Source organism: Cnephaeus nilssonii (genome assembly GCF_951640355.1).
Source record: "Cnephaeus nilssonii genome assembly, chromosome: 21".
Lineage (NCBI taxonomy): Eukaryota > Metazoa > Chordata > Mammalia > Chiroptera > Vespertilionidae > Cnephaeus > Cnephaeus nilssonii.
Window position 1 is genome coordinate 44,738,937 of NC_137092.1, and position 72,089 is coordinate 44,811,025.

Genomic DNA, 72,089 nt, shown 5'->3' on the forward strand with positions numbered 1-72,089 from the left:
ACTGTGCCTTTAAAAAGCCGGTATGACACCCCTGTTAAAATGAAAAGTTTCATTGCTCAAAACAACAGACCAGGGGAATGGCAGAGTGTCTCTAGAACTCCTGGAATACGTTTTAGAACCCGAACATCTCTACTGAATTTTGAAATACTGAGAATTTGTATCCAAAGCGCTGTGAAAGGTAGGATAGACTGTCAAGTGGTAATAATGTTGAAAGTGCTGGTATATTTGTAAAAAAGGTTGTTTTACCAAATTAGAATTCACAATGAAAAAGCTTGAGGCACTGGAAGAGAGAGACTCCAACTCGGGAAATTCACAATGATAACCTAGGTTAATATCTAAGAAAGTGCTTCAAACACTAGGAATACGTGAATAAAGGGCCTTAATATCTGTAACACATTGTTTCCTGACAAGGAAATCGTGTTCAAAGAACATAGAACCGAGTTGGATACTGGTTACATTTATTATTCCGGGACAATGAGTTGGCGATTTTGAAAGAAGCCTGGTTAGGCCATTAAACCGGATGTGATGACGTCACCAAGGGGGAGGGGCCACGTGGGCAGGCTTAATTGATCCCAGGTGATAAAGATTTGGCCAGGGGACCAGCTGGGAGTGATGACGTCATCGAGATTAGTTCTGGTATTAGGGTTAGAGAATTGGGGCTCTGTTCATGGTTAGGGTTAGGATAAGGTTTTGGGCTAGGTGGGGTTCAGGCTCAGGTGTGGGCTAGGTTTAGGGTTTGGGTTAGAGGGTTAGGGACAGGCTTAGGGTCACAGTGTAGTAATGTTGGCTATTCACAATGAATGAGCTTCAATCACTGGACAATTTGGTGTGTAGCACTCAGAACTTACGACTCCAGACTAGGGAAATATTTAGAAATGTGCTTCACACAATAGGAATACATATTCCAATAGACTGAATATCTGAACAGCACAATTTTGTCACTGGGAAATCTTGTTCAAACAGCGGAGAAGCAAGTGTGACACTGTTTACATTTATTGTTCCCGTCAAAAGGAGTTCGAGTTTTCGGGAAAAGGTTTTGGTGAAACACTGAAAAACTCATTTTCCTAGAGCTATCGATCAGTATGAAAGTATTGAGAACACTATGAAATAAAAATGTTAGTTAGGCTAGGGTTCCAAATAATGTTTTACTGTGCCTTTAAAAAGCCGGTATGACACCCGTGTTAAAATGAAAAGTTTCATTGCTCAAAACAACAGACCAGGGGAATGGCAGAGTGTCTCTAGAACTCCTGGAATACGTTTTAGAACCCGAACATCTCTACTGAATTTTGAAATACTGAGAATTTGTATCCAAAGCGCTGTGAAAGGTAGGATAGACTGCCAAGTGGTAATAATGTTGAAAGTGCTGGTATATTTGTAAAAAACGTTGTTTTACCCAATTAGAATTCACAATGAAAAAGCTTGAGGCACTGGAAGAGAGAGACTCCAACATGGGAAATTCACAATGATAACCTAGGTTAATATCTAAGAAAGTGCTTCAAACACTAGGAATACGTGAATAAAGGGCCTTAATATCTGTAACACATTGTTTCCTGACAAGGAAATCGTGTTCAAAGAACATAGAACCGAGTTGGATACTGGTTACATTTATTATTCCGGGACAATGAGTTGGCGATTTTGAAAGAAGCCTGGTTAGGCCATTAAACCGGATGTGATGACGTCACCAAGGGGGAGGGGCCACGTGGGCAGGCTTAATTGATCCCAGGTGATAATGACTTGGCCAGGGGACCAGCTGGGAGTGATGACGTCATCGAGATTAGTTCTGGTATTAGGGTTAGAGAATTGGGGCTCTGTTCATGGTTAGGGTTAGGATAAGGTTTTGGGCTAGGTGGGGTTCAGGCTCAGGTGTGGGCTAGGTTTAGGGTTTGGGTTAGAGGGTTAGGGACAGGCTGACTGTCACAGTGTAGTAATGTTGGCTATTCACAATGAATGAGCTTCAATCACTGGACAATTTGGTGTGTAGCACTCAGAACTTACGACTCCAGACTAGGGATATATTTAGAAATGTGCTTCACACAATAGGAATACATATTCCAATAGACTGAATATCTGAACAGCACAATTTTGTCACTGGGAAATCTTGTTCAAACAGCGGAGAAGCGAGTGTGACACTGTTTACATTTATTTTTCCCGTCAAAAGGAGTTGGAGTTTTCGGGAAAAGGTTTTGCTGAAACACTGAAAAACTTTTTCCTAGAGCTATCGATCAGTATGAAAGTATTGAGAACACTTTGAAATAAAAATGTTAGTTAGGCAAGGGTTCCAAGTAATGTTTTACTTTGCCTTTAAAAAGCCGGTATGACACCCGTGTTAAAATGAAAAGTCTCATTGCTCAAAACAACAGACCAGGGGAATGGCAGAGTGTCTCTAGAACTCCTGGAATACGTTTCAGAACCCGTACATCTCTACTGAATTTTGAAATACTGAGAATTTGTATCCAAAGCGCTGTGAAAGGTAGGATAGACTGCCAAGTGGTAATAATGTTGAAAGTGCTGGTATATTTGTAAAAAACGTTGTTTTACCCAATTAGAATTCACAATGAAAAAGCTTGAGGCACTGGAAGAGAGAGACTCCAACTCGGGAAATTCACAATGATAACCTAGGTTAATATCTAAGAAAGTGCTTCAAACACTAGGAATACGTGAATAAAGGGCCTTAATATCTGTAACACATTGTTTCCTGACAAGGAAATCGTGTTCAAAGAACATAGAACCGAGTTGGATACTGGTTACATTTATTATTCCGGGACAATGAGTTGGCGATTTTGAAAGAAGCCTGGTTAGGCCATTAAACGGGATGTGGTGACGTCACCAAGGGGGAGGGGCCACGTGGGCAGCTTTAATTGATCCCAGGTGATAATGATTTGGCCAGGGGACCAGCTGGGAGTGATGACGTCATCGAGATTAGTTCTGGTATTAGGGTTAGAGAATTGGGGCTCTGTTCATGGTTAGGGTTAGGATAAGGTTTTGGGCTAGGTGGGGTTCAGGCTCAGGTGTGGGCTAGGTTTAGGGTTTGGGTTAGAGGGTTAGGGACAGGTTTAGGGTCACAGTGTAGTAATGTTGGCTATTCACAATGAATGAGCTTCAATCACTGGACAATTTGGTGTGTAGCACTCAGAACGTACGACTCCAGACTAGGGAAATATTTAGAAATGTGCTTCACACAATAGGAATACATATTCCAATAGACTGAATATCTGAACAGCACAATTTTGTCACTGGGAAATCTTGTTCAAACAGCGGAGAAGCGAGTGTGACACTGTTTACATTTATTTTTCCCGTCAAAAGGAGTTGGAGTTTTCGGGAAAAGGTTTTGCTGAAACACTGAAAAACTTTTTCCTAGAGCTATCGATCAGTATGAAAGTATTGAGAACACTATGAAATAAAAATGTTAGTTAGGCTAGGGTTCCAAGTAATGTTTTACTTTGCCTTTAAAAAGCCGGTATGACACCCGTGTTCAAATGAAAAGTCTCATTGCTCAAAACAACAGACCAGGGGAATGGCAGAGTGTCTCTAGAACTCCTGGAATACGTTTCAGAACCCGTACATCTCTACTGAATTTTGAAATACTGAGAATTTGTATCCAAAGCGCTGTGAAAGGTAGGATAGACTGCCAAGTGGTAATAATGTTGAAAGTGCTGGTATATTTGTAAAAAACGTTGTTTTACCCAATTAGAATTCACAATGAAAAAGCTTGAGGCACTGGAAGAGAGAGACTCCAACTCGGGAAATTCACAATGATAACCTAGGTTAATATCTAAGAAAGTGCTTCAAACACTAGGAATACGTGAATAAAGGGCCTTAATATCTGTAACACATTGTTTCCTGACAAGGAAATCGTGTTCAAAGAACATAGAAGCGAGTTGGATACTGGTTACATTTATTATTCCGGGACAATGAGTTGGCGATTTTGAAAGAAGCCTGGTTAGGCCATTAAGGGGATGTGATGACGTCACCAAGGGGGAGGGGCCACGTGGGCAGGCTTAATTGATCCCAGGTGATAATGATTTGGCCAGGGGACCAGCTGGGAGTGATGACGTCATCGAGATTAGTTCTGGTATTAGAGTTAGAGAATTGGGGCTCTGTTCATGGTTAGGGTTAGGATAAGGTTTTGGGCTAGGTGGGGTTCAGGCTCAGGTGTGGGCTAGGTTTAGGGTTTGGGTTAGAGGGTTAGGGACAGGCTTAGGGTCACAGTGTAGTAATGTTGGCTATTCACAATGAATGAGCTTCAATCACTGGACAATTTGGTGTGTAGCACTCAGAACTTACGACTCCAGACTAGGGATATATTTAGAAATGTGCTTCACACAATAGGAATACATATTCCAATAGACTGAATATCTGAACAGCACAATTTTGTCACTGGGAAATCTTGTTCAAACAGCGGAGAAGCGAGTGTGACACTGTTTACATTTATTTTTCCCGTCAAAAGGAGTTGGAGTTTTCGGGAAAAGGTTTTGCTGAAACACTGAAAAACTTTTTCCTAGAGCTATCGATCAGTATGAAAGTATTGAGAACACTATGAAATAAAAATGTTAGTTAGGCTAGGGTTCCAAGTAATGTTTTACTTTGCCTTTAAAAAGCCGGTATGACACCCGTGTTCAAATGAAAAGTCTCATTGCTCAAAACAACAGACCAGGGGAATGGCAGAGTGTCTCTAGAACTCCTGGAATACGTTTCAGAACCCGTACATCTCTACTGAATTTTGAAATACTGAGAATTTGTATCCAAAGCGCTGTGAAAGGTAGGATAGACTGCCAAGTGGTAATAATGTTGAAAGTGCTGGTATATTTGTAAAAAACGTTGTTTTACCCAATTAGAATTCACAATGAAAAAGCTTGAGGCACTGGAAGAGAGAGACTCCAACTCGGGAAATTTACAATGAAACCTAGGTTAATATCTAAGAAAGTGCTTCAAACACTAGGAATACGTGAATAAAGGGCCTTAATATCTGTAACATATTGTTTCCTGACAAGGAAATCGTGTTCAAAGAACATAGAAGCGAGTTGGATACTGGTTACATTTATTATTCCGGGACAATGAGTTGGCGATTTTGAAAGAAGCCTGGTTAGGCCATTAAACAGGATGTAATGACGTCGACAAGGGGGAGGGGCCACGTGGGCAGGCTTAATTGATCCCAGGTGATAATGATTTGGCCAGGGGACCAGCTGGGAGTGATGACGTCATCGAGATTAGTTCTGGTATTAGGGTTAGAGAATTGGGGATCTGTTCATGGTTAGGGTTAGGATAAGGTTTTGGGCTAGGTAGGGTTCAGGCTCAGGTGTGGGCTAGGTTTAGGGTTTGGGTTAGAAGGTTAGGGACAGGCTTAGGGTCAGAGTGTAGTAATGTTGGCTATTCACAATGAATGAGCTTCAATCACTGGACAATTTGGTGTGTAGCACTCAGAACTTACGACTCCAGACTAGGGAAATATTTAGAAATGTGCTTCACACAATAGGAATACATATTCCAATAGACTGAATATCTGAACAGCACAATTTTGTCACTGGGAAATCTTGTTCAAACAGCGGAGAAGCAAGTGTGACACTGTTTACATTTATTTTTCCCGTCAAAAGGAGTTCGAGTTTTCGGGAAAAGGTTTTGGTGAAACACTGAAAAACTCATTTTCCTAGAGCTATCGATCAGTATGAAAGTATTGAGAACACTATGAAATAAAAATGTTAGTTAGGCTAGGGTTCCAAATAATGTTTTACTGTGCCTTTAAAAAGCCGGTATGACACCCGTGTTAAAATGAAAAGTTTCATTGCTCAAAACAACAGACCAGGGGAATGGCAGAGTGTCTCTAGAACTCCTGGAATACGTTTTAGAACCCGAACATCTCTACTGAATTTTGAAATACTGAGAATTTGTATCCAAAGCGCTGTGAAAGGTAGGATAGACTGTCAAGTGGTAATAATGTTGAAAGTGCTGGTATATTTGTAAAAAAGGTTGTTTTACCAAATTAGAATTCACAATGAAAAAGCTTGAGGCACTGGAAGAGAGAGACTCCAACTCGGGAAATTCACAATGATAACCTAGGTTAATATCTAAGAAAGTGCTTCAAACACTAGGAATACGTGAATAAAGGGCCTTAATATCTGTAACACATTGTTTCCTGACAAGGAAATCGTGTTCAAAGAACATAGAACCGAGTTGGATACTGGTTACATTTATTATTCCGGGACAATGAGTTGGCGATTTTGAAAGAAGCCTGGTTAGGCCATTAAACCGGATGTGATGACGTCACCAAGGGGGAGGGGCCACGTGGGCAGGCTTAATTGATCCCAGGTGATAATGATTTGGCCAGGGGACCAGCTGGGAGTGATGACGTCATCGAGATTAGTTCTGGTATTAGGGTTAGAGAATTGGGGCTCTGTTCATGGTTAGGGTTAGGATAAGGTTTTGGGCTAGGTGGGGTTCAGGCTCAGGTGTGGGCTAGGTTTAGGGTTTGGGTTAGAGGGTTAGGGACAGGCTGACTGTCACAGTGTAGTAATGTTGGCTATTCACAATGAATGAGCTTCAATCACTGGACAATTTGGTGTGTAGCACTCAGAACTTACGACTCCAGACTAGGGATATATTTAGAAATGTGCTTCACACAATAGGAATACATATTCCAATAGACTGAATATCTGAACAGCACAATTTTGTCACTGGGAAATATTGTTCAAACAGCGGAGAAGCAAGTGTGACACTGTTTACATTTATTTTTCCCGTCAAAAGGAGTTCGAGTTTTCGGGAAAAGGTTTTGGTGAAACACTGAAAAACTCATTTTCCTAGAGCTATCGATCAGTATGAAAGTATTGAGAACACTATGAAATAAAAATGTTAGTTAGGCTAGGGTTCCAAGTAATGTTTTACTGTGCCTTTAAAAAGCCGGTATGACACCCCTGTTAAAATGAAAAGTTTCATTGCTCAAAACAACAGACCAGGGGAATGGCAGAGTGTCTCTAGAACTCCTGGAATACGTTTTAGAACCCGAACATCTCTACTGAATTTTGAAATACTGAGAATTTGTATCCAAAGCGCTGTGAAAGGTAGGATAGACTGTCAAGTGGTAATAATGTTGAAAGTGCTGGTATATTTGTAAAAAAGGTTGTTTTACCAAATTAGAATTCACAATGAAAAAGCTTGAGGCACTGGAAGAGAGAGACTCCAACTCGGGAAATTCACAATGATAACCTAGGTTAATATCTAAGAAAGTGCTTCAAACACTAGGAATACGTGAATAAAGGGCCTTAATATCTGTAACACATTGTTTCCTGACAAGGAAATCGTGTTCAAAGAACATAGAAGCGAGTTGGATACTGGTTACATTTATTATTCCGGGACAATGAGTTGGCGATTTTGAAAGAAGCCTGGTTAGGCCATTAAACCGGATGTGATGACGTCACCAAGGGGGAGGGGCCACGTGGGCAGGCTTAATTGATCCCAGGTGATAATGATTTGGCCAGGGGACCAGCTGGGAGTGATGACGTCATCGAGATTAGTTCTGGTATTAGGGTTAGAGAATTGGGGCTCTGTTCATGGTTAGGGTTAGGATAAGGTTTTGGGCTAGGTGGGGTTCAGGCTCAGGTGTGGGCTAGGTTTAGGGTTTGGGTTAGAGGGTTAGGGACAGGCTTAGGGTCACAGTGTAGTAATGTTGGCTATTCACAATGAATGAGCTTCAATCACTGGACAATTTGGTGTGTAGCACTCAGAACTTACGACTCCAGACTAGGGATATATTTAGAAATGTGCTTCACACAATAGGAATACATATTCCAATAGACTGAATATCTGAACAGCACAATTTTGTCACTGGGAAATCTTGTTCAAACAGCGGAGAAGCGAGTGTGACACTGTTTACATTTATTTTTCCCGTCAAAAGGAGTTGGAGTTTTCGGGAAAAGGTTTTGCTGAAACACTGAAAAACTTTTTCCTAGAGCTATCGATCAGTATGAAAGTATTGAGAACACTATGAAATAAAAATGTTAGTTAGGCTAGGGTTCCAAGTAATGTTTTACTTTGCCTTTAAAAAGCCGGTATGACACCCGTGTTCAAATGAAAAGTCTCATTGCTCAAAACAACAGACCAGTGTAATGGCAGAGTGTCTCTAGAACTCCTGGAATACGTTTCAGAACCCGTACATCTCTACTGAATTTTGAAATACTGAGAATTTGTATCCAAAGCGCTGTGAAAGGTAGGATAGACTGCCAAGTGGTAATAATGTTGAAAGTGCTGGTATATTTGTAAAAAACGTTGTTTTACCCAATTAGAATTCACAATGAAAAAGCTTGAGGCACTGGAAGAGAGAGACTCCAACATGGGAAATTCACAATGATAACCTAGGTTAATATCTAAGAAAGTGCTTCAAACACTAGGAATACGTGAATAAAGGGCCTTAATATCTGTAACACATTGTTTCCTGACAAGGAAATCGTGTTCAAAGAACATAGAACCGAGTTGGATACTGGTTACATTTATTATTCCGGGACAATGAGTTGGCGATTTTGAAAGAAGCCTGGTTAGGCCATTAAACCGGATGTGATGACGTCACCAAGGGGGAGGGGCCACGTGGGCAGGCTTAATTGATCCCAGGTGATAATGACTTGGCCAGGGGACCAGCTGGGAGTGATGACGTCATCGAGATTAGTTCTGGTATTAGGGTTAGAGAATTGGGGCTCTGTTCATGGTTAGGGTTAGGATAAGGTTTTGGGCTAGGTGGGGTTCAGGCTCAGGTGTGGGCTAGGTTTAGGGTTTGGGTTAGAGGGTTAGGGACAGGCTTAGGGTCACAGTGTAGTAATGTTGGCTATTCACAATGAATGAGCTTCAATCACTGGACAATTTGGTGTGTAGCACTCAGAACTTACGACTCCAGACTAGGGATATATTTAGAAATGTGCTTCACACAATAGGAATACATATTCCAATAGACTGAATATCTGAACAGCACAATTTTGTCACTGGGAAATCTTGTTCAAACAGCGGAGAAGCGAGTGTGACACTGTTTACATTTATTTTTCCCGTCAAAAGGAGTTGGAGTTTTCGGGAAAAGGTTTTGCTGAAACACTGAAAAACTTTTTCCTAGAGCTATCGATCAGTATGAAAGTATTGAGAACACTTTGAAATAAAAATGTTAGTTAGGCAAGGGTTCCAACTAATGTTTTACTTTGCCTTTAAAAAGCCGGTATGACACCCGTGTTAAAATGAAAAGTCTCATTGCTCAAAACAACAGACCAGGGGAATGGCAGAGTGTCTCTAGAACTCCTGGAATACGTTTCAGAACCCGTACATCTCTACTGAATTTTGAAATACTGAGAATTTGTATCCAAAGCGCTGTGAAAGGTAGGATAGACTGCCAAGTGGTAATAATGTTGAAAGTGCTGGTATATTTGTAAAAAACGTTGTTTTACCCAATTAGAATTCACAATGAAAAAGCTTGAGGCACTGGAAGAGAGAGACTCCAACTCGGGAAATTCACAATGATAACCTAGGTTAATATCTAAGAAAGTGCTTCAAACACTAGGAATACGTGAATAAAGGGCCTTAATATCTGTAACACATTGTTTCCTGACAAGGAAATCGTGTTCAAAGAACATAGAACCGAGTTGGATACTGGTTACATTTATTATTCCGGGACAATGAGTTGGCGATTTTGAAAGAAGCCTGGTTAGGCCATTAAACGGGATGTGGTGACGTCACCAAGGGGGAGGGGCCACGTGGGCAGCCTTAATTGATCCCAGGTGATAATGATTTGGCCAGGGGACCAGCTGGGAGTGATGACGTCATCGAGATTAGTTCTGGTATTAGGGTTAGAGAATTGGGGCTCTGTTCATGGTTAGGGTTAGGATAAGGTTTTGGGCTAGGTGGGGTTCAGGCTCAGGTGTGGGCTAGGTTTAGGGTTTGGGTTAGAGGGTTAGGGACAGGTTTAGGGTCACAGTGTAGTAATGTTGGCTATTCACAATGAATGAGCTTCAATCACTGGACAATTTGGTGTGTAGCACTCAGAACTTACGACTCCAGACTAGGGAAATATTTAGAAATGTGCTTCACACAATAGGAATACATATTCCAATAGACTGAATATCTGAACAGCACAATTTTGTCACTGGGAAATCTTGTTCAAACAGCGGAGAAGCGAGTGTGACACTGTTTACATTTATTTTTCCCGTCAAAAGGAGTTGGAGTTTTCGGGAAAAGGTTTTGCTGAAACACTGAAAAACTTTTTCCTAGAGCTATCGATCAGTATGAAAGTATTGAGAACACTATGAAATAAAAATGTTAGTTAGGCTAGGGTTCCAAGTAATGTTTTACTTTGCCTTTAAAAAGCCGGTATGACACCCGTGTTCAAATGAAAAGTCTCATTGCTCAAAACAACAGACCAGGGGAATGGCAGAGTGTCTCTAGAACTCCTGGAATACGTTTCAGAACCCGTACATCTCTACTGAATTTTGAAATACTGAGAATTTGTATCCAAAGCGCTGTGAAAGGTAGGATAGACTGCCAAGTGGTAATAATGTTGAAAGTGCTGGTATATTTGTAAAAAACGTTGTTTTACCCAATTAGAATTCACAATGAAAAAGCTTGAGGCACTGGAAGAGAGAGACTCCAACTCGGGAAATTCACAATGATAACCTAGGTTAATATCTAAGAAAGTGCTTCAAACACTAGGAATACGTGAATAAAGGGCCTTAATATCTGTAACACATTGTTTCCTGACAAGGAAATCGTGTTCAAAGAACATAGAACCGAGTTGGATACTGGTTACATTTATTATTCCGGGACAATGAGTTGGCGATTTTGAAAGAAGCCTGGTTAGGCCATTAAACCGGATGTGATGACGTCACCAAGGGGGAGGGGCCACGTGGGCAGGCTTAATTGATCCCAGGTGATAATGATTTGGCCAGGGGACCAGCTGGGAGTGATGATGTCATCGAGGTTAGTTCTGGTATTAGGGTTAGAGAATTGGGGCTCTGTTCATGGTTAGGGTTAGGATAAGGTTTTGGGCTAGGTGGGGTTCAGGCTCAGGTGTGGGCTAGGTTTAGGGTTTGGGTTAGAGGGTTAGGGACAGGCTTAGGGTCACAGTGTAGTAATGTTGGCTATTCACAATGAATGAGCTTCAATCACTGGACAATTTGGTGTGTAGCACTCAGAACTTACGACTCCAGACTAGGGAAATATTTAGAAATGTGCTTCACACAATAGGAATACATATTCCAATAGACTGAATATCTGAACAGCACAATTTTGTCACTGGGAAATCTTGTTCAAACAGCGGAGAAGCGAGTGTGACACTGTTTACATTTATTTTTCCCGTCAAAAGGAGTTGGAGTTTTCGGGAAAAGGTTTTGGTGAAACACTGAAAAACTTTTTCCTAGAGCTATCGATCAGTATGAAAGTATTGAGAACACTATGAAATAAAAATGTTAGTTAGGCTAGGGTTCCAAGTAATGTTTTACTGTGCCTTTAAAAAGCCGGTATGACACCCGTGTTAAAACGAAAAGTCTCACTGGTCAAAACAACAGACCAGGGGAATGACAGAGTGTCTCTAGAACTCCTGGAATACGTTTTAGAACCCGAACATCTCTACTGAATTTTGAAATACTGAGAGTTTGTATCCAAAGCGCTGTGAAAGGTAGGATAGACTGCCAAGTGGTAATAATGTTGAAAGTGCTCATATATTTGTAAAAAAGGTTGTTTTACCAAATTAGAATTCACAATGAAAAAGCTTGAGGCACTGGAAGAGAGAGACTCCAACTCGGGAAATTTACAATGAAACCTAGGTTAATATCTAAGAAAGTGCTTCAAACACTAGGAATACGTGAATAAAGGGCCTTAATATCTGTAACATATTGTTTCCTGACAAGGAAATCGTGTTCAAAGAACATAGAAGCGAGTTGAATACTGGGTACATTTATTATTCCGGGACAATGAGTTGGCGATTTTGAAAGAAGCCTGGTTAGGCCATTAAACAGGATGTAATGACGTCGACAAGGGGGAGGGGCCACGTGGGCAGGCTTAATTGATCCCAGGTGATAATGATTTGGCCAGGGGACCAGCTGGGAGTGATGATGTCATCGACATTAGTTCTGGTATTAGGGTTAGAGAATTGGGGCTCTGTTCATGGTTAGGGTTAGGATAAGGTTTTGGGCTAGGTAGGGTTCAGGCTCAGGTGTGGGCTAGGTTTAGGGTTTGGGTTAGAGGGTTAGGGACAGGCTTAGGGTCAGAGTGTAGTAATGTTGGCTATTCACAATGAATGAGCCTCAATCACTGGACAATTTGGTGTGTAGCACTCAGAACTTACGACTCCAGACTAGGGAAATATTTAGAAATGTGCTTAACACAATAGGAATACATATTCCAATAGACTGAATATCTGAACAGCACAATTTTGTCACTGGGAAATCTTGTTCAAACAGCGGAGAAGCAAGTGTGACACTGTTTACATTTATTTTTCCCGTCAAAAGGAGTTCGAGTTTTCGGGAAAAGGTTTTGGTGAAACACTGAAAAACTCATTTTCCTAGAGCTATCGATCAGTATGAAAGTATTGAGAACACTATGAAATAAAAATGTTAGTTAGGCTAGGGTTCCAAGTAATGTTTTACTTTGCCTTTAAAAAGCCGGTATGACACCCGTGTTCAAATGAAAAGTCTCATTGCTCAAAACAACAGACCAGGGGAATGGCAGAGTGTCTCTAGAACTCCTGGAATACGTTTTAGAACCCGTACATCTCTACTGAATTTTGAAATACTGAGAATTTGTATCCAAAGCGCTGTGAAAGGTAGGATAGACTGTCAAGTGGTAATAATGTTGAAAGTGCTGGTATATTTGTAAAAAAGGTGGTTTTACCAAATTAGAATTCACAATGAAAAAGCTTGAGGCACTGGAAGAGAGAGACTCCAACTCGGGAAATTCACAATGATAACCTAGGTTAATATCTAAGAAAGTGCTTCAAACACTAGGAATACGTGAATAAAGGGCCTTAATATCTGTAACACATTGTTTCCTGACAAGGAAATCATGTTCAAAGAACATAGAAGCAAGTTGGATACTGGTTACATTTATTATTCCGGGACAATGAGTTGGCGATTTTGAAAGAAGCCTGGTTAGGCCATTAAACCGGATGTGATGACGTCACCAAGGGGGAGGGGCCACGTGGCCAGGCTTAATTGATCCCAGGTGATAATGATTTGGCCAGGGGACCAGCTGGGAGTGATGACGTCATCGAGATTAGTTCTGGTATTAGGGTTAGAGAATTGGGGCTCTGTTCATGGTTAGGGTTAGGATAAGGTTTTGGGCTAGGTGGGGTTCAGGCTCAGGTGTGGGCTAGGTTTAGGGTTTGGGTTAGAGGGTTAGGGACAGGCTGACGGTCACAGTGTAGTAATGTTGGCTATTCACAATGAATGAGCTTCAATCACTGGACAATTTGGTGTGTAGCACTCAGAACTTACGACTCCAGACTAGGGATATATTTAGAAATGTGCTTCACACAATAGGAATACATATTCCAATAGACTGAATATCTGAACAGCACAATTTTGTCACTGGGAAATCTTGTTCAAACAGCGGAGAAGCAAGTGTGACACTGTTTACATTTATTTTTCCCGTCAAAAGGAGTTCGAGTTTTCGGGAAAAGGTTTTGGTGAAACACTGAAAAACTCATTTTGCTAGAGCTATCAATCAGTATGAAAGTATTGAGAACACTATGAAATAAAAATGTTAGTTAGGCTAGGGTTCCAAGTAATGTTTTACTGTGCCTTTAAAAAGCCGGTATGACACCCCTGTTAAAATGAAAAGTTTCATTGCTCAAAACAACAGACCAGGGGAATGGCAGAGTGTCTCTAGAACTCCTGGAATACGTTTTAGAACCCGAACATCTCTACTGAATTTTGAAATACTGAGAATTTGTATCCAAAGCGCTGTGAAAGGTAGGATAGACTGTCAAGTGGTAATAATGTTGAAAGTGCTGGTATATTTGTAAAAAAGGTTGTTTTACCAAATTAGAATTCACAATGAAAAAGCTTGAGGCACTGGAAGAGAGAGACTCCAACTCGGGAAATTCACAATGATAACCTAGGTTAATATCTAAGAAAGTGCTTCAAACACTAGGAATACGTGAATAAAGGGCCTTAATATCTGTAACACATTGTTTCCTGACAAGGAAATCGTGTTCAAAGAACATAGAACCGAGTTGGATACTGGTTACATTTATTATTCCGGGACAATGAGTTGGCGATTTTGAAAGAAGCCTGGTTAGGCCATTAAACCGGATGTGATGACGTCACCAAGGGGGAGGGGCCACGTGGGCAGGCTTAATTGATCCCAGGTGATAAAGATTTGGCCAGGGGACCAGCTGGGAGTGATGACGTCATCGAGATTAGTTCTGGTATTAGGGTTAGAGAATTGGGGCTCTGTTCATGGTTAGGGTTAGGATAAGGTTTTGGGCTAGGTGGGGTTCAGGCTCAGGTGTGGGCTAGGTTTAGGGTTTGGGTTAGAGGGTTAGGGACAGGCTTAGGGTCACAGTGTAGTAATGTTGGCTATTCACAATGAATGAGCTTCAATCACTGGACAATTTGGTGTGTAGCACTCAGAACTTACGACTCCAGACTAGGGAAATATTTAGAAATGTGCTTCACACAATAGGAATACATATTCCAATAGACTGAATATCTGAACAGCACAATTTTGTCACTGGGAAATCTTGTTCAAACAGCGGAGAAGCAAGTGTGACACTGTTTACATTTATTGTTCCCGTCAAAAGGAGTTCGAGTTTTCGGGAAAAGGTTTTGGTGAAACACTGAAAAACTCATTTTCCTAGAGCTATCGATCAGTATGAAAGTATTGAGAACACTATGAAATAAAAATGTTAGTTAGGCTAGGGTTCCAAATAATGTTTTACTGTGCCTTTAAAAAGCCGGTATGACACCCGTGTTAAAATGAAAAGTTTCATTGCTCAAAACAACAGACCAGGGGAATGGCAGAGTGTCTCTAGAACTCCTGGAATACGTTTTAGAACCCGAACATCTCTACTGAATTTTGAAATACTGAGAATTTGTATCCAAAGCGCTGTGAAAGGTAGGATAGACTGCCAAGTGGTAATAATGTTGAAAGTGCTGGTATATTTGTAAAAAACGTTGTTTTACCCAATTAGAATTCACAATGAAAAAGCTTGAGGCACTGGAAGAGAGAGACTCCAACATGGGAAATTCACAATGATAACCTAGGTTAATATCTAAGAAAGTGCTTCAAACACTAGGAATACGTGAATAAAGGGCCTTAATATCTGTAACACATTGTTTCCTGACAAGGAAATCGTGTTCAAAGAACATAGAACCGAGTTGGATACTGGTTACATTTATTATTCCGGGACAATGAGTTGGCGATTTTGAAAGAAGCCTGGTTAGGCCATTAAACCGGATGTGATGACGTCACCAAGGGGGAGGGGCCACGTGGGCAGGCTTAATTGATCCCAGGTGATAATGACTTGGCCAGGGGACCAGCTGGGAGTGATGACGTCATCGAGATTAGTTCTGGTATTAGGGTTAGAGAATTGGGGCTCTGTTCATGGTTAGGGTTAGGATAAGGTTTTGGGCTAGGTGGGGTTCAGGCTCAGGTGTGGGCTAGGTTTAGGGTTTGGGTTAGAGGGTTAGGGACAGGCTGACTGTCACAGTGTAGTAATGTTGGCTATTCACAATGAATGAGCTTCAATCACTGGACAATTTGGTGTGTAGCACTCAGAACTTACGACTCCAGACTAGGGATATATTTAGAAATGTGCTTCACACAATAGGAATACATATTCCAATAGACTGAATATCTGAACAGCACAATTTTGTCACTGGGAAATCTTGTTCAAACAGCGGAGAAGCGAGTGTGACACTGTTTACATTTATTTTTCCCGTCAAAAGGAGTTGGAGTTTTCGGGAAAAGGTTTTGCTGAAACACTGAAAAACTTTTTCCTAGAGCTATCGATCAGTATGAAAGTATTGAGAACACTTTGAAATAAAAATGTTAGTTAGGCAAGGGTTCCAAGTAATGTTTTACTTTGCCTTTAAAAAGCCGGTATGACACCCGTGTTAAAATGAAAAGTCTCATTGCTCAAAACAACAGACCAGGGGAATGGCAGAGTGTCTCTAGAACTCCTGGAATACGTTTCAGAACCCGTACATCTCTACTGAATTTTGAAATACTGAGAATTTGTATCCAAAGCGCTGTGAAAGGTAGGATAGACTGCCAAGTGGTAATAATGTTGAAAGTGCTGGTATATTTGTAAAAAACGTTGTTTTACCCAATTAGAATTCACAATGAAAAAGCTTGAGGCACTGGAAGAGAGAGACTCCAACTCGGGAAATTCACAATGATAACCTAGGTTAATATCTAAGAAAGTGCTTCAAACACTAGGAATACGTGAATAAAGGGCCTTAATATCTGTAACACATTGTTTCCTGACAAGGAAATCGTGTTCAAAGAACATAGAACCGAGTTGGATACTGGTTACATTTATTATTCCGGGACAATGAGTTGGCGATTTTGAAAGAAGCCTGGTTAGGCCATTAAACGGGATGTGGTGACGTCACCAAGGGGGAGGGGCCACGTGGGCAGCTTTAATTGATCCCAGGTGATAATGATTTGGCCAGGGGACCAGCTGGGAGTGATGACGTCATCGAGATTAGTTCTGGTATTAGGGTTAGAGAATTGGGGCTCTGTTCATGGTTAGGGTTAGGATAAGGTTTTGGGCTAGGTGGGGTTCAGGCTCAGGTGTGGGCTAGGTTTAGGGTTTGGGTTAGAGGGTTAGGGACAGGTTTAGGGTCACAGTGTAGTAATGTTGGCTATTCACAATGAATGAGCTTCAATCACTGGACAATTTGGTGTGTAGCACTCAGAACGTACGACTCCAGACTAGGGAAATATTTAGAAATGTGCTTCACACAATAGGAATACATATTCCAATAGACTGAATATCTGAACAGCACAATTTTGTCACTGGGAAATCTTGTTCAAACAGCGGAGAAGCGAGTGTGACACTGTTTACATTTATTTTTCCCGTCAAAAGGAGTTGGAGTTTTCGGGAAAAGGTTTTGCTGAAACACTGAAAAACTTTTTCCTAGAGCTATCGATCAGTATGAAAGTATTGAGAACACTATGAAATAAAAATGTTAGTTAGGCTAGGGTTCCAAGTAATGTTTTACTTTGCCTTTAAAAAGCCGGTATGACACCCGTGTTCAAATGAAAAGTCTCATTGCTCAAAACAACAGACCAGGGGAATGGCAGAGTGTCTCTAGAACTCCTGGAATACGTTTCAGAACCCGTACATCTCTACTGAATTTTGAAATACTGAGAATTTGTATCCAAAGCGCTGTGAAAGGTAGGATAGACTGCCAAGTGGTAATAATGTTGAAAGTGCTGGTATATTTGTAAAAAACGTTGTTTTACCCAATTAGAATTCACAATGAAAAAGCTTGAGGCACTGGAAGAGAGAGACTCCAACTCGGGAAATTCACAATGATAACCTAGGTTAATATCTAAGAAAGTGCTTCAAACACTAGGAATACGTGAATAAAGGGCCTTAATATCTGTAACACATTGTTTCCTGACAAGGAAATCGTGTTCAAAGAACATAGAAGCGAGTTGGATACTGGTTACATTTATTATTCCGGGACAATGAGTTGGCGATTTTGAAAGAAGCCTGGTTAGGCCATTAAGGGGATGTGATGACGTCACCAAGGGGGAGGGGCCACGTGGGCAGGCTTAATTGATCCCAGGTGATAATGATTTGGCCAGGGGACCAGCTGGGAGTGATGACGTCATCGAGATTAGTTCTGGTATTAGAGTTAGAGAATTGGGGCTCTGTTCATGGTTAGGGTTAGGATAAGGTTTTGGGCTAGGTGGGGTTCAGGCTCAGGTGTGGGCTAGGTTTAGGGTTTGGGTTAGAGGGTTAGGGACAGGCTTAGGGTCACAGTGTAGTAATGTTGGCTATTCACAATGAATGAGCTTCAATCACTGGACAATTTGGTGTGTAGCACTCAGAACTTACGACTCCAGACTAGGGATATATTTAGAAATGTGCTTCACACAATAGGAATACATATTCCAATAGACTGAATATCTGAACAGCACAATTTTGTCACTGGGAAATCTTGTTCAAACAGCGGAGAAGCGAGTGTGACACTGTTTACATTTATTTTTCCCGTCAAAAGGAGTTGGAGTTTTCGGGAAAAGGTTTTGCTGAAACACTGAAAAACTTTTTCCTAGAGCTATCGATCAGTATGAAAGTATTGAGAACACTATGAAATAAAAATGTTAGTTAGGCTAGGGTTCCAAGTAATGTTTTACTTTGCCTTTAAAAAGCCGGTATGACACCCGTGTTCAAATGAAAAGTCTCATTGCTCAAAACAACAGACCAGGGGAATGGCAGAGTGTCTCTAGAACTCCTGGAATACGTTTCAGAACCCGTACATCTCTACTGAATTTTGAAATACTGAGAATTTGTATCCAAAGCGCTGTGAAAGGTAGGATAGACTGCCAAGTGGTAATAATGTTGAAAGTGCTGGTATATTTGTAAAAAACGTTGTTTTACCCAATTAGAATTCACAATGAAAAAGCTTGAGGCACTGGAAGAGAGAGACTCCAACTCGGGAAATTTACAATGAAACCTAGGTTAATATCTAAGAAAGTGCTTCAAACACTAGGAATACGTGAATAAAGGGCCTTAATATCTGTAACATATTGTTTCCTGACAAGGAAATCGTGTTCAAAGAACATAGAAGCGAGTTGGATACTGGTTACATTTATTATTCCGGGACAATGAGTTGGCGATTTTGAAAGAAGCCTGGTTAGGCCATTAAACAGGATGTAATGACGTCGACAAGGGGGAGGGGCCACGTGGGCAGGCTTAATTGATCCCAGGTGATAATGATTTGGCCAGGGGACCAGCTGGGAGTGATGACGTCATCGAGATTAGTTCTGGTATTAGGGTTAGAGAATTGGGGATCTGTTCATGGTTAGGGTTAGGATAAGGTTTTGGGCTAGGTAGGGTTCAGGCTCAGGTGTGGGCTAGGTTTAGGGTTTGGGTTAGAAGGTTAGGGACAGGCTTAGGGTCAGAGTGTAGTAATGTTGGCTATTCACAATGAATGAGCTTCAATCACTGGACAATTTGGTGTGTAGCACTCAGAACTTACGACTCCAGACTAGGGAAATATTTAGAAATGTGCTTCACACAATAGGAATACATATTCCAATAGACTGAATATCTGAACAGCACAATTTTGTCACTGGGAAATCTTGTTCAAACAGCGGAGAAGCAAGTGTGACACTGTTTACATTTATTTTTCCCGTCAAAAGGAGTTCGAGTTTTCGGGAAAAGGTTTTGGTGAAACACTGAAAAACTCATTTTCCTAGAGCTATCGATCAGTATGAAAGTATTGAGAACACTATGAAATAAAAATGTTAGTTAGGCTAGGGTTCCAAATAATGTTTTACTGTGCCTTTAAAAAGCCGGTATGACACCCGTGTTAAAATGAAAAGTTTCATTGCTCAAAACAACAGACCAGGGGAATGGCAGAGTGTCTCTAGAACTCCTGGAATACGTTTTAGAACCCGAACATCTCTACTGAATTTTGAAATACTGAGAATTTGTATCCAAAGCGCTGTGAAAGGTAGGATAGACTGTCAAGTGGTAATAATGTTGAAAGTGCTGGTATATTTGTAAAAAAGGTTGTTTTACCAAATTAGAATTCACAATGAAAAAGCTTGAGGCACTGGAAGAGAGAGACTCCAACTCGGGAAATTCACAATGATAACCTAGGTTAATATCTAAGAAAGTGCTTCAAACACTAGGAATACGTGAATAAAGGGCCTTAATATCTGTAACACATTGTTTCCTGACAAGGAAATCGTGTTCAAAGAACATAGAACCGAGTTGGATACTGGTTACATTTATTATTCCGGGACAATGAGTTGGCGATTTTGAAAGAAGCCTGGTTAGGCCATTAAACCGGATGTGATGACGTCACCAAGGGGGAGGGGCCACGTGGGCAGGCTTAATTGATCCCAGGTGATAATGATTTGGCCAGGGGACCAGCTGGGAGTGATGACGTCATCGAGATTAGTTCTGGTATTAGGGTTAGAGAATTGGGGCTCTGTTCATGGTTAGGGTTAGGATAAGGTTTTGGGCTAGGTGGGGTTCAGGCTCAGGTGTGGGCTAGGTTTAGGGTTTGGGTTAGAGGGTTAGGGACAGGCTGACTGTCACAGTGTAGTAATGTTGGCTATTCACAATGAATGAGCTTCAATCACTGGACAATTTGGTGTGTAGCACTCAGAACTTACGACTCCAGACTAGGGATATATTTAGAAATGTGCTTCACACAATAGGAATACATATTCCAATAGACTGAATATCTGAACAGCACAATTTTGTCACTGGGAAATATTGTTCAAACAGCGGAGAAGCAAGTGTGACACTGTTTACATTTATTTTTCCCGTCAAAAGGAGTTCGAGTTTTCGGGAAAAGGTTTTGGTGAAACACTGAAAAACTCATTTTCCTAGAGCTATCGATCAGTATGAAAGTATTGAGAACACTATGAAATAAAAATGTTAGTTAGGCTAGGGTTCCAAGTAATGTTTTACTGTGCCTTTAAAAAGCCGGTATGACACCCCTGTTAAAATGAAAAGTTTCATTGCTCAAAACAACAGACCAGGGGAATGGCAGAGTGTCTCTAGAACTCCTGGAATACGTTTTAGAACCCGAACATCTCTACTGAATTTTGAAATACTGAGAATTTGTATCCAAAGCGCTGTGAAAGGTAGGATAGACTGTCAAGTGGTAATAATGTTGAAAGTGCTGGTATATTTGTAAAAAAGGTTGTTTTACCAAATTAGAATTCACAATGAAAAAGCTTGAGGCACTGGAAGAGAGAGACTCCAACTCGGGAAATTCACAATGATAACCTAGGTTAATATCTAAGAAAGTGCTTCAAACACTAGGAATACGTGAATAAAGGGCCTTAATATCTGTAACACATTGTTTCCTGACAAGGAAATCGTGTTCAAAGAACATAGAAGCGAGTTGGATACTGGTTACATTTATTATTCCGGGACAATGAGTTGGCGATTTTGAAAGAAGCCTGGTTAGGCCATTAAACCGGATGTGATGACGTCACCAAGGGGGAGGGGCCACGTGGGCAGGCTTAATTGATCCCAGGTGATAATGATTTGGCCAGGGGACCAGCTGGGAGTGATGACGTCATCGAGATTAGTTCTGGTATTAGGGTTAGAGAATTGGGGCTCTGTTCATGGTTAGGGTTAGGATAAGGTTTTGGGCTAGGTGGGGTTCAGGCTCAGGTGTGGGCTAGGTTTAGGGTTTGGGTTAGAGGGTTAGGGACAGGCTTAGGGTCACAGTGTAGTAATGTTGGCTATTCACAATGAATGAGCTTCAATCACTGGACAATTTGGTGTGTAGCACTCAGAACTTACGACTCCAGACTAGGGATATATTTAGAAATGTGCTTCACACAATAGGAATACATATTCCAATAGACTGAATATCTGAACAGCACAATTTTGTCACTGGGAAATCTTGTTCAAACAGCGGAGAAGCGAGTGTGACACTGTTTACATTTATTTTTCCCGTCAAAAGGAGTTGGAGTTTTCGGGAAAAGGTTTTGCTGAAACACTGAAAAACTTTTTCCTAGAGCTATCGATCAGTATGAAAGTATTGAGAACACTATGAAATAAAAATGTTAGTTAGGCTAGGGTTCCAAGTAATGTTTTACTTTGCCTTTAAAAAGCCGGTATGACACCCGTGTTCAAATGAAAAGTCTCATTGCTCAAAACAACAGACCAGTGTAATGGCAGAGTGTCTCTAGAACTCCTGGAATACGTTTCAGAACCCGTACATCTCTACTGAATTTTGAAATACTGAGAATTTGTATCCAAAGCGCTGTGAAAGGTAGGATAGACTGCCAAGTGGTAATAATGTTGAAAGTGCTGGTATATTTGTAAAAAACGTTGTTTTACCCAATTAGAATTCACAATGAAAAAGCTTGAGGCACTGGAAGAGAGAGACTCCAACATGGGAAATTCACAATGATAACCTAGGTTAATATCTAAGAAAGTGCTTCAAACACTAGGAATACGTGAATAAAGGGCCTTAATATCTGTAACACATTGTTTCCTGACAAGGAAATCGTGTTCAAAGAACATAGAACCGAGTTGGATACTGGTTACATTTATTATTCCGGGACAATGAGTTGGCGATTTTGAAAGAAGCCTGGTTAGGCCATTAAACCGGATGTGATGACGTCACCAAGGGGGAGGGGCCACGTGGGCAGGCTTAATTGATCCCAGGTGATAATGACTTGGCCAGGGGACCAGCTGGGAGTGATGACGTCATCGAGATTAGTTCTGGTATTAGGGTTAGAGAATTGGGGCTCTGTTCATGGTTAGGGTTAGGATAAGGTTTTGGGCTAGGTGGGGTTCAGGCTCAGGTGTGGGCTAGGTTTAGGGTTTGGGTTAGAGGGTTAGGGACAGGCTTAGGGTCACAGTGTAGTAATGTTGGCTATTCACAATGAATGAGCTTCAATCACTGGACAATTTGGTGTGTAGCACTCAGAACTTACGACTCCAGACTAGGGATATATTTAGAAATGTGCTTCACACAATAGGAATACATATTCCAATAGACTGAATATCTGAACAGCACAATTTTGTCACTGGGAAATCTTGTTCAAACAGCGGAGAAGCGAGTGTGACACTGTTTACATTTATTTTTCCCGTCAAAAGGAGTTGGAGTTTTCGGGAAAAGGTTTTGCTGAAACACTGAAAAACTTTTTCCTAGAGCTATCGATCAGTATGAAAGTATTGAGAACACTTTGAAATAAAAATGTTAGTTAGGCAAGGGTTCCAACTAATGTTTTACTTTGCCTTTAAAAAGCCGGTATGACACCCGTGTTAAAATGAAAAGTCTCATTGCTCAAAACAACAGACCAGGGGAATGGCAGAGTGTCTCTAGAACTCCTGGAATACGTTTCAGAACCCGTACATCTCTACTGAATTTTGAAATACTGAGAATTTGTATCCAAAGCGCTGTGAAAGGTAGGATAGACTGCCAAGTGGTAATAATGTTGAAAGTGCTGGTATATTTGTAAAAAACGTTGTTTTACCCAATTAGAATTCACAATGAAAAAGCTTGAGGCACTGGAAGAGAGAGACTCCAACTCGGGAAATTCACAATGATAACCTAGGTTAATATCTAAGAAAGTGCTTCAAACACTAGGAATACGTGAATAAAGGGCCTTAATATCTGTAACACATTGTTTCCTGACAAGGAAATCGTGTTCAAAGAACATAGAACCGAGTTGGATACTGGTTACATTTATTATTCCGGGACAATGAGTTGGCGATTTTGAAAGAAGCCTGGTTAGGCCATTAAACGGGATGTGGTGACGTCACCAAGGGGGAGGGGCCACGTGGGCAGCCTTAATTGATCCCAGGTGATAATGATTTGGCCAGGGGACCAGCTGGGAGTGATGACGTCATCGAGATTAGTTCTGGTATTAGGGTTAGAGAATTGGGGCTCTGTTCATGGTTAGGGTTAGGATAAGGTTTTGGGCTAGGTGGGGTTCAGGCTCAGGTGTGGGCTAGGTTTAGGGTTTGGGTTAGAGGGTTAGGGACAGGTTTAGGGTCACAGTGTAGTAATGTTGGCTATTCACAATGAATGAGCTTCAATCACTGGACAATTTGGTGTGTAGCACTCAGAACTTACGACTCCAGACTAGGGAAATATTTAGAAATGTGCTTCACACAATAGGAATACATATTCCAATAGACTGAATATCTGAACAGCACAATTTTGTCACTGGGAAATCTTGTTCAAACAGCGGAGAAGCGAGTGTGACACTGTTTACATTTATTTTTCCCGTCAAAAGGAGTTGGAGTTTTCGGGAAAAGGTTTTGCTGAAACACTGAAAAACTTTTTCCTAGAGCTATCGATCAGTATGAAAGTATTGAGAACACTATGAAATAAAAATGTTAGTTAGGCTAGGGTTCCAAGTAATGTTTTACTTTGCCTTTAAAAAGCCGGTATGACACCCGTGTTCAAATGAAAAGTCTCATTGCTCAAAACAACAGACCAGGGGAATGGCAGAGTGTCTCTAGAACTCCTGGAATACGTTTCAGAACCCGTACATCTCTACTGAATTTTGAAATACTGAGAATTTGTATCCAAAGCGCTGTGAAAGGTAGGATAGACTGCCAAGTGGTAATAATGTTGAAAGTGCTGGTATATTTGTAAAAAACGTTGTTTTACCCAATTAGAATTCACAATGAAAAAGCTTGAGGCACTGGAAGAGAGAGACTCCAACTCGGGAAATTCACAATGATAACCTAGGTTAATATCTAAGAAAGTGCTTCAAACACTAGGAATACGTGAATAAAGGGCCTTAATATCTGTAACACATTGTTTCCTGACAAGGAAATCGTGTTCAAAGAACATAGAACCGAGTTGGATACTGGTTACATTTATTATTCCGGGACAATGAGTTGGCGATTTTGAAAGAAGCCTGGTTAGGCCATTAAACCGGATGTGATGACGTCACCAAGGGGGAGGGGCCACGTGGGCAGGCTTAATTGATCCCAGGTGATAATGATTTGGCCAGGGGACCAGCTGGGAGTGATGATGTCATCGAGGTTAGTTCTGGTATTAGGGTTAGAGAATTGGGGCTCTGTTCATGGTTAGGGTTAGGATAAGGTTTTGGGCTAGGTGGGGTTCAGGCTCAGGTGTGGGCTAGGTTTAGGGTTTGGGTTAGAGGGTTAGGGACAGGCTTAGGGTCACAGTGTAGTAATGTTGGCTATTCACAATGAATGAGCTTCAATCACTGGACAATTTGGTGTGTAGCACTCAGAACTTACGACTCCAGACTAGGGAAATATTTAGAAATGTGCTTCACACAATAGGAATACATATTCCAATAGACTGAATATCTGAACAGCACAATTTTGTCACTGGGAAATCTTGTTCAAACAGCGGAGAAGCGAGTGTGACACTGTTTACATTTATTTTTCCCGTCAAAAGGAGTTGGAGTTTTCGGGAAAAGGTTTTGGTGAAACACTGAAAAACTTTTTCCTAGAGGTATCGATCAGTATGAAAGTATTGAGAACACTATGAAATAAAAATGTTAGTTAGGCTAGGGTTCCAAGTAATGTTTTACTGTGCCTTTAAAAAGCCGGTATGACACCCGTGTTAAAACGAAAAGTCTCACTGGTCAAAACAACAGACCAGGGGAATGACAGAGTGTCTCTAGAACTCCTGGAATACGTTTTAGAACCCGAACATCTCTACTGAATTTTGAAATACTGAGAGTTTGTATCCAAAGCGCTGTGAAAGGTAGGATAGACTGCCAAGTGGTAATAATGTTGAAAGTGCTCATATATTTGTAAAAAAGGTTGTTTTACCAAATTAGAATTCACAATGAAAAAGCTTGAGGCACTGGAAGAGAGAGACTCCAACTCGGGAAATTTACAATGAAACCTAGGTTAATATCTAAGAAAGTGCTTCAAACACTAGGAATACGTGAATAAAGGGCCTTAATATCTGTAACATATTGTTTCCTGACAAGGAAATCGTGTTCAAAGAACATAGAAGCGAGTTGAATACTGGGTACATTTATTATTCCGGGACAATGAGTTGGCGATTTTGAAAGAAGCCTGGTTAGGCCATTAAACAGGATGTAATGACGTCGACAAGGGGGAGGGGCCACGTGGGCAGGCTTAATTGATCCCAGGTGATAATGATTTGGCCAGGGGACCAGCTGGGAGTGATGATGTCATCGACATTAGTTCTGGTATTAGGGTTAGAGAATTGGGGCTCTGTTCATGGTTAGGGTTAGGATAAGGTTTTGGGCTAGGTAGGGTTCAGGCTCAGGTGTGGGCTAGGTTTAGGGTTTGGGTTAGAGGGTTAGGGACAGGCTTAGGGTCAGAGTGTAGTAATGTTGGCTATTCACAATGAATGAGCCTCAATCACTGGACAATTTGGTGTGTAGCACTCAGAACTTACGACTCCAGACTAGGGAAATATTTAGAAATGTGCTTAACACAATAGGAATACATATTCCAATAGACTGAATATCTGAACAGCACAATTTTGTCACTGGGAAATCTTGTTCAAACAGCGGAGAAGCAAGTGTGACACTGTTTACATTTATTTTTCCCGTCAAAAGGAGTTCGAGTTTTCGGGAAAAGGTTTTGGTGAAACACTGAAAAACTCATTTTCCTAGAGCTATCGATCAGTATGAAAGTATTGAGAACACTATGAAATAAAAATGTTAGTTAGGCTAGGGTTCCAAGTAATGTTTTACTTTGCCTTTAAAAAGCCGGTATGACACCCGTGTTCAAATGAAAAGTCTCATTGCTCAAAACAACAGACCAGGGGAATGGCAGAGTGTCTCTAGAACTCCTGGAATACGTTTTAGAACCCGTACATCTCTACTGAATTTTGAAATACTGAGAATTTGTATCCAAAGCGCTGTGAAAGGTAGGATAGACTGTCAAGTGGTAATAATGTTGAAAGTGCTGGTATATTTGTAAAAAAGGTGGTTTTACCAAATTAGAATTCACAATGAAAAAGCTTGAGGCACTGGAAGAGAGAGACTCCAACTCGGGAAATTCACAATGATAACCTAGGTTAATATCTAAGAAAGTGCTTCAAACACTAGGAATACGTGAATAAAGGGCCTTAATATCTGTAACACATTGTTTCCTGACAAGGAAATCATGTTCAAAGAACATAGAAGCAAGTTGGATACTGGTTACATTTATTATTCCGGGACAATGAGTTGGCGATTTTGAAAGAAGCCTGGTTAGGCCATTAAACCGGATGTGATGACGTCACCAAGGGGGAGGGGCCACGTGGGCAGGCTTAATTGATCCCAGGTGATAATGATTTGGCCAGGGGACCAGCTGGGAGTGATGACGTCATCGAGATTAGTTCTGGTATTAGGGTTAGAGAATTGGGGCTCTGTTCATGGTTAGGGTTAGGATAAGGTTTTGGGCTAGGTGGGGTTCAGGCTCAGGTGTGGGCTAGGTTTAGGGTTTGGGTTAGAGGGTTAGGGACAGGCTTAGGGTCACAGTGTAGTAATGTTGGCTATTCACAATGAATGAGCTTCAATCACTGGACAATTTGGTGTGTAGCACTCAGAACTTACGACTCCAGACTAGGGATATATTTAGAAATGTGCTTCACACAATAGGAATACATATTCCAATAGACTGAATATCTGAACAGCACAATTTTGTCACTGGGAAATCTTGTTCAAACAGCGGAGAAGCGAGTGTGACACTGTTTACATTTATTTTTCCCGTCAAAAGGAGTTGGAGTTTTCGGGAAAAGGTTTTGCTGAAACACTGAAAAACTTTTTCCTAGAGCTATCGATCAGTATGAAAGTATTGAGAACACTATGAAATAAAAATGTTAGTTAGGCTAGGGTTCCAAGTAATGTTTTACTTTGCCTTTAAAAAGCCGGTATGACACCCGTGTTCAAATGAAAAGTCTCATTGCTCAAAACAACAGACCAGGGGAATGGCAGAGTGTCTCTAGAACTCCTGGAATACGTTTCAGAACCCGTACATCTCTACTGAATTTTGAAATACTGAGAATTTGTATCCAAAGCGCTGTGAAAGGTAGGATAGACTGCCAAGTGGTAATAATGTTGAAAGTGCTGGTATATTTGTAAAAAACGTTGTTTTACCCAATTAGAATTCACAATGAAAAAGCTTGGGGCACTGGAAGAGAGAGACTCCAACTCGGGAAATTCACAATGATAACCTAGGTTAATATCTAAGAAAGTGCTTCAAACACTAGGAATACGTGAATAAAGGGCCTTAATATCTGTAACACATTGTTTCCTGACAAGGAAATCGTGTTCAAAGAACATAGAACCGAGTTGGATACTGGTTACATTTATTATTCCGGGACAATGAGTTGGCGATTTTGAAAGAAGCCTGGTTAGGCCATTAAACGGGATGTGGTGACGTCACCAAGGGGGAGGGGCCACGTGGGCAGGCTTAATTGATCCCAGGTGATAATGATTTGGCCAGGGGACCAGCTGGGAGTGATGACGTCATAAATTAGTTCTGGTATTAGGGTTAGAGAATTGGGGCTCTGTTCATGGTTAGGGTTAGGATAAGGTTTTGGGCTAGGTGGGGTTCAGGCTCAGGTGTGGGCTAGGTTTAGGGTTTGGGTTAGAGGGTTAGGGACAGGCTTAGGGTCACAGTGTAGTAATGTTGGCTATTCACAATGAATGAGCTTCAATCACTGGACAATTTGGTTTGTAGCACTCAGAACTTACGACTCCAGACTAGGGATATATTTAGAAATGTGCTTCACACAATAGGAATACATATTCCAATAGACTGAATATCTGAACAGCACAATTTTGTCACTGGGAAATCTTGTTCAAACAGCGGAGAAGCGAGTGTGACACTGTTTACATTTATTTTTCCCGTCAAAAGGAGTTGGAGTTTTCGGGAAAAGGTTTTGCTGAAACACTGAAAAACTTTTTCCTAGAGCTATCGATCAGTATGAAAGTATTGAGAACACTATGAAATAAAAATGTTAGTTAGGCTAGGGTTCCAAGTAATGTTTTACTTTGCCTTTAAAAAGCCGGTATGACACCCGTGTTCAAATGAAAAGTCTCATTGCTCAAAACAACAGACCAGGGGAATGGCAGAGTGTCTCTAGAACTCCTGGAATACGTTTTAGAACCCGTACATCTCTACTGAATTTTGAAATACTGAGAATTTGTATCCAAAGCGCTGTGAAAGGTAGGATAGACTGTCAAGTGGTAATAATGTTGAAAGTGCTGGTATATTTGTAAAAAAGGTGGTTTTACCAAATTAGAATTCACAATGAAAAAGCTTGAGGCACTGGAAGAGAGAGACTCCAACTCGGGAAATTCACAATGATAACCTAGGTTAATATCTAAGAAAGTGCTTCAAACACTAGGAATACGTGAATAAAGGGCCTTAATATCTGTAACACATTGTTTCCTGACAAGGAAATCATGTTCAAAGAACATAGAAGCAAGTTGGATACTGGTTACATTTATTATTCCGGGACAATGAGTTGGCGATTTTGAAAGAAGCCTGGTTAGGCCATTAAACCGGATGTGATGACGTCACCAAGGGGGAGGGGCCACGTGGGCAGGCTTAATTGATCCCAGGTGATAATGATTTGGCCAGGGGACCAGCTGGGAGTGATGACGTCATCGAGATTAGTTCTGGTATTAGGGTTAGAGAATTGGGGCTCTGTTCATGGTTAGGGTTAGGATAAGGTTTTGGGCTAGGTGGGGTTCAGGCTCAGGTGTGGGCTAGGTTTAGGGTTTGGGTTAGAGGGTTAGGGACAGGCTTAGGGTCACAGTGTAGTAATGTTGGCTATTCACAATGAATGAGCTTCAATCACTGGACAATTTGGTGTGTAGCACTCAGAACTTACGACTCCAGACTAGGGATATATTTAGAAATGTGCTTCACACAATAGGAATACATATTCCAATAGACTGAATATCTGAACAGCACAATTTTGTCACTGGGAAATCTTGTTCAAACAGCGGAGAAGCGAGTGTGACACTGTTTACATTTATTTTTCCCGTCAAAAGGAGTTGGAGTTTTCGGGAAAAGGTTTTGGTGAAACACTGAAAAACTTTTTCCTAGAGCTATCGATCAGTATGAAAGTATTGAGAACACTATGAAATAAAAATGTTAGTTAGGCTAGGGTTCCAAGTAATGTTTTACTTTGCCTTTAAAAAGCCAGTATGACACCCGTGTTCAAATGAAAAGTCTCATTGCTCAAAACAACAGACCAGGGGAATGGCAGAGTGTCTCTAGAACTCCTGGAATACGTTTCAGAACCCGTACATCTCTACTGAATTTTGAAATACTGAGAATTTGTATCCAAAGCGCTGTGAAAGGTAGGATAGACTGCCAAGTGGTAATAATGTTGAAAGTGCTGGTATATTTGTAAAAAACGTTGTTTTACCCAATTAGAATTCACAATGAAAAAGCTTGAGGCACTGGAAGAGAGAGACTCCAACTCGGGAAATTCACAATGATAACCTAGGTTAATATCTAAGAAAGTGCTTCAAACACTAGGAATACGTGAATAAAGGGCCTTAATATCTGTAACACATTGTTTCCTGACAAGGAAATCGTGTTCAAAGAACATAGAACCGAGTTGGATACTGGTTACATTTATTATTCCGGGACAATGAGTTGGCGATTTTGAAAGAAGCCTGGTTAGGCCATTAAACCGGATGTGATGACGTCACCAAGGGGGAGGCGCCACGTGGGCAGGCTTAATTGATCCCAGGTGATAATGATTTGGCCAGGGGACCAGCTGGGAGTGATGATGTCATCGAGATTAGTTCTGGTATTAGGGTTAGAGAATTGGGGCTCTGTTCATGGTTAGGGTTAGGATAAGGTTTTGGGCTAGGTGGGGTTCAGGCTCAGGTGTGGGCTAGGTTTAGGGTTTGGGTTAGAGGGTTAGGGACAGGCTTAGGGTCACAGTGTAGTAATGTTGGCTATTCACAATGAATGAGCTTCAATCACTGGACAATTTGGTGTGTAGCACTCAGAACTTACGACTCCAGACTAGGGAAATATTTAGAAATGTGCTTCACACAATAGGAATACATATTCCAATAGACTGAATATCTGAACAGCACAATTTTGTCACTGGGAAATCTTGTTCAAACAGCGGAGAAGCGAGTGTGACACTGTTTACATTTATTTTTCCCGTCAAAAGGAGTTGGAGTTTTCGGGAAAAGGTTTTGGTGAAACACTGAAAAACTCATTTTCCTAGAGCTATCGATCAGTATGAAAGTATTGAGAACACTATGAAATAAAAATGTTAGTTAGGCTAGGGTTCCAAGTAATGTTTTACTGTGCCTTTAAAAAGCCGGTATGACACCCGTGTTAAAACGAAAAGTCTCACTGGTCAAAACAACAGACCAGGGGAATGACAGAGTGTCTCTAGAACTCCTGGAATACGTTTTAGAACCCGAACATCTCTACTGAATTTTGAAATACTGAGAGTTTGTATCCAAAGCGCTGTGAAAGGTAGGATAGACTGCCAAGTGGTAATAATGTTGAAAGTGCTCGTATATTTGTAAAAAAGGTTGTTTTACCAAATTAGAATTCACAATGAAAAAGCTTGAGGCACTGGAAGAGAGAGACTCCAACTCGGGAAATTTACAATGAAACCTAGGTTAATATCTAAGAAAGTGCTTCAAACACTAGGAATACGTGAATAAAGGGCCTTAATATCTGTAACATATTGTTTCCTGACAAGGAAATCGTGTTCAAAGAACATAGAAGCGAGTTGGATACTGGGTACATTTATTATTCCGGGACAATGAGTTGGCGATTTTGAAAGAAGCCTGGTTAGGCCATTAAACAGGATGTAATGACGTCGACAAGGGGGAGGGGCCACGTGGGCAGGCTTAATTGATCCCAGGTGATAATGATTTGGCCAGGGGACCAGCTGGGAGTGATGATGTCATCGAGATTAGTTCTGGTATTAGGGTTAGAGAATTGGGGCTCTGTTCATGGTTAGGGTTAGGATAAGGTTTTGGGCTAGGTGGGGTTCAGGCTCAGGTGTGGGCTAGGTTTAGGGTTTGGGTTAGAGGGTTAGGGACAGCCTTAGGGTCACAGTGTAGTAATGTTGGCTATTCACAATGAATGAGCTTCAATCACTGGACAATTTGGTGTGTAGCACTCAGAACTTACGACTCCAGACTAGGGATATATTTAGAAATGTGCTTCACACAATAGGAATACATATTCCAATAGACTGAATATCTGAACAGCACAATTTTGTCACTGGGAAATCTTGTTCAAACAGCGGAGAAGCGAGTGTGACACTGTTTACATTTATTTTTCCCGTCAAAAGGAGTTGGAGTTTTCGGGAAAAGGTTTTGCTGAAACACTGAAAAACTTTTTCCTAGAGCTATCGATCAGTATGAAAGTATTGAGAACACTATGAAATAAAAATGTTAGTTAGGCTAGGGTTCCAAGTAATGATTTACTTTGCCTTTAAAAAGCCGGTATGACACCCGTGTTCAAATGAAAAGTCTCATTGCTCAAAACAACAGACCAGGGGAATGGCAGAGTGTCTCTAGAACTCCTGGAATACGTATCAGAACCCGTACATCTCTACTGAATTTTGAAATACTGAGAATTTGTATCCAAAGCGCTGTGAAAGGTAGGATAGACTGCCAAGTGGTAATAATGTTGAAAGTGCTGGTATATTTGTAAAAAACGTTGTTTTACCCAATTAGAATTCACAATGAAAAAGCTTGAGGCACTGGAAGAGAGAGACTCCAACTCGGGAAATTCACAATGATAACCTAGGTTAATATCTAAGAAAGTGCTTCAAACACTAGGAATACGTGAATAAAGGGCCTTAATATCTGTAACACATTGTTTCCTGACAAGGAAATCGTGTTCAAAGAACATAGAACCGAGTTGGATACTGGTTACATTTATTATTCCGGGACAATGAGTTGGCGATTTTGAAAGAAGCCTGGTTAGGCCATTAAACCGGATGTGATGACGTCACCAAGGAGGAGGGGCCACGTGGGCAGGCTTAATTGATCCCAGGTGATAATGACTTGGCCAGGGGACCAGCTGGGAGTGATGACGTCATCGAGATTAGTTCTGGTATTAGGGTTAGAGAATTGGGGCTCTGTTCATGGTTAGGGTTAGGATAAGGTTTTGGGCTAGGTGGGGTTCAGGCTCAGGTGTGGGCTAGGTTTAGGGTTTGGGTTAGAGGGTTAGGGACAGGCTTAGGGTCACAGTGTAGTAATGTTGGCTATTCACAATGAATGAGCTTCAATCACTGGACAATTTGGTGTGTAGCACTCAGAACTTACGACTCCAGACTAGGGATATATTTAGAAATGTGCTTCACACAATAGGAATACATATTCCAATAGACTGAATATCTGAACAGCACAATTTTGTCACTGGGAAATCTTGTTCAAACAGCGGAGAAGCGAGTGTGACACTGTTTACATTTATTTTTCCCGTCAAAAGGAGTTGGAGTTTTCGGGAAAAGGTTTTGCTGAAACACTGAAAAACTTTTTCCTAGAGCTATCGATCAGTATGAAAGTATTGAGAACACTATGAAATAAAAATGTTAGTTAGGCTAGGGTTCCAAGTAATGTTTTACTTTGCCTTTAAAAAGCCGGTATGACACCCGTGTTCAAATGAAAAGTCTCATTGCTCAAAACAACAGACCAGGGGAATGGCAGAGTGTCTCTAGAACTCCTGGAATACGTTTCAGAACCCGTACATCTCTACTGAATTTTGAAATACTGAGAATTTGTATCCAAAGCGCTGTGAAAGGTAGGATAGACTGCCAAGTGGTAATAATGTTGAAAGTGCTGGTATATTTGTAAAAAACGTTGTTTTACCCAATTAGAATTCACAATGAAAAAGCTTGAGGCACTGGAAGAGAGAGACTCCAACTCGGGAAATTCACAATGATAACCTAGGTTAATATCTAAGAAAGTGCTTCAAACACTAGGAATACGTGAATAAAGGGCCTTAATATCTGTAACACATTGTTTCCTGACAAGAAAATCGTGTTCAAAGAACATAGAAGCGAGTTGGATACTGGTTACATTTATTATTCCGGGACAATGAGTTGGCGATTTTGAAAGAAGCCTGGTTAGGCCATTAAGGGGATGTGATGACGTCACCAAGGGGGAGGGGCCACGTGGGCAGGCTTAATTGATCCCAGGTGATAATGATTTGGCCAGGGGACCAGCTGGGAGTGATGACGTCATCGAGATTAGTTCTGGTATTAGGGTTAGAGAATTGGGGCTCTGTTCATGGTTAGGGTTAGGATAAGGTTTTGGGCTAGGTGGGGTTCAGGCTCAGGTGTGGGCTAGGTTTAGGGTTTGGGTTAGAGGGTTAGGGACAGGCTTAGGGTCACAGTGTAGTAATGTTGGCTATTCACAATGAATGAGCTTCAATCACTGGACAATTTGGTGTGTAGCACTCAGAACTTACGACTCCAGACTAGGGATATATTTAGAAATGTGCTTCACACAATAGGAATACATATTCCAATAGACTGAATATCTGAACAGCACAATTTTGTCACTGGGAAATCTTGTTCAAACAGCGGAGAAGCGAGTGTGACACTGTTTACATTTATTTTTCCCGTCAAAAGGAGTTGGAGTTTTCGGGAAAGGGTTTTGCTGAAACACTGAAAAACTTTTTCCTAGAGCTATCGATCAGTATGAAAGTATTGAGAACACTATGAAATAAAAATGTTAGTTAGGCTAGGGTTCCAAGTAATGTTTTACTTTGCCTTTAAAAAGCCGGTATGACACCCGTGTTCAAATGAAAAGTCTCATTGCTCAAAACAACAGACCAGGGGAATGGCAGAGTGTCTCTAGAACTCCTGGAATACGTTTCAGAACCCGTACATCTCTACTGAATTTTGAAATACTGAGAATTTGTATCCAAAGCGCTGTGAAAGGTAGGATAGACTGCCAAGTGGTAATAATGTTGAAAGTGCTGGTATATTTGTAAAAAACGTTGTTTTACCCAATTAGAATTCACAATGAAAAAGCTTGAGGCACTGGAAGAGAGAGACTCCAACTCGGGAAATTCACAATGATAACCTAGGTTAATATCTAAGAAAGTGCTTCAAACACTAGGAATACGTGAATAAAGGGCCTTAATATCTGTAACACATTGTTTCCTGACAAGGAAATCGTGTTCAAAGAACATAGAAGCGAGTTGGATACTGGTTACATTTATTATTCCGGGACAATGAGTTGGCGATTTTGAAAGAAGCCTGGTTAGGCCATTAAGGGGATGTGATGACGTCACCAAGGGGGAGGGGCCACGTGGGCAGGCTTAATTGATCCCAGGTGATAATGATTTGGCCAGGGGACCAGCTGGGAGTGATGACGTCATCGAGATTAGTTCTGGTATTAGGGTTAGAGAATTGGGGCTCTGTTCATGGTTAGGGTTAGGATAAGGTTTTGGGCTAGGTGGGGTTCAGGCTCAGGTGTGGGCTAGGTTTAGGGTTTGGGTTAGAGGGTTAGGGACAGGCTTAGGGTCACAGTGTAGTAATGTTGGCTATTCACAATGAATGAGCTTCAATCACTGGACAATTTGGTGTGTAGCACTCAGAACTTACGACTCCAGACAAGGGATATATTTAGAAATGTGCTTCACACAATAGGAATACATATTCCAATAGACTGAATATCTGAACAGCACAATTTTGTCACTGGGAAATCTTGTTCAAACAGCGGAGAAGCGAGTGTGACACTGTTTACATTTATTTTTCCCGTCAAAAGGAGTTGGAGTTTTCGGGAAAAGGTTTTGCTGAAACACTGAAAAACTTTTTCCTAGAGCTATCGATCAGTATGAAAGTATTGAGAACACTTTGAAATAAAAATGTTAGTTAGGCTAGGGTTCCAAGTAATGTTTTACTTTGCCTTTAAAAAGCCGGTATGACACCCGTGTTCAAATGAAAAGTCTCATTGCTCAAAACAACAGACCAGGGGAATGGCAGAGTGTCTCTAGACCTCCTGGAATACGTTTCAGAACCCGTACATCTCTACTGAATTTTGAAATACTGAGAATTTGTATCCAAAGCGCTGTGAAAGGTAGGATAGACTGCCAAGTGGTAATAATGTTGAAAGTGCTGGTATATTTGTAAAAAACGTTGTTTTACCCAATTAGAATTCACAATGAAAAAGCTTGAGGCACTGGAAGAGAGAGACTCCAACTCGGGAAATTCACAATGATAACCTAGGTTAATATCTAAGAAAGTGCTTCAAACACTAGGAATACGTGAATAAAGGGCCTTAATATCTGTAACACATTGTTTCCTGACAAGGAAATCGTGTTCAAAGAACATAGAACCGAGTTGGATACTGGTTACATTTATTATTCCGGGACAATGAGTTGGCGATTGTGAAAGAAGCCTGGTTAGGCCATTAAACGGGATGTGGTGACGTCACCAAGGGGGAGGGGCCACGTGGGCAGCCTTAATTGATCCCAGGTGATAATGATTTGGCCAGGGGACCAGCTGGGAGTGATGACGTCATCGAGATTAGTTCTGGTATTAGGGTTAGAGAATTGGGGCTCTGTTCATGGTTAGGGTTAGGATAAGGTTTTGGGCTAGGTGGGGTTCAGGCTCAGGTGTGGGCTAGATTTAGGGTTTGGGTTAGAGGGTTAGGGACAGGCTTAGGGTCACAGTGTAGTAATGTTGGCTATTCACAATGAATGAGCTTCAATCACTGGACAATTTGGTGTGTAGCACTCAGAACTTACGACTCCAGACTAGGGAAATATTTAGAAATGTGCTTCACACAATAGGAATACATATTCCAATAGACTGAATATCTGAACAGCACAATTTTGTCACTGGGAAATCTTGTTCAAACAGCGGAGAAGCGAGTGTGACACTGTTTACATTTATTTTTCCCGTCAAAAGGAGTTGGAGTTTTCGGGAAAAGGTTTTGCTGAAACACTGAAAAACTTTTTCCTAGAGCTATCGATCAGTATGAAAGTATTGAGAACACTATGAAATAAAAATGTTAGTTAGGCTAGGGTTCCAAGTAATGTTTTACTTTGCCTTTAAAAAGCCGGTATGACACCCGTGTTCAAATGAAAAGTCTCATTGCTCAAAACAACAGACCAGGGGAATGGCAGAGTGTCTCTAGAACTCCTGGAATACGTTTCAGAACCCGTACATCTCTACTGAATTTTGAAATACTGAGAATTTGTATCCAAAGCGCTGTGAAAGGTAGGATAGACTGCCAAGTGGTAATAATGTTGAAAGTGCTGGTATATTTGTAAAAAACGTTGTTTTACCCAATTAGAATTCACAATGAAAAAGCTTGAGGCACTGGAAGAGAGAGACTCCAACTCGGGAAATTCACAATGATAACCTAGGTTAATATCTAAGAAAGTGCTTCAAACACTAGGAATACGTGAATAAAGGGCCTTAATATCTGTAACACATTGTTTCCTGACAAGGAAATCGTGTTCAAAGAACATAGAAGCGAGTTGGATACTGGTTACATTTATTATTCCGGGACAATGAGTTGGCGATTTTGAAAGAAGCCTGGTTAGGCCATTAAGGGGATGTGATGACGTCACCAAGGGGGAGGGGCCACGTGGGCAGGCTTAATTGATCCCAGGTGATAATGATTTGGCCAGGGGACCAGCTGGGAGTGATGACGTCATCGAGATTAGTTCTGGTATTAGGGTTAGAGAATTGGGGCTCTGTTCATGGTTAGGGTTAGGATAAGGTTTTGGGCTAGGTGGGGTTCAGGCTCAGGTGTGGGCTAGGTTTAGGGTTTGGGTTAGAGGGTTAGGGACAGGCTTAGGGTCACAGTGTAGTAATGTTGGCTATTCACAATGAATGAGCTTCAATCACTGGACAATTTGGTGTGTAGCACTAAGAACTTACGACTCCAGACTAGGGATATATTTAGAAATGTGCTTCACACAATAGGAATACATATTCCAATAGACTGAATATCTGAACAGCACAATTTTGTCACTGGGAAATCTTGTTCAAACAGCGGAGAAGCGAGTGTGACACTGTTTACATTTATTTTTCCCGTCAAAAGGAGTTGGAGTTTTCGGGAAAAGGTTTTGCTGAAACACTGAAAAACTTTTTCCTAGAGCTATCGATCAGTATGAAAGTATTGAGAACACTATGAAATAAAAATGTTAGTTAGGCTAGGGTTCCAAGTAATGTTTTACTTTGCCTTTAAAAAGCCGGTATGACACCCGTGTTCAAATGAAAAGTCTCATTGCTCAAAACAACAGACCAGGGGAATGGCAGAGTGTCTCTAGAACTCCTGCAATACGTTTCAGAACCCGTACATCTCTACTGAATTTTGAAATACTGAGAATTTGTATCCAAAGCGCTGTGAAAGGTAGGATAGACTGCCAAGTGGTAATAATGTTGAAAGTGCTGGTATATTTGTAAAAAACGTTGTTTTACCCAATTAGAATTCAAAATGAAAAAGCTTGAGGCACTGGAAGAGAGAGACTCCAACTCGGGAAATTCACAATGATAACCTAGGTTAATATCTAAGAAAGTGCTTCAAACACTAGGAATACGTGAATAAAGGGCCTTAATATCTGTAACACATTGTTTCCTGACAAGGAAATCGTGTTCAAAGAACATAGAACCGAGTTGGATACTGGTTACATTTATTATTCCGGGACAATGAGTTGGCGATTTTGAAAGAAGCCTGGTTAGGCCATTAAACGGGATGTGGTGACGTCACCAAGGGGGAGGGGCCACGTGGGCAGGCTTAATTGATCCCAGGTGATAATGATTTGGCCAGGGGACCAGCTGGGAGTGATGACGTCATCGAGATTAGTTCTGGTATTAGGGTTAGAGAATTGGGGCTCTGTTCATGGTTAGGGTTAGGATAAGGTTTTGGGCTAGGTGGGGTTCAGGCTCAGGTGTGGGCTAGGTTTAGGGTTTGGGTTAGAGGGTTAGGGACAGGCTTAGGGTCACAGTGTAGTAATGTTGGCTATTCACAATGAATGAGCTTCAATCACTGGACAATTTGGTGTGTAGCACTCAGAACTTACGACTCCAGACTAGGGATATATTTAGAAATGTGCTTCACACAATAGGAATACATATTCCAATAGACTGAATATCTGAACAGCACAATTTTGTCACTGGGAAATCTTGTTCAAACAGCGGAGAAGCGAGTGTGACACTGTTTACATTTATTTTTCCCGTCAAAAGGAGTTGGAGTTTTCGGGAAAAGGTTTTGGTGAAACACTGAAAAACTTTTTCCTAGAGCTATCGATCAGTATGAAAGTATTGAGAACACTATGAAATACAAATGTTAGTTAGGCTAGGGTTCCAAGTAATGTTTTACTGTGCCTTTAAAAAGCCGGTATGACACCCGTGTTAAAACGAAAAGTCTCACTGGTCAAAACAACAGACCAGGGGAATGACAGAGTGTCTCTAGAACTCCTGGAATACGTTTTAGAACCCGAACATCTCTACTGAATTTTGAAATACTGAGAGTTTGTATCCAAAGCGCTGTGAAAGGTAGGATAGACTGCCAAGTGGTAATAATGTTGAAAGTGCTCGTATATTTGTAAAAAACGTTGTTTTACCCAATTAGAATTCAAAATGAAAAAGCTTGAGGCACTGGAAGAGAGAGACTCCAACTCGGGAAATTCACAATGATAACCTAGGTTAATATCTAAGAAAGTGCTGCAAACACTAGGAATACGTGAATAAAGGGCCTTCATATCTGTAACACAATGAAAAAGCTTGAGGCACTGGAAGAGAGAGACTCCAACTCGGGAAATTCACAATGATAACCTAGGTTAATATCTAAGAAAGTGCTGCAAACACTAGGAATACGTGAATAAAGGGCCTTCATATCTGTAACACAATGAAAAAGCTTGAGGCACTGGAAGAGAGAGACTCCAACTTGGGAAATTCACAATGATAACCTAGGTTAATATCTAAGAAAGTGCTTCAAACACTAGGAATACGTGAATAAAGAGCCTTCATATCTGTAACACATTGTTTCCTGACAAGGAAATCGTACTCAAAGAACATAGAACCGAGTTGGATACTGGTTACATTTATTATTCCGGGAAAATGAGTTGGCGATTTTGAAAGAAGCGTGTTTAGGCCATTAAACAGGATGTGATGACGTCACCAAGGGGGAGTGGCCACGTGGGCAGGCTTAATTGATCCCAGGTGATAATGATTTGGCCAGGGGACCAGCTGGGAGTGATGACATCATCGAGATTAGTTCTGGTATTAGGGTTAGAGGATTGGGGCTCTGTTCATGGTTAGGGTTAGGATAAGGTTTTGGGCTAGGTGGGGTTCAGGCTCAGGTGTGGGCTAGGTTTAGGGTTTGGGTTAGAGGGTTAGGGACAGGCTTAGGGTCACAGTATAGTAATGTTGGCTATTCAAAATGAATGAGCTTCAATCACTGGACAATTTGGTGTGTAGCACTCAGAACTTACGACTCCAGACTAGGGAAATATTTAGAAATGTGCTTCACACAATAGGAATACATATTCCAATAGACTGAATATCTGAACAGCACAATTTTGTCACTGGGAAATCTTGTTCAAACTGCGGAGAAGCGAGTGTGACACTGTTTACATTTATTTTTCCCGTCAAAAGGAGTTGGCGTTTTCGGGAAAAGGTTTTGCTGAAACACTGAAAAACTCATTTTCCTAGAGCTATCGAACAGTATGAAAGTATTGAGAACACTATGAAATAAAAATGTTAGTTAGGCTAGGGTTCCAAGTAATTTTTTACTGTGCCTTTAAAAAGCCGGTATGACACCCGTGTTAAAATGAAAATTCTCATTGCTCAAAACAACAGACCAGGGGAATGACAGAGTGTCTCTAGAACTCCTGGAATACGTTTTAGAACCCGAACATCTCTACTGAATTTTGAAATACTGAGAATTTGTATTCAAAGCGCTGTGAAAGGTAGGATAGACTGTCAAGTGGTAATAATGTTGAAAGTGCTGGTATATTTGTAAAAAAGGTTGTTTTACCAAATTAGAATTCACAATGAAAAAGCTTGAGGCACTGGAAGAGAGAGACTCCAACTCGGGAAATTCACAATGATAACCTAGGTTAATATCTAAGAAAGTGCTTCAAACACAAGGAATACGTGAATAAAGGACCTTAATATTTGTAACACATTGTTTCCTGACAAGGAAATCGTGTTCAAAGAACATAGAACCGAGTTGGATACTGGTTACATTTATTATTCCGGGACAATGAGTTGGCGATTTTGAAAGAAGCCTGGTTAGGCCATTAAACCGGATGTGATGACGTCACCAAGGGGGAGGGGCCACGTGGGCAGGCTTAATTGATCCCAGGTGATAATGATTTGGCCAAGGGACCAGCTGGGAGTGATGACGTCATCGAGATTAGTTCTGGTATTAGGGTTAGAGAATTGGGGCTCTGTTCATGGTTAGGGTTAGGATAAGGTTTTGGGCTAGGTGGGGTTCAGGCTCAGGTGTGGGCTAGGTTTAGGGTTTGCGTTAGAGGGTTAGGGACAGGGTTATGGTCACAGTGTAGTAATGTTGGCTATTCACAATGAATGAGCTTCAATCACTCGACAATTTGGTGTGTAGCACTCAGAACTTACGAATCCAGACTAGGGAAATATTTAGAAATGTGCTTCACACAATAGGAATACATATTCCAATAGACTGAATATCTGAACAGCACAATTTTGTCACTGGGAAATCTTGTTCAAACAGCTGAGAAGCGAGTGTGACAATGTTTACATTTATTTTTCCCGTCAAAAGGAGTTGGCGTTTTCGGGAAAAGGTTTTGGTGAAACACTGAAAAACTCATTTTCCTAGAGCTATCGAACAGTGTGAAAGTATTGAGAACACTATGAAATAAAAATGTTAGTTAGGCTAGGGTTCCAAGTAATGTTTTACTGTGCCTTTAAAAAGCCGGTATGACACCCGTGTTAAAATGAAAAGTCTCATTACTCAAAACAACAGACCAGGGGAATGGCAGAGTGTCTCTAGAACTCCTGGAATACGTTTTAGAACCCGAACATCTCTACTGAATTTTGAAATACTGAGAATTTGTATCCAAAGCGCTGTGAAAGGTAGGATAGACTGTCAAGTGGTAATAATGTTGAAAGTGCTGGTATATTTGTAAAAAAGGTTGTTTTACCAAATTAGAATTCTCAATGAAAAAGCTTGAGGCACTGGAAGAGAGAGACTCCAACTCGGGAAATTCACAATGATAACCTAGGTTAATATCTAAGAAAGTGCTGCAAACACTAGGAATACGTGAATAAAGGACCTTAATATCGGTAACACATTGTTTCCTGACAAGGAAATCGTGTTCAAAGAACATAGAAGCGAGTTGGATACTGGTTACATTTATTATTCCGGGACAATGGGTTGGCGATTTTGAAAGAAGCCTGGTTAGGCCATTAAATGGGATGTGATGACGTCACCAAGGGGGAGGGGCCACGTGGGCAGGCTTAATTGATCCCAGGTGATAATGATTTGGCCAAGGGTTCAGCTGGGAGTGATGACGTCATCGAGATTAGTTCTGGTATTAGGGTTAGAGAATTGGGGCTCTGTTCATGGTTAGGGTTAGGATAAGGTTTTGGGCTAGGTGGGGTTCAGGCTCAGGTGTGGGCTAGGTTTAGGGTTTGCGTTAGAGGGTTAGGGACAGGGTTACGGTCACAGTGTAGTAATGTTGGCTATTCACAATGAATGAGCTTCAATCACTCGACAATTTGGTGTGTAGCACTCAGAACTTACGACTCCAGACTAGGGAAATATTTAGAAATGTGCTTCACACAATAGGAATACATATTCCAATAGACTGAATATCTGAACAGCACAATTTTGTCACTGGGAAATCTTGTTCAAACAGCTGAGAAGCGAGTGTGACACTGTTTACATTTATTTTTCCCGTCAAAAGGAGTTGGCGTTTTCGGTAAAAGGTTTTGGTGAAGCACTGAAAAACTCATTTTCCTAGAGCCATCGAACAGTGTGAAAGTATTGAGAACACTATGAAATAAAAATGTTAGTTAGGCTAGGGTTCCAAGTAATGTTTTACTGTGCCTTTAAAAAGCCGGTTTGACACCCGTGTTAAAATGAAAAGTCTCATTGCTCAAAACAACAGACCAGGGGAATGGCAGAGTGTCTCTAGAACTCCTGGAATACGTTTTAGAACCCGAACATCTCTACTGAATTTTGAAATACTGAGAATTTGTATCCAAAGCGCTGTGAAAGGTAGGATAGACTGTCAAGTGGTAATAATGTTGAAATTGCTGGTATATTTGTAAAAAAGGTTGTTTTACGAAATTTGAATTGACAATGAAAAAGCTTGAGGCACTGGAAGAGAGAGACTCCAACTCGGGAAATTCACAATGATAACCTATGTTAATATCTAAGAAAGTGCTTCAAACACTAGGAATACGTGAATAAAGAGCCGTCATATCTATAACACATTGTTTCCTGACAAGGAAATCGTGCTCAAAGAACATAGAACCGAGTTGGATACTGGTTACATTTATTATTCCGGGACAATGAGTTGGCGATTTTGAAAGAAGCGTGTTTAGGCCATTAAACCGGATTTGATGACGTCACCAAGGGGGAGGGGCCATGTGGGCAGGCTTAATTGATCCCAGGTGATAATGATTTGGCCAGGGGACCAGCTGGGAGTGATGACATCATCGAGATTAGTCCTGGTATTAGGGTTACAGAATTGGGGCTCTGTTCATGGTTAGGGTTAGGATAATGTTTTGGGCTAGGTGGGGTTCAGGCTCAGGTGTGGGCTAGGTTTAGGGTTTGGGTTAGAGGGTTAGGGACAGGGTTACGGTCACAGTGTAGTAATGTTGGCTATTCACAATGAATGAGCTTCAATCACTGGACAATTTGGTGTGTAGCACTCAGAACTTACCACTCAGGCTAGGGAAATATTTAGAAATGTGCTTCACACAATAGGAATACATATTCCAGTAGACTGAATATCTGAACAGCACAATTTTGTCACTGGGAAATCTTGTTCAAACAGCTGAGAAGCGAGTGTGACACTGTTTACATTTATTTTTCCAGTCAAAAGGAGTTGGCGTTTTCGGGAAAAGGTTTTGGAGAAACACTGAAAAACTCATTTTCTTAGAGCTATCGAACAGTATGAAAGTATTGAGAACACTATGAAATAAAAATGTTAGTTAGGCTAGGGTTCCAAGTAATGTTTTACTGTGCCTTTAAAAAGCCGGTATGACACCCGTGTTAAAATGAAAAGTCTCATTGCTCAAAACAACAGACCAGGGGAATGGCAGAGTGTCTCTAGAACTCCTGGAATACGTTTTAGAACCCGAACATCTCTACTGAATTTTGAAATACTGAGAATTTGTATCCAAAGCGCTGTGAAAGGTAGGATCGACTGTCAAGTGGTAATAATGTTGAAAGTGCTGGTATATTTGTAAAAAAGGTTGTTTTACCAAATTAGAATTCACAATGAAAAAGCTTGAGGCACTGGAAGAGAGAGACTCCAACTCGGGAAATTCACAATGATAACCTAGGTTAATATCTAAGAAAGTGCTGCAAACACTAGGAATACGTGAATAAAGGGCCTTCATATCTGTAACACAATGAAAAAGCTTGAGGCACTGGAAGAGAGAGACTCCAACTCGGGAAATTCACAATGATAACCTAGGTTAATATCTAAGAAAGTGCTTCAAACACTAGGAATACGTGAATAAAGAGCCTTCATATCTGTAACACATTGTTTCCTGACAAGGAAATCGTACTCAAAGAACATAGAACCGAGTTGGATACTGGTTACATTTATTATTCCGGGAAAATGAGTTGTCGATTTTGAAAGAAGCCTGGTTAGGCCATTAAACCGGATGTGATGACGTCACCAAGGGGGAGGGGCCACGTGGGCAGGCTTAATTGATCCCAGGTGATAATGATTTGGCCAGGGGACCAGCTGGGAGTGATGACGTCATCGAGATTAGTTCTGGTATTAGGGTTAGAGAATTGTGGCTCTATTCATGGTTAGGGTTAGGATAACGTTTTGGGCTAGGTGGGGTTCAGGCTCAGGTGTGGGCTAGGTTTAGGGTTTGGGTTAGAGGGTTAGGGACAGGCTTAGGGTCACAGTGTAGTAATGTTGGCTATTCACAATGAATGAGCTTCAATCACTGGACAATTTGATGTGTAGCACTCAGAACTTATGACTCCAGACTAGGGAAATATTTAGAAATGTGCTTCACACAATAGGAATACATATTCCAATAGACTGAATATCTGAACAGCACAATTTTGTCATTGGGAAATCTTGTTCAAACAGCGGAGAAGCGAGTGTGACACAGTTTACATTTATTTTTCCCGTCAAAAGGAGTTGGCGTTTTCGGGAAAAGGTTTTGCTGAAACACTGAAAAACTCATTTTCCTAGAGCTATCGAACAGTATGAAAGTATTGAGAACACTATGAAATAAAAATGTTAGTTAGGCTAGGGTTCCAAGTAACGTTTTACTGTGCCTTTAAAAAGCCGGTATGACACCCCTGTTAAAATGAAAAGTCCCATTGCTCAAAACAACAGACCAGGGGAATGGCAGAGTGTCTCTAGAACTCCTGGAATACGTTTTAGAACCTGAACATCTCTACTGAATTTTGAAATACTGAGAATTTGTATCCAAAGCGCTGTGAAAGGTAGGATATACTGTCAAGTGGTAATAATGTTGAAAGTGCTGGTATATTTGTAAAAAAGGTTGTTTTACCAAATTAGAATTCACAATGAAAAAGCTTGAGGCACTGGAAGAGAGAGACTCCAACTCGGGAAATTCACAATGATAACCTAGGTTAATATCTAAGAAAGTGCTTCAAACACTAGGAATACGTGAATAAAGGACCTTAATATCGGTAACACATTGTTTCCTGACAAGGAAATCGTGTTCAAAGAACATAGAAGCGAGTTGGATACTGGTTACATTTATTATTCCGGGACAATGAGTTGGCGATTTTGAAAGAAGCCTGGTTAGGCCATTAAACGGGATGTGATGACGTCACCAAGGGGGAGGGGCCACGTGGGCAGGCTTAATTGATCCCAGGTGTTAATGATTTCGCCAGGGGACCAGCTGGGAGTGATGACGTCATCGAGATTAGTTCTGGTATTAGGGTTAGAGAATTGGGGCTCTGTTCATGGTTAGGGTTAGGATAAGGTTTTGGGCTAGGTGGGGTTCAGGCTCAGGTGTGGGCTAGGTTTAGGGTTTGCGTTAGAGTGTTAGGGACAGGGTTACGGTCACAGTGTAGTAATGTTGGCTATTCACAATGAATGAGCTTCAATCACTGGACAATTTGGTGTGTAGCACTCAGAACTTACTACTCCAGACTAGGGAAATATTTAGAAATGTGCTTCACACAATAGGAATACATATTCCAATAGACTGAATATCTGAACAGCACAATTTTGTCACTGGGAAATCTTGTTCAAACAGCTGAGAACCGAGTGTGACACTGTTTACATTTATTTTTCCCGTCAAAAGGAGGTGGCGTTTTCGGGAAAAGGTTTTGGTGAAACACTGAAAAACTCATTTTCCTAGAGCTATCGAACAGTATGAAAGTATTGAGAACACTATGAAATAAAAATGTTAGTTAGGCTAGGGTTCCAAGTAATGTTTTACTGTGTCTTTAAAAAGCCGGTATGACACCCCTGTTAAAATGAAAAGTCTCATTGCTCAAAACAACAGACCAGGGGAATGGCAGAGTGTCTCTAGAACTCCTGGAATACGTTTTAGAACCCGAACATCTCTACTGAATTTTGAAATACTGAGAATTTGTATCCAAAGCGCTGTGAAAGGTAGGATAGACTGTCAAGTGGTAATAATGTTGAAAGTGCTGGTATATTTGTAAAAAAGGTTGTTTTACCAAATTAGAATTCACAATGAAAAAGCTTGAGGCACTGGAAGACAGAGACTCCAACTCGGGAAATTCACAATGATAACCTAGGTTAATATCTAAGAAAGTGCTTCAAACACTAGGAATACGTGAATAAAGGGCCTTAATATCTGTAACACATTGTTTCCTGACAAGGAAATCGTGTTCAAAGAACATAGAACCGAGTTGGATACTGGTTACATTTATTATTCCGGGATAATGAGTTGGCGATTTTGAAGGAAGCCTGTTTAGGCCATTAAACCGGATGTGATGACGTCACCAAGGGGGAGGGGCCACGTGGGCAGGCTTAATTGATCCCAGGTGATAATGATTTGGCCAGGGGACCAGCTGGGAGTGATGACGTCATCGAGATTAGTTCTGGTATTAGGGTTAGAGAATTGGGGCTCTGTTCATGGATAGGCTTAGGATAAGGTTTTGGGCTAGGTGGGGTTCAGGCTCAGGTGTGGGCTAGGTTTAAGGTTTGGGTTAGAGGGTTAGGGACAGGGTTATGGTCACAGTGTAGTAATGTTGGCTATTCACAATGAATGAGCTTCAATCACTGGACAATTTGGTGTGTAGCACACAGAACTTACTACTCCAGACTAGGGAAATATTTAGAAATGTGCTTCACACAATAGGAATACATATTCCAGTAGACTGAATATCTGAACAGCACAATTTTGTCACTGGGAAATCTTGTTCAAACAGCTGAGAAGCGAGTGGGACAATGTTTACATTTATTTTTCCCGTCAAAAGTAGTTGGCGTTTTCGGGAAAAGGTTTTGGTGAAACACTGAAAAACTCATTTTCCTAGAGCTATCGAACAGTATGAAAGCATTGAGAACACTATGAAATAAAAATGTTACTTAGGCTAGGGTTCCAAGTAATGTTTTACTGTGCCTTTAAAAAGCCGGTATGACACCCGTGTTAAAATGAAAGGTCTCATTGCTCAAAACAACAGACCAGGGGAATGGCAGAGTGTATCTAGAACTCCTGGAATACGTTTTAGAACCCGAACATCTCTACTGAATTTTGAAATACTGAGAATTTGTATCCAAAGCGCTGTGAAAGGTAGGATAGACTGTCAAGTGGTAATAATGTTGAAAGTGCTGGTATATTTGTAAAAAAGGTTGTTTTACCAAATTAGAATTCACAATGAAAAAGCTTGAGGCACTGGAAGACAGAGACTCCAACTCGGGAAATTCACAATGATAACCTAGGTTAATATCTAAGAAAGTGCTTCAAACACTAGGAATACGTGAATAAAGGGCCTTAATATCTGTAACACATTGTTTCCTGACAAGGAAATCGTGTTCAAAGAACATAGAACCGAGTTGGATACTGGTTACATTTATTATTCCGGGATAATGAGTTGGCGATTTTGAAGGAAGCCTGTTTAGGCCATTAAACCGGATGTGATGACGTCACCAAGGGGGAGGGGCCACGTGGGCAGGCTTAATTGATCCCAGGTGATAATGATTTGGCCAGGGGACCAGCTGGGAGTGATGACGTCATCGAGATTATTTCTGGTATTAGGGTTAGAGAATTGGGGCTCTGTTCATGGTTAGGGTTAGGATAAGGTTTTGGGCTAGGTGGGGTTCAGGCTCAGGTGTGGGCTAGGTTTAAGGTTTGGGTTAGAGGGTTAGGGACAGGGTTATGGTCACAGTGTAGTAATGTTGGCTATTCACAATGAATGAGCTTCAATCACTGGACAATTTGGTGTGTAGCACACAGAACTTACTACTCCAGACTAGGGAAATATTTAGAAATGTGCTTCACACTATAGGAATACATATTCCAGTAGACTGAATATCTGAACAGCACAATTTTGTCACTGGGAAATCTTGTTCAAACAGCTGAGAAGCGAGTGGGACAATGTTTACATTTATTTTTCCCGTCAAAAGTAGTTGGCGTTTTCGGGAAAAGGTTTTGGTGAAACACTGAAAAACTCATTTTCCTAGAGCTATCGAACAGTATGAAAGCATTGAGAACACTATGAAATAAAAATGTTAGTTAGGCTAGGGTTCCAAGTAATGTTTTACTGTGCCTTTAAAAAGCCGGTATGACACCCGTGTTAAAATGAAAAGTCTCATTGCTCAAAAAAACAGACCAGGGGAATGGCAGAGTGTCTCTAGAACTCCTGGAATACGTTTTAGAACCCGAACATCTCTACTTAATTTTGAAATACTGAGAATTTGTATCCAAAGCGCTGTGAAAGGTAGGATAGACTGTCAAGTGGTAATAATGTTGAAAGTGCTGGTATATTTGTAAAAAAGGTTGTTTTACCAAATTAGAATTCACAATGAAAAAGCTTGAGGCACTGGAAGACAGAGACTCCAACTCGGGAAATTCACAATGATAACCTAGGTTAATATCTAAGAATGTGCTGCAAACACTAGGAATACGTGAATAAAGGGCCTTAATATCAGTAACACATTGTTTCCTGACAAGGAAATCGTGTTCAAAGAACATAGAACCGAGTTGGATACTGGTTACATTTATTATTCCGGGACAATGAGTTGGGGATTTTGAAAGAAGCCTGGTTAGGCCATTAAACCGGATGTGATGACGTCACCAAGGGGGAGGGGCCACGTGGGCAGGCTTAATTGATCCCAGGTGATAATGATTTGGCCAGGGGACCAGCTGGGAGTGATGACGTCATCGAGATTAGTTCTGGTATTAGGGTTAGAGAATTGGGGCTCTGTTCATGGTTCGGGTTAGGATAAGGTTTTGGGCTAGGTGGAGTTCAGGCTCAGGTGTGGGCTAGGTTTAAGGTTTGGGTTAGAGGGTTAGGGACAGGGTTATGGTCACAGTGTAGTAATGTTGGCTATTCACAATGAATGAGCTTCAATCACTGGACAATTTGGTGTGTAGCACTCAGATCTTACTACTCCAGACTAGGGAAATATTTAGAAATGTGCTTCACATAATAGGAATACATATTCCAATAGACTGAATATCTGAACAGCACAATTTTGTCACTGGGAAATCTTGTTCAAACAGCTGAGAAGCGAGTGTGACACTGTTTACATTTATTTTTCCAGTCAAAAGGAGTTGGCGTTTTCGGGAAAAAGTTTTGGTGAAACACTGAAAAACTCATTTTCCTAGAGCTATCGAACAGTATGAAAGCATTGAGAACACTATGAAATAAAAATGTTAGTTAGGCTAGGGTTCCAAGTAATGTTTTACTGTGCTTTTAAAAAGCCGGTATGACACCCGTGTTAAAATGAAAAGTCTCATTGCTCAAAAAAACAGACCAGGGGAATGGCAGAGTGTCTCTAGAACTCCTGGAATACGTTTTAGAACCCGAACATCTCTACTTAATTTTGAAATACTGAGAATTTGTATCCAAAGCGCTGTGAAAAGTAGGATAGACTGTCAAGTGGTAATAATGTTGAAAGTGCTGGTATATTTGTAAAAAAGGTTGTTTTACCAAATTAGAATTCACAATGAAAAAGCTTGAGGCACTGGAAGACAGAGACTCCAACTCGGGAAATTCACAATGATAACCTAGGTTAATATCTAAGAATGTGCTGCAAACACTAGGAATACGTGAATAAAGGGCCTTAATATCAGTAACACATTGTTTCCTGACAAGGAAATCGTGTTCAAAGAACATAGAACCGAGTTGGATACTGGTTACATTTATTATTCCGGGACAATGAGTTGGGGATTTTGAAAGAAGCCTGGTTAGGCCATTAAACCGGATGTGATGACGTCACCAAGGGGGAGGGGCCACGTGGGCAGGCTTAATTGATCCCAGGTGATAATGATTTGGCCAGGGGACCAGCTGGGAGTGATGACGTCATCGAGATTAGTTCTGGTATTAGGGTTAGAGAATTGGGGCTCTGTTCATGGTTCGGGTTAGGATAAGGTTTTGGGCTAGGTGGAGTTCAGGCTCAGGTGCGGGCTAGGTTTAAGGTTTGGGTTAGAGGGTTAGGGACAGGGTTATGGTCACAGTGTAGTAATGTTGGCTATTCACAATGAATGAGCTTCAATCACTGGACAATTTGGTGTGTAGCACTCAGATCTTACTACTCCAGACTAGGGAAATATTTAGAAATGTGCTTCACACAATAGGAATACATATTCCAATGGACTGAATATCTGAACAGCACAATTTTGTCACTGGGAAATCTTGTTCAAACAGCTGAGAAGCGAGTGTGACACTGTTTACATTTATTTTTCCAGTCAAAAGGAGTTGGCGTTTTCGGGAAAAAGTTTTGGTGAAACACTGAAAAACTCATTTTCCTAGAGCTATCGAACAGTATGAAAGCATTGAGAACACTATGAAATAAAAATGTTAGTTAGGCTACGGTTCCAAGTAATGTTTTACTGTGCCTTTAAAAAGCCGGTATGACACCCGTGTTCAAATGAAAAGTCTCATTGCTCAAAACAACAGACCAGGGGAATGGCAGAGTGTCTCTAGAACTCCTGGAATACGTTTTAGAACCCGAACATCTCTACTGAATTTTGAAATACTGAGAATTTGTATCCAAAGCGCTGTGAAAGGTAGGATAGACTGTCAAGTGGTAATAATGTTGAAAGTGCTGGTATATTTGTAAAAAAGGTTGTTTTACCAAATTAGAATTCACAATGAAAAAGCTTGAGGCACTGGAAGACAGAGACTCCAACTCGGGAAATTCACAATGATAACCTAGGTTAATATCTAAGAAAGTGCTTCAAACACTAGGAATACGTGAATAAATGGCCTTAATATCTGTAACACATTGTTTCCTGACAAGGAAATCGTGTTCAAAGAACATAGAACCGAGTTGGATACTGGTTTCATTTATTATTCCGGGATAATGAGTTGGCGATTTTGAAAGAAGCCTGTTTAGGCCATTAAACCGGATGTGATGACGTCACCAAGGGGGAGGGGCCACGTGGGCAGGCTTAATTGATCCCAGGTGATAATGATTTGTCCAGGGGACCAGCTGGGAGTGATGACGTCATCGAGATTAGTTCTGGTATTAGGGTTAGAGAATTGGGGCTCTGTTCATGGTTCGGGTTAGGATAAGGTTTTGGGCTAGGTGGAGTTCAGGCTCAGGTGTGGGCTAGGTTTAAGGTTTGGGTTAGAGGGTTAGGGACAGGGTTATGGTCACAGTGTAGTAATGTTGGCTATTCACAATGAATGAGCTTCAATCACTGGACAATTTGGTGTGTAGCACTCAGATCTTACTACTCCAGACTAGGGAAATATTTAGAAATGTGCTTCACACAATAGGAATACATATTCCAATAGACTGAATATCTGAACAGCACAATTTTGTCACTGGGAAATCTTGTTCAAACAGCTGAGAAGCGAGTGTGACACTGTTTACATTTATTTTTCCCATCAAAAGTAGTTGGCGTTTTCGGGAAAAGGTTTTGGTGAAACACTGAAAAACTCATTTTCCTAGAGCTATCGAACAGTATGAAAGCATTGAGAACACTATGAAATAAAAATGTTAGTTAGGCTAGGGTTCCAAGTAATGTTTTACTGTGCCTTTAAAAAGCCGGTATGACACCCGTGTTAAAATGAAAAGTCTCATTGCTCAAAACAACAGACCAGGGGAATGGCAGAGTGTCTCTAGAACTCCTGGAATACGTTTTAGAACCCGAACATCTCTACTGAATTTTGAAATACTGAGAATTTGTATCCAAAGCGCTGTGAAAGGTAGGATAGACTGTCAAGTGGTAATAATGTTGAAAGTGCTGGTATATTTGTAAAAAAGGTTGTTTTACCAAATTAGAATTCACAATGAAAAAGCTTGAGGCACTGGAAGACAGAGACTCCAACTCGGGAAATTCACAATGATAACCTAGGTTAATATCTAAGAAAGTGCTTCAAACACTAGGAATACGTGAATAAAGGGCCTTAATATCTGTAACACATTGTTTCCTGACAAGGAAATCGTGTTCAAAGAACATAGAACCGAGTTGGATACTGGTTACATTTATTATTCCGGGATAATGAGTTGGCGATTTTGAAAGAAGCCTGTTTAGGCCATTAAACCGGATGTGATGACGTCACCAAGGGGGAGGGGCCACGTGGGCAGGCTTAATTGATCCCAGGTGATAATGATTTGGCCAGGGGACCAGCTGGGAGTGATGACGTCATCGAGATTAGTTCTGGTATTAGGGTTAGAGAATTGGGGCTCTGTTCATGGTTAGGGTTAGGATAAGGTTTTGGGCTAGGTGGGGTTCAGGCTCAGGTGTGTGCTAGGTTTAAGGTTTGGGTTAGAGGGTTAGGGACAGGGTTACGGTCACAGTGTAGTAATGTTGGCTATTCACAATGAATGAGCTTCAATCACTGGATAATTTGGTGTGTAGCACTCAGAACTTACTACTCCAGACTAGGGAAATATTTAGAAATGTGCTTCACACAATAGGAATACATATTCCAATAGACTGAATATCTAAACAGCACAATTTTGTCACTGGGAAATCTCGTTCAAACAGCTGAGAAGCGAGTGTGACACTGTTTACATTTATTTTTCCCGTCAAAAGGAGTTGGCGTTTTCGGGAAAAGATTTTGGTGAAACACTGAAAAACTCATTTTCCTAGAGCTATCGAACAGTAAGAAAGTATTGAGAACACTATGAAATAAAAATGTTAGTTAGGCTAGGGTTCCAAGTAATGTTTTACTGTGTCTTTAAAAAGCCGGTATGACACCTGTGTTAAAATGAAAAGTCTCATTGCTCAAAACAACAGACCAGGGGAATGGCAGAGTGTCTCTAGAACTCCTGGAATACGTTTTAGAACCCGAACATCTCTACTGAATTTTGAAATACTGAGAATTTGTATCCAAAGCGCTGTGAAAGGTAGGATAGACTGTCAAGTGGTAATAATGTTGAAAGTGCTGGTATATTTGTAAAAAAGGTTGTTTTACCAAATTAGAATTCACAATGAAAAAGCTTGAGGCACTGGAAGACAGAGACTCCAACTCGGGAAATTCACAATGATAACCTAGGTTAATATCTAAGAAAGTGCTTCAAACACTAGGAATACGTGAATAAAGGGCCTTAATATCTGTAACACATTGTTTCCTGACAAGGAAATCGTGTTCAAAGAACATAGAACCGAGTTGGATACTGGTTACATTTATTATTCCGGGATAATGAGTTGGCGATTTTGAAGGAAGCCTGTTTAGGCCATTAAACCGGATGTGATGACGTCACCAAGGGGGAGGGGCCACGTGGGCAGGCTTAATTGATCCCAGGTGATAATTATTTGGCCAGGTTACCAGCTGGGAGTGATGACGTCATCGAGATTAGTTCTGGTATTAGGGTTAGAGAATTGGGGCTCTGTTCATGGTTAGGGTTAGGATAAGGTTTTGGGCTAGGTGGGGTTCAGGCTCAGGTGTGGGCTAGGTTTAAGGTTTGGGTTAGAGGGTTAGGGACAGGGTTATGGTCACAGTGTAGTAATGTTGGCTATTCACAATGAATGAGCTTCAATCACTGGACAATTTGGTGTGTAGCACTCAGAACTTACTACTCCAGACTAGGGAAATATTTAGAAATGTGCTTCACACAATAGGAATACATATTCCAGTAGACTGAATATCTGAACAGCACAATTTTGTCACTGGGAACTCTTGTTCAAACAGCTGAGAAGCGAGTGGGACAATGTTTACATTTATTTTTCCCATCAAAAGTAGTTGGCGTTTTCGGGAAAAGGTTTTGGTGAAACACTGAAAAACTCATTTTCCTAGAGCTATCGAACAGTATGAAAGCATTGAGAACACTATGAAATAAAAATGTTAGTTAGGCTAGGGTTCCAAGTAATGTTTTACTGTGCCTTTAAAAAGCCGGTATGACACCCGTGTTAAAATGAAAAGTCTCATTGCTCAAAACAACAGACCAGGGGAATGGCAGAGTGTCTCTAGAACTCCAGGAATACGTTTTAGAACCCGAACATCTCTACTTAATTTTGAAATACTGAGAATTTGTATCCAAAGCGCTGTGAAAGGTAGGATAGACTGTCAAGTGGTAATAATGTTGAAAGTGCTGGTATATTTGTAAAAAAGGTTGTTTTACCAAATTAGAATTCACAATGAAAAAGCTTGAGGCACTGGAAGACAGAGACTCCAACTCGGGAAATTCACAATGATAACCTAGGTTAATATCTAAGAATGTGCTGCAAACACTAGGAATACGTGAATAAAGGGCCTTAATATCAGTAACACATTGTTTCCTGACAAGGAAATCGTGTTCAAAGAACATAGAACCGAGTTGGATACTGGTTACATTTATTATTCCGGGACAATGAGTTGGCGATTTTGAAAGAAGCCTGGTTAGGCCATTAAACCGGATGTGATGACGTCACCAAGGGGGAGGGGCCACGTGGGCAGGCTTAATTGATCCCAGGTGATAATGATTTGGCCAGGGGACCAGCTGGGAGTGATGACGTCATCGAGATTAGTTCTGGTATTAGGGTTAGAGAACTGGGGCTCTGTTCATGGTTAGGGTTAGGATAAGGTTTTGGGCTAGGTGGGGTTCAGGCTCAGGTGTGGGCTAGGTTTAAGGTTTGGGTTAGAGGGTTAGGGACAGGGTTACGGTCACAGTGTAGTAATGTTGGCTATTCACAATGAATGAGCTTCAATCACTGGACAATTTGGTGTGTAGCACTCAGAACTTACTACTCCAGACTAGGGAAATATTTAGAAATGTGCTTCACACAATAGGAATACATATTCCAGTAGACTGAATATCTGAACAGCACAATTTTGTCACTGGGAAATCTTGTTCAAACAGCTGAGAAGCGAGTGTGACACTGTTTACATTTATTTTCCCATCAAAATGAGTTGGCGTTTTCGGGAAAAGGTTTTGGTGAAACACTGAAAAACTCATTTTCCTAGAGCTATCGAACAGTATGAAAGTATTGAGAACACTATGAAATAAAAATGTTAGTTAGGCTAGGGTTCCAAGTAATGCTTACCGTGCCTTTAAAAAGCCGGTATGACACCCATGTTAAAATGAAAAGTCTCATTGCTCAAAACAACAGACCAGGGGAATGGCAGAGTGTCTCTAGAACTCCTGGAATACGTTTTAGAACCCGAACATCTCTACTGAATTTTGAAATACTGAGAATTTGTATCCAAAGCGCTGTGAAAGGTAGGATAGACTGTCAAGTGGTAATAATGTTGAAAGTGCTGGTATATTTTAAAAAAAGGTTGTTTTACCAAATTAGAATTCACAATGAAAAAGCTTGAGGCACTGGAAGACAGAGACTCCAACTCGGGAAATTCACAATGATAACCTAGGTTAATATCTAAGAAAGTGCTTCAAACACTAGGAATACGTGAATAAAGGGCCTTAATATCTGTAACACATTGTTTCCTGACAAGGAAATCGTGTTCAAAGAACATAGAACCGAGTTGGATACTGGTTACATTTATTATTCCGGGACAATGAGTTGGCGATTTTGAAAGAAGCCTGTTTAGGCCATTAAACCGGATGTGATGACGTCACCAAGGGGGAGGGGCCACGTGGGCAGGCTTAATTGATCCCAGGTGATAAGGATTTGGCCAGGGGACCAGCTGGGAGTGATGACGTCATCGAGATTAGTTCTGGTATTAGGGTTAGAGAATTGGGGCTCTGTTCATGGTTAGGATTAGGATAAGGTTTTGGGCTAGGTGGGGTTCAGGCTCAGGTGTGGGCTAGGTTTAAGGTTTGGGTTAGAGGGTTAGGGACAGGGTTACGGTCACAGTGTAGTAATGTTGGCTATTCACAATGAATGAGCTTCAATCACTGGACAATTTGGTGTGTAGCACTCAGAACTTACTACTCCAGACTAGGGAAATATTTAGAAATGTGCTTCACACAATAGGAATACATATTCCAGTAGACTGAATATCTGAACAGCACAATTTTGTCACTGGGAAATCTTGTTCAAACAGCTGAGAAGCGAGTGTGACACTGTTTACATTTATTTTTCCCGTCAAAAGGAGTTGGCGTTTTCGGGAAAAGGTTTTGGTGAAACACTGAAAAACTCATTTTCCTAGAGCTATCGAACAGTACGAAAGTATTGAGAACACTATGAAATAAAAATGTTAGTTAGGCTAGGGTTCCAAGTAATGTTTTACTGTGCCTTTAAAAAGCCGGTATGACACCCGTGTTAAAATGAAAAGTCTCATTGCTCAAAACAACAGACCAGGGGAATGGCAGAGTGTCTCTAGAACCCCTGGAATACGTTTTAGAACCCGAACATCTCTACTGAATTTTGAAATACTGAGAATTTGTATCCAAAGCGCTGTGAAAGGTAGGATAGACTTTCAAGTGGTAATAATGTTGAAAGTGCTGCTTTATTTGTAAAAAAGGTTGTTTTACCAAATTAGAATTCACAATGAAAAAGCTTGAGGCACTGGAAGACAGAGACTCCAACTCGGGAAATTCACAATGATAACCTTGGTTAATATCTAAGAATGTGCTTCAAACACTAGGAATACGTGAATAAAGGGCCTTAATATCTGTAACACATTGTTTCCTGACAAGGAAATCGTGTTCAAAGAACATAGAACCGAGTTGGATACTGGTTACATTTATTATTCCGGGACAATGAGTTGGCGATTTTGAAAGAAGCCTGGTTAGGCCATTAAACCGGATGTGATGACGTCACCAAGGGGGAGGGGCCACGTGGGCAGGCTTAATTGATCCCAGGTGATAATGATTTGGCCAGGGGACCAGCTGGGAGTGATGACGTCATCGAGATTAGTTCTGGTATTAGGGTTAGAGAATTGGGGCTCTGTTCTTGGTTTGGGTTAGGATAAGGTTTTGGGCTAGGTGGGGTTCAGGCTCAGGTGTGGGCTAGGTTTAAGGTTTGGGTTAGAGATTTAGGGACAGGGTTACGGTCACAGTGTAGTAATGTTGGCTATTCACAATGAATGAGCTTCAATCACTGGACAATTTGGTGTGTAGCACTCAAACTTACTACTCCAGACTAGGGAAATATTTAGAAATGTGCTTCACACAATAGGAATACATATTCCAGTAGACTGAATATCTGAACAGCACAATTTTGTCACTGGGAAATCTTGTTCAAACAGCTGAGAAGCGAGTGTGACACTGTTTACATTTATTTTCCCATCAAATGAGTTGGCGTTTTGGGGAAAAGGTTTTGGTGAAACACTGAAAAACTCATTTTCCTAGAGCTATCGAACAGTATGAAAGTATTGAGAACACTATGAAATAAAAATGTTAGTTAGGCTAGGGTTCCAAGTAATGTTTACTGTGCCTTTAAAAAGCCGGTATGACACCCGTGTTAAAATGAAAAGTCTCATTGCTCAAAACAACAGACCAGGGGAATGGCAGAGTGTCTCTAGAACCCCTGGAATACGTTTTAGAACCCGAACATCTCTACTGAATTTTGAAATACTGAGAATTTGTATCCAAAGCGCTGTGAAAGGTAGGATAGACTTTCAAGTGGTAATAATGTTGAAAGTGCTGGTATATTTGTAAAAAAGGTTGTTTTACCAAATTAGAATTCACAATGAAAAAGCTTGAGGCACTGGAAGACAGAGACTCCAACTCGGGAAATTCACAATGATAACCTAGGTTAATATCTAAGAATGTGCTTCAAACACTAGGAATACGTGAATAAAGGGCCTTAATATCTGTAACACATTGTTTCCTGACAAGGAAATCGTGTTCAAAGAACATAGAACCGAGTTGGATACTGGTTATATTTATTATTCCGGGACAATGAGTTGGCGATTTTGAAAGAAGCCTGGTTAGGCCATTAAACCGGATGTGATGACGTCACCAAGGGGGAGGGGCCACGTGGACAGGCTTAATTGATCCCAGGTGATAATGATTTGGCCAGGGGACCAGCTGGGAGTGATGACGTCATCGAGATTAGTTCTCGTATTAGGGTTAGAGAACTGGGGCTCTGTTCATGGTTAGGGTTAGGATAAGGTTTTGGGCTAGGTGAGGTTCAGGCTCAGGTGTGGGCTAGGTTTAGGGTTTGGGTTAGAGGGTTAGGGACAGGGTTACGGTCACAGTGTAGTAATGTTGGCTATTCACAATGAATGAGCTTCAATCACTGGACAATTTGGTGTGTAGCACTCAGAACTTACTACTCCAGACTAGGGAAATATTTAGAAATGTGCTTCACACAATAGGAATACATATTCCAGTAGACTGAATATCTGAACAGCACAATTTTGTCACTGGGAAATCTTGTTCAAACAGCTGAGAAGCGAGTGTGACACTGTTTACATTTATTTTTCCCGTCAAAAGGAGTTGGCGTTTTCGGGAAAAGGTTTTGGTGAAACACTGAAAAACTCATTTTCCTAGAGCTATCGAACAGTATGAAAGTATTGAGAACACTATGAAATAAAAATGTTAGTTAGGCTAGGGTTCCAAGTAATGTTTTACTGTGCCTTTAAAAAGCCGGTATGACACCCGTGTTAAAATGAAAAGTCTCATTGCTCAAAACAACAGACCAGGGGAATGGCAGAGTGTCTCTAGAACTCCTGGAATACGTTTTAGAACCCGAACATCTCTACTGAATTTTGAAATACTGAGAATTTGTATCCAAAGCGCTGTGAAAGGTAGGATAGACTGTCAAGTGGTAATAATGTTGAAAGTGCTGGTATATTTGTAAAAAAGGTTGTTTTACCAAATTAGAATTCACAATGAAAAAGCTTGAGGCACTGGAAGACAGAGACTCCAACTCGGGAAATTCACAATGATAACCTAGGTTAATATCTAAGAATGTGCTTCAAAAACGTGGAATACGTGAATAAAGGGCCTTAATATCTGTAACACATTGTTTCCTGACAAGGAAATCGTGTTCAAAGAACATAGAACCGAGTTGGATACTGGTTACATTTATTATTCCGGGACAATGAGTTGGCGATTTTGAAAGAAGCCTGGTTAGGCCATTAAACCGGATGTGATGACGTCACCAAGGGGGAGGGGCCACGTGGGCAGGCTTAATTGATCCCAGGTGATAATGATTTGGCCAGGGGACCAGCTGGGAGTGATGACGTCATCGAGATTAGTTCTGGTATAAGGGTTAGAGAATTGGGGTTCTGTTCATGGTTAGGGTTAGGATAAGGTTTTGGGCTAGGTGGGGTTCAGGCTCAGGTGTGGGCTAGGTTTAAGGTTTGGGTTAGAGGGTTAGGGACAGGGTTACGGTCACAGTGTAGTAATGTTGGCTATTCACAATGAATGAGCTTCAATCACTGGACAATTTGGTGTGTAGCACTCAGAACTTACTACTCCAGACTAGGGAAATATTTAGAAATGTGCTTCACACAATAGGAATACATATTCCAGTAGACTGAATATCTGAACAGCACAATTTTGTCACTGGGAAATCTTGTTCAAACAGCTGAGAAGCGAGTGTGACACTGTTTACATTTATTTTTCCCGTGAAAAGGAGTTGGAGTTTTCGGGAAAAGGTTTTGGTGAAACACTGAAAAACTCATTTTCCTAGAGCTATCGAACAGTATGAAAGTATTGAGAACACTATGAAATAAAAATGTTAGTTAGGCTAGGGTTCCAAGTAATGTTTTACTGTGCCTTTAAAAAGCCGGTATGACACCCGTGTTAAAATGAAAAGTCTCATTGCTCAAAACAACAGACCAGGGGAATGGCAGAGTGTCTCTAGAACCGCTGGAATACGTTTTAGAACCCGAACATCTCTACTGAATTTTGAAATACTGAGAATTTGTATCCAAAGCGCTGTGAAAGGTAGGATAGACTGTCAAGTGGTAATAATGTTGAAAGTGCTGGTATATTTGTAAAAAAGGTTGTTTTACCAAGTTAGAATTCACAATGAAAAAGCTTGAGGCACTGGAAGACAGAGACTCCAACTCGGGAAATTCACAATGATAACCTAGGTTAATATCTAAGAATGTGCTTCAAACACTAGGAATACGTGAATAAAGGGCCTTAATATCTGTAACACATTGTTTCCTGACAAGGAAATCGTGTTCAAAGAACATAGAACCGAGTTGGATACTGGTTACATTTATTATTCCGGGACAATGAGTTGGCGATTTTGAAAGAAGCCTGTTTAGGCCATTAAACCGGATGTGATGACGTCACCAAGGGGGAGGGGCCACGTGGGCAGGCTTAATTGATCCCAGGTGATAATGATTTGGCCAGTGGACCAGCTGGGAGTGATGACGTCATCGAGATTAGTTCTCGTATTAGGGTTAGAGACCTGGGGCTCTGTTCATGGTTAGGGGTAGGATAAGGTTTTGGGCTAGGTGGGGTTCAGGCTCAGGTGTGGGCTAGGTTTAAGGTTTGGGTTAGAGGGTTAGGGACAGGGTTACGGTCACAGTGTAGTAATGTTGGCTATTCACAATGAATGAGCTTGAATCACTGGACAATTTGGTGTGTAGCACTCAGAACTTACTACTCCAGACTAGGGAAATATTTAGAAATGTGCTTCACACAATAGGAATACATATTCCAGTAGACTGAATATCTGAACAGCACAATTTTGTCACTGGGAAATCTTGTTCAAACATCTGAGAAGCGAGTGTGACACTGTTTACATTTATTTTTCCCGTCAAAAGGAGTTGGCGTTTTCGGGAAAAGGTTTTGGTGAAACACTGAAAAACTCATTTTCCTAGAGCTATCGAACAGTATGAAAGTAATGAGAACACTATGAAATAAAAATGTCAGTTAGGCTAGGGTTCCAAGTAATGTTTTACTGTGCCTTTAAAAAGCCGGTATGACACCCGTGTTAAAATGAAAAGTCTCATTGCTCAAAACAACAGACCAGGGGAATGGCAGAGTGTCTCTAGAACCCCTGGAATACGTTTTTGAACCCGAACATCTCTACTGAATTTTGAAATACTGAGAATTTGTATCCAAAGCGCTGTGAAAGGTAGGATAGACTGTCAAGTGGTAATAATGTTGAAAGTGCTGGTATATTTGTAAAAAAGGTTGTTTTACCAAATTAGAATTCACAATGAAAAAGCTTGAGGCACTGGAAGACAGAGACTCCAACTCGGGAAATTCACAATGATAACCTAGGTTAATATCTAAGAAAGTGCTTCAAACACTAGGAATACGTGAATAAAGGGCCTTAATATCTGTAACACATTGTTTCCTGACAAGGAAATCGTGTTCAAAGAACATAGAACCGAGTTGGATACTGGTTACATTTATTATTCCGGGACAATGAGTTGGCGATTTTGAAAGAAGCCTGTTTAGGCCATTAAACCGGATGTGATGACGTCACCAAGGGGGAGGGGCCACGTGGGCAGGCTTAATTGATCCCAGGTGATAATGATTTGGCCAGGGGACCAGCTGGGAGTGATGACGTCATCGAGATTAGTTCTGGTATTAGGGTTAGAGAATTGGGGCTCTGTTCATGGTTAGGGTTAGGATAAGGTTTTGGGCTAGGTGGGGTTCAGGCTCAGGTGTGGGCTAGGTTTAAGGTTTGGGTTAGAGGGTTAGGGACAGGGTTACGGTCACAGTGTAGTAATGTTGGCTATTCACAATGAATGAGCTTCAATCACTGGACAATTTGGTGTGTAGCACTCAGAACTTACTACTCCAGACTAGGGAAATATTTAGAAATGTGCTTCACACAATAGGAATACATATTCCAGTAGACTGAATATCTGAACAGCACAATTTTGTCACTGGGAAATCTTGTTCAAACAGCTGAGAAGCGAGTGTGACACTGTTTACATTTATTTTTCCCGTCAAAAGGAGTTGGAGTTTTCGGGAAAAGGTTTTGGTGAAACACTGAAAAACTCATTTTCCTAGAGCTATCGAACAGTATGAAAGTATTGAGAACACTATGAAATAAAAATGTTAGTTAGGCTAGGGTTCCAAGTAATGTTTTACTGTGCCTTTAAAAAGCCGGTATGACACCCGTGTTAAAATGAAAAGTCTCATTGCTCAAAACAACAGACCAGGGGAATGGCAGAGTGTCTCTAGAACTCCTGGAATACGTTTTAGAACCCGAACATCTCTACTGAATTTTGAAATACTGAGAATTTGTATCCAAAGCGCTGTGAAAGGTAGGATAGACTGTCAAGTGGTAATAATGTTGAAAGTGCTGGTATATTTGTAAAAAAGGTTGTTTTACCAAATTAGAATTCACAATGAAAAAGCTTGAGGCACTGGAAGACAGAGACTCCAACTCGGGAAATTCACAATGATAACCTAGGTTAATATCTAAGAATGTGCTTCAAAAACTTGGAATACGTGAATAAAGGGCCTTAATATCTGTAACACATTGTTTCCTGACAAGGAAATCGTGTTCAAAGAACATAGAACCGAGTTGGATACTGGTTACATTTATTATTCCGGGACAATGAGTTGGCGATTTTGAAAGAAGCCTGGTTAGGCCATTAAACCGGATGTGATGACGTCACCAAGGGGGAGGGGCCACGTGGGCAGGCTTAATTGATCCCAGGTGATAATGATTTGACCAGGGGACCAGCTGGGAGTGATGACGTCATCGAGATTAGTTCTGGTATTAGGGTTAGAGAATTGGGGTTCTGTTCATGGTTAGGGTTAGGATAAGGTTTTGGGCTAGGTGGGGTTCAGGCTCAGGTGTGGGCTAGGTTTAAGGTTTGGGTTAGAGGGTTAGGGACAGGGTTACGGTCACAGTGTAGTAATGTTGGCTATTCACAATGAATGAGCTTCAATCACTGGACAATTTGGTGTGTAGCACTCAGAACTTACTACTCCAGACTAGGGAAATATTTAGAAATGTGCTTCACACAATAGGAATACATATTCCAGTAGACTGAATATCTGAACAGCACAATTTTGTCACTGGGAAATCTTGTTCAAACAGCTGAGAAGCGAGTGTGACACTGTTTACATTTATTTTTCCCGTGAAAAGGAGTTGGAGTTTTCGGGAAAAGGTTTTGGTGAAACACTGAAAAACTCATTTTCCTAGAGCTATCGAACAGTATGAAAGTATTGAGAACACTATGAAATAAAAATGTTAGTTAGGCTAGGGTTCCAAGTAATGTTTTACTGTGCCTTTAAAAAGCCGGTATGACACCCGTGTTAAAATGAAAAGTCTCATTGCTCAAAACAACAGACCAGGGGAATGGCAGAGTGTCTCTAGAACTCCTGGAATACGTTTTAGAACCCGAACATCTCTACTGAATTTTGAAATACTGAGAATTTGTATCCAAAGCGCTGTGAAAGTTAGGATAGACTTTCAAGTGGTAATAATGTTGAAAGTGCTGGTATATTTGTAAAAAAGGTTGTTTTACCAAATTAGAATTCACAATGAAAAAGCTTGAGGCACTGGAAGACAGAGACTCCAACTCGGGAAATTCACAATGATAACCTAGGTTAATATCTAAGAATGTGCTTCAAAAACTAGGAATACGTGAATAAAGGGCCTTAATATCTGTAACACATTGTTTCCTGACAAGGAAATCGTGTTCAAAGAACATAGAACCGAGTTGGATACTGGTTACATTTATTATTCCGGGACAATGAGTTGGCGATTTTGAAAGAAGCCTGTTTAGGCCATTAAACCGGATGTGATGACGTCACCAAGGGGGAGGGGCCACGTGGGCAGGCTTAATTGATCCCAGGTGATAATGATTTGGCCAGGGGACCAGCTGGGAGTGATGACGTCATCGAGATTAGTTCTGGTATTAGGGTTAGAGAATTGGGGCTCTGTTCATGGTTAGGGTTAGGATAAGGTTTTGGGCTAGGTGGGGTTCAGGCTCAGGTGTGGGCTAGGTTTAAGGTTTGGGTTAGAGGGTTAGGGACAGGGTTACGGTCACAGTGTAGTAATGTTGGCTATTCACAATGAATGAGCTTCAATCACTGGACAATTTGGTGTGTAGCACTCAGAACTTACTACTCCAGACTAGGGAAATATTTAGAAATGTGCTTCACACAATAGGAATACATATTCCAGTAGACTGAATATCTGAACAGCACAATTTTGTCACTGGGAAATCTTGTTCAAACAGCTGAGAAGCGAGTGTGACACTGTTTACATTTATTTTTCCCGTCAAAAGGAGTTGGAGTTTTCGGGAAAAGGTTTTGGTGAAACACTGAAAAACTCATTTTCCTAGAGCTATCGAACAGTATGAAAGTATTGAGAACACTATGAAATAAAAATGTTAGTTAGGCTAGGGTTCCAAGTAATGTTTTACTGTGCCTTTAAAAAGCCGGTATGACACCCGTGTTAAAATGAAAAGTCTCATTGCTCAAAACAACAGACCAGGGGAATGGCAGAGTGTCTCTAGAACTCCTGGAATACGTTTTAGAACCCGAACATCTCTACTGAATTTTGAAATACTGAGAATTTGTATCCAAAGCGCTGTGAAAGGTAGGATAGACTGTCAAGTGGTAATAATGTTGAAAGTGCTGGTATATTTGTAAAAAAGGTTGTTTTACCAAATTAGAATTCACAATGAAAAAGCTTGAGGCACTGGAAGACAGAGACTCCAACTCGGGAAATTCACAATGATAACCTAGGTTAATATCTAAGAATGTGCTTCAAAAACTTGGAATACGTGAATAAAGGGCCTTAATATCTGTAACACATTGTTTCCTGACAAGGAAATCGTGTTCAAAGAACATAGAACCGAGTTGGATACTGGTTACATTTATTATTCCGGGACAATGAGTTGGCGATTTTGAAAGAAGCCTGGTTAGGCCATTAAACCGGATGTGATGACGTCACCAAGGGGGAGGGGCCACGTGGGCAGGCTTAATTGATCCCAGGTGATAATGATTTGACCAGGGGACCAGCTGGGAGTGATGACGTCATCGAGATTAGTTCTGGTATTAGGGTTAGAGAATTGGGGTTCTGTTCATGGTTAGGGTTAGGATAAGGTTTTGGGCTAGGTGGGGTTCAGGCTCAGGTGTGGGCTAGGTTTAAGGTTTGGGTTAGAGGGTTAGGGACAGGGTTACGGTCACAGTGTAGTAATGTTGGCTATTCACAATGAATGAGCTTCAATCACTGGACAATTTGGTGTGTAGCACTCAGAACTTACTACTCCAGACTAGGGAAATATTTAGAAATGTGCTTCACACAATAGGAATACATATTCCAGTAGACTGAATATCTGAACAGCACAATTTTGTCACTGGGAAATCTTGTTCAAACAGCTGAGAAGCGAGTGTGACACTGTTTACATTTATTTTTCCCGTGAAAAGGAGTTGGAGTTTTCGGGAAAAGGTTTTGGTGAAACACTGAAAAACTCATTTTCCTAGAGCTATCGAACAGTATGAAAGTATTGAGAACACTATGAAATAAAAATGTTAGTTAGGCTAGGGTTCCAAGTAATGTTTTACTGTGCCTTTAAAAAGCCGGTATGACACCCGTGTTAAAATGAAAAGTCTCATTGCTCAAAACAACAGACCAGGGGAATGGCAGAGTGTCTCTAGAACCCCTGGAATACGTTTTAGAACCCGAACATCTCTACTGAATTTTGAAATACTGAGAATTTGTATCCAAAGCGCTGTGAAAGGTAGGATAGACTGTCAAGTGGTAATAATGTTGAAAGTGCTGGTATATTTGTAAAAAAGGTTGTTTTACCAAGTTAGAATTCACAATGAAAAAGCTTGAGGCACTGGAAGACAGAGACTCCAACTCGGGAAATTCACAATGATAACCTAGGTTAATATCTAAGAATGTGCTTCAAACACTAGGAATACGTGAATAAAGGGCCTTAATATCTGTAACACATTGTTTCCTGACAAGGAAATCGTGTTCAAAGAACATAGAACCGAGTTGGATACTGGTTACATTTATTATTCCGGGACAATGAGTTGGCGATTTTGAAAGAAGCCTGTTTAGGCCATTAAACCGGATGTGATGACGTCACCAAGGGGGAGGGGCCACGTGGGCAGGCTTAATTGATCCCAGGTGATAATGATTTGGCCAGGGGACCAGCTGGGAGTGATGACGTCATCGAGATTAGTTCTGGTATTAGGGTTAGAGAATTGGGGCTCTGTTCATGGTTAGGGTTAGGATAAGGTTTTGGGCTAGGTGGGGTTCAGGCTCAGGTGTGGGCTAGGTTTAAGGTTTGGGTTAGAGGGTTAGGGACAGGGTTACGGTCACAGTGTAGTAATGTTGGCTATTCACAATGAATGAGCTTCAATCACTGGACAATTTGGTGTGTAGCACTCAGAACTTACTACTCCAGACTAGGGAAATATTTAGAAATGTGCTTCACACAATAGGAATACATATTCCAGTAGACTGAATATCTGAACAGCACAATTTTGTCACTGGGAAATCTTGTTCAAACAGCTGAGAAGCGAGTGTGACACTGTTTACATTTATTTTTCCCGTCAAAAGGAGTTGGAGTTTTCGGGAAAAGGTTTTGGTGAAACACTGAAAAACTCATTTTCCTAGAGCTATCGAACAGTATGAAAGTATTGAGAACACTATGAAATAAAAATGTTAGTTAGGCTAGGGTTCCAAGTAATGTTTTACTGTGCCTTTAAAAAGCCGGTATGACACCCGTGTTAAAATGAAAAGTCTCATTGCTCAAAACAACAGACCAGGGGAATGGCAGAGTGTCTCTAGAACTCCTGGAATACGTTTTAGAACCCGAACATCTCTACTGAATTTTGAAATACTGAGAATTTGTATCCAAAGCGCTGTGAAAGGTAGGATAGACTGTCAAGTGGTAATAATGTTGAAAGTGCTGGTATATTTGTAAAAAAGGTTGTTTTACCAAATTAGAATTCACAATGAAAAAGCTTGAGGCACTGGAAGACAGAGACTCCAACTCGGGAAATTCACAATGATAACCTAGGTTAATATCTAAGAATGTGCTTCAAAAACTTGGAATACGTGAATAAAGGGCCTTAATATCTGTAACACATTGTTTCCTGACAAGGAAATCGTGTTCAAAGAACATAGAACCGAGTTGGATACTGGTTACATTTATTATTCCGGGACAATGAGTTGGCGATTTTGAAAGAAGCCTGGTTAGGCCATTAAACCGGATGTGATGACGTCACCAAGGGGGAGGGGCCACGTGGGCAGGCTTAATTGATCCCAGGTGATAATGATTTGGCCAGGGGACCAGCTGGGAGTGATGACGTCATCGAGATTAGTTCTGGTATTAGGGTTAGAGAATTGGGGTTCTGTTCATGGTTAGGGTTAGGATAAGGTTTTGGGCTAGGTGGGGTTCAGGCTCAGGTGTGGGCTAGGTTTAAGGTTTGGGTTAGAGGGTTAGGGACAGGGTTACGGTCACAGTGTAGTAATGTTGGCTATTCACAATGAATGAGCTTCAATCACTGGACAATTTGGTGTGTAGCACTCAGAACTTACTACTCCAGACTAGGGAAATATTTAGAAATGTGCTTCACACAATAGGAATACATATTCCAGTAGACTGAATATCTGAACAGCACAATTTTGTCACTGGGAAATCTTGTTCAAACAGCTGAGAAGCGAGTGTGACACTGTTTACATTTATTTTTCCCGTCAAAAGGAGTTGGAGTTTTCGGGAAAAGGTTTTGGTGAAACACTGAAAAACTCATTTTCCTAGAGCTATCGAACAGTATGAAAGTATTGAGAACACTATGAAATAAAAATGTTAGTTAGGCTAGGGTTCCAAGTAATGTTTTACTGTGCCTTTAAAAAGCCGGTATGACACCCGTGTTAAAATGAAAAGTCTCATTGCTCAAAACAACAGACCAGGGGAATGGCAGAGTGTCTCTAGAACCCCTGGAATACGTTTTAGAACCCGAACATCTCTACTGAATTTTGAAATACTGAGAATTTGTATCCAAAGCGCTGTGAAAGGTAGGATAGACTGTCAAGTGGTAATAATGTTGAAAGTGCTGGTATATTTGTAAAAAAGGTTGTTTTACCAAGTTAGAATTCACAATGAAAAAGCTTGAGGCACTGGAAGACAGAGACTCCAACTCGGGAAATTCACAATGATAACCTAGGTTAATATCTAAGAATGTGCTTCAAACACTAGGAATACGTGAATAAAGGGCCTTAATATCTGTAACACATTGTTTCCTGACAAGGAAATCGTGTTCAAAGAACATAGAACCGAGTTGGATACTGGTTACATTTATTATTCCGGGACAATGAGTTGGCGATTTTGAAAGAAGCCTGGTTAGGCCATTAAACCGGATGTGATGAAGTCACCAAGGGGGAGGGGCCACGTGGGCAGGCTTAATTGATCCCAGGTGATAATGATTTGGCCAGTGGACCAGCTGGGAGTGATGACGTCATCGAGATTAGTTCTCGTATTAGGGTTAGAGAACTGGGGCTCTGTTCATGGTTAGGGGTAGGATAAGGTTTTGGGCTAGGTGGGGTTCAGGCTCAGGTGTGGGCTAGGTTTAAGGTTTGGGTTAGAGGGTTAGGGACAGGGTTACGGTCACAGTGTAGTAATGTTGGCTATTCACAATGAATGAGCTTGAATCACTGGACAATTTGGTGTGTAGCACTCAGAACTTACTACTCCAGACTAGGGAAATATTTAGAAATGTGCTTCACACAATAGGAATACATATTCCAGTAGACTGAATATCTGAACAGCACAATTTTGTCACTGGGAAATCTTGTTCAAACAGCTGAGAAGCGAGTGTGACACTGTTTACATTTATTTTTCCCGACAAAAGGAGTTGGAGTTTTCGGGAAAAGGTTTTGGTGAAACACTGAAAAACTCATTTTCCTAGAGCTATCGAACAGTATGAAAGTATTGAGAACACTATGAAATAAAAATGTTAGTTAGGCTAGGGTTCCAAGTAATGTTTTACTGTGCCTTTAAAAAGCCGGTATGACACCCGTGTTAAAATGAAAAGTCTCATTGCTCAAAACAACAGACCAGGGGAATGGCAGAGTGTCTCTAGAACTCCTGGAATACGTTTTAGAACCCGAACATCTCTACTGAATTTTGAAATACTGAGAATTTGTATCCAAAGCGCTGTGAAAGGTAGGATAGACTGTCAAGTGGTAATAATGTTGAAAGTGCTGGTATATTTGTAAAAAAGGTTGTTTTACCAAATTAGAATTCACAATGAAAAAGCTTGAGGCACTGGAAGACAGAGACTCCAACTCGGGAAATTCACAATGATAACCTAGGTTAATATCTAAGAATGTGCTTCAAAAACTTGGAATACGTGAATAAAGGGCCTTAATATCTGTAACACATTGTTTCCTGACAAGGAAATCGTGTTCAAAGAACATAGAACCGAGTTGGATACTGGTTACATTTATTATTCCGGGACAATGAGTTGGCGATTTTGAAAGAAGCCTGGTTAGGCCATTAAACCGGATGTGATGACGTCACCAAGGGGGAGGGGCCACGTGGGCAGGCTTAATTGATCCCAGGTGATAATGATTTGGCCAGGGGACCAGCTGGGAGTGATGACGTCATCGAGATTAGTTCTGGTATTAGGGTTAGAGAATTGGGGTTCTGTTCATGGTTAGGGTTAGGATAAGGTTTTGGGCTAGGTGGGGTTCAGGCTCAGGTGTGGGCTAGGTTTAAGGTTTGGGTTAGAGGGTTAGGGACAGGGTTACGGTCACAGTGTAGTAATGTTGGCTATTCACAATGAATGAGCTTCAATCACTGGACAATTTGGTGTGTAGCACTCAGAACTTACTACTCCAGACTAGGGAAATATTTAGAAATGTGCTTCACACAATAGGAATACATATTCCAGTAGACTGAATATCTGAACAGCACAATTTTGTCACTGGGAAATCTTGTTCAAACAGCTGAGAAGCGAGTGTGACACTGTTTACATTTATTTTTCCCGTCAAAAGGAGTTGGAGTTTTCGGGAAAAGGTTTTGGTGAAACACTGAAAAACTCATTTTCCTAGAGCTATCGAACAGTATGAAAGTATTGAGAACACTATGAAATAAAAATGTTAGTTAGGCTAGGGTTCCAAGTAATGTTTTACTGTGCCTTTAAAAAGCCGGTATGACACCCGTGTTAAAATGAAAAGTCTCATTGCTCAAAACAACAGACCAGGGGAATGGCAGAGTGTCTCTAGAACCCCTGGAATACGTTTTAGAACCCGAACATCTCTACTGAATTTTGAAATACTGAGAATTTGTATCCAAAGCGCTGTGAAAGGTAGGATAGACTGTCAAGTGGTAATAATGTTGAAAGTGCTGGTATATTTGTAAAAAAGGTTGTTTTACCAAGTTAGAATTCACAATGAAAAAGCTTGAGGCACTGGAAGACAGAGACTCCAACTCGGGAAATTCACAATGATAACCTAGGTTAATATCTAAGAATGTGCTTCAAACACTAGGAATACGTGAATAAAGGGCCTTAATATCTGTAACACATTGTTTCCTGACAAGGAAATCGTGTTCAAAGAACATAGAACCGAGTTGGATACTGGTTACATTTATTATTCCGGGACAATGAGTTGGCGATTTTGAAAGAAGCCTGGTTAGGCCATTAAACCGGATGTGATGACGTCACCAAGGGGGAGGGGCCACGTGGGCAGGCTTAATCGATCCCAGGTGATAATGATTTGGCCAGGGGACCAGCTGGGAGTGATGACGTCATCGAGATTAGTTCTGGTATTAGGGTTAGAGAATTGGGGCTCTGTTCATGGTTAGGGTTAGGATAAGGTTTTGGGCTAGGTGAGGTTCAGGCTCAGGTGTGGGCTAGGTTTAAGGTTTGGGTTAGAGGGTTAGGGACAGGGTTACGGTCACAGTGTAGTAATGTTGGCTATTCACAATGAATGAGCTTCAATCACTCGACAATTTGGTGTGTAGCACTCAGAACTTACGACTCCAGACTAGGGAAATATTTAGAAATGTGCTTCACACAATAGGAATACATATTCCAGTAGACTGAATATCTGAACAGCACAATTTTGTCACTGGGAAATCTTGTTCAAACAGCTGAGAAGCGAGTGTGACACTGTTTACATTTATTTTCCCATCAAAATGAGTTGGCGTTTTCGGGAAAAGGTTTTGGTGAAACACTGAAAAACTCATTTTCCTAGAGCTATCGAACAGTATGAAAGTATTGAGAACACTATGAAATAAAAATGTTAGTTAGGCTAGGGTTCCAAGTAATGTTTACCGTGCCTTTAAAAAGCCGGTATAACACCCGTGTTAAAATGAAAAGTCTCATTGCTCAAAACAACAGACCAGGGGAATGGCAGAGTGTCTCTAGAACTCCTGGAATACGTTTTAGAACCCGAACATCTCTACTGAATTTTGAAATACTGAGAATTTGTATCCAAAGCGCTGTGAAAGGTAGGATAGACTGTCAAGTGGTAATAATGTTGAAAGTGCTGGTATATTTTAAAAAAAGGTTGTTTTACCAAATTAGAATTCACAATGAAAAAGCTTGAGGCACTGGAAGACAGAGACTCCAACTCGGGAAATTCACAATGATAACCTAGGTTAATATCTAAGAAAGTGCTTCAAACTCGGGAAATTCACAATGATAACCTAGGTTAATATCTAAGAAAGTGCTTCACGTATTTCCTAGGAATACGTGAATAAAGGGCCTTAATATCTGTAACACATTGTTTCCTGACAAGGAAATCGTGTTCAAAGAACATAGAACCGAGTTGGATACTGGTTACATTTATTATTCCGGGACAATGAGTTGGCGATTTTGAAAGAAGCCTGTTTAGGCCATTAAACCGGATGTGATGACGTCACCAAGGGGGAGGGGCCACGTGGGCAGGCTTAATTGATCCCAGGTGATAATG